Source organism: Arachis hypogaea, chromosome 13, assembly GCF_003086295.3.
Source record: "Arachis hypogaea cultivar Tifrunner chromosome 13, arahy.Tifrunner.gnm2.J5K5, whole genome shotgun sequence".
Lineage (NCBI taxonomy): Eukaryota > Viridiplantae > Streptophyta > Magnoliopsida > Fabales > Fabaceae > Arachis > Arachis hypogaea.
In genome coordinates, this window is record NC_092048.1 from 132,638,766 (window position 1) to 132,699,713 (window position 60,948).

The 60,948-nt window shown below is 32.8% G+C and overlaps 8 protein-coding genes and 1 pseudogene across 10 annotated transcripts; 6 read left to right on the forward strand and 3 right to left on the reverse strand.

Annotated features, from left to right (window-relative positions):
* The first annotated feature begins 5,461 nt into the window (after positions 1–5,461).
* Positions 5,462–6,345, forward strand: LOC112736049 (transcription repressor MYB4). The gene is made up of 2 exons (XM_025785410.3): positions 5,462–5,738; positions 5,824–6,345. The coding sequence occupies exons 1-2, from the start codon at positions 5,479–5,481 to the stop codon at positions 6,143–6,145; spliced, it is 582 nt and encodes a 193-aa protein (XP_025641195.1). The 5' UTR covers positions 5,462–5,478; the 3' UTR covers positions 6,146–6,345.
* A 9,197-nt stretch (positions 6,346–15,542) lies between these two features.
* On the forward strand, positions 15,543–17,691 carry LOC112735462 (mRNA-decapping enzyme-like protein; annotated as a pseudogene).
* Positions 17,692–21,802: 4,111 nt separating this feature from the next.
* LOC140177750 (uncharacterized) lies at positions 21,803–24,965 on the forward strand. Its single transcript, XM_072210908.1, has 11 exons — positions 21,803–21,952; positions 22,122–22,389; positions 22,514–22,610; positions 22,730–22,835; positions 22,944–23,028; positions 23,097–23,217; positions 23,753–23,882; positions 24,002–24,190; positions 24,290–24,481; positions 24,583–24,684; positions 24,807–24,965. Exons 1-11 carry the CDS (start codon positions 21,803–21,805, stop codon positions 24,963–24,965), a joined length of 1,599 nt encoding a protein of 532 aa, XP_072067009.1.
* Positions 24,966–32,090: 7,125 nt separating this feature from the next.
* Positions 32,091–35,010, forward strand: LOC112733678 (uncharacterized protein At1g66480). 2 transcript variants are annotated; one of them, XR_003168261.3, is made up of 3 exons: positions 32,091–32,861; positions 32,939–33,028; positions 34,323–34,812. XR_003168261.3 is itself a non-coding variant. In XM_025782717.3 (2 exons), the coding sequence occupies exons 1-2, from the start codon at positions 32,235–32,237 to the stop codon at positions 34,392–34,394; spliced, it is 699 nt and encodes a 232-aa protein (XP_025638502.1). In that variant the 5' UTR covers positions 32,091–32,234; the 3' UTR covers positions 34,395–35,010. The 2 variants fall into 2 exon arrangements, 1 of the variants encoding a protein (XP_025638502.1); XM_025782717.3 differs by lacking the exon at positions 32,939–33,028 and having other exon boundaries at positions 34,323–35,010.
* On the reverse strand, positions 34,672–37,154 carry LOC112733676 (inositol 1,3,4-trisphosphate 5/6-kinase 4). Of its 2 annotated transcripts, none has more exons than XM_025782715.3 (2): positions 36,875–37,154; positions 34,672–36,324 (listed from the first exon to the last, which is right to left on the reverse strand). In XM_025782715.3, the coding sequence occupies exon 2, from the start codon at positions 36,322–36,324 to the stop codon at positions 34,873–34,875; it is 1,452 nt and encodes a 483-aa protein (XP_025638500.1). In that variant the 5' UTR covers positions 36,875–37,154; the 3' UTR covers positions 34,672–34,872. The 2 variants fall into 2 exon arrangements, with proteins under 2 accessions (XP_025638500.1, XP_025638501.1); XM_025782716.3 differs by having other exon boundaries at positions 36,882–37,139.
* A 1,818-nt stretch (positions 37,155–38,972) lies between these two features.
* LOC112733679 (probable UDP-glucosyl transferase 73B6) lies at positions 38,973–40,854 on the reverse strand. The gene has a single exon (XM_025782718.3). The coding sequence runs from the start codon at positions 40,780–40,782 to the stop codon at positions 39,262–39,264; it is 1,521 nt and encodes a 506-aa protein (XP_025638503.1). The 5' UTR covers positions 40,783–40,854; the 3' UTR covers positions 38,973–39,261.
* A 6,000-nt stretch (positions 40,855–46,854) lies between these two features.
* Positions 46,855–48,661, forward strand: LOC112733680 (UDP-glucose flavonoid 3-O-glucosyltransferase 7). The gene has a single exon (XM_025782720.2). The coding sequence runs from the start codon at positions 47,036–47,038 to the stop codon at positions 48,443–48,445; it is 1,410 nt and encodes a 469-aa protein (XP_025638505.1). The 5' UTR covers positions 46,855–47,035; the 3' UTR covers positions 48,446–48,661.
* A 7,107-nt stretch (positions 48,662–55,768) lies between these two features.
* Positions 55,769–57,677, forward strand: LOC112735464 (protein MAIN-LIKE 1-like). Its single transcript, XM_025784999.1, has 7 exons — positions 55,769–55,843; positions 56,262–56,483; positions 56,595–56,769; positions 56,867–56,978; positions 57,086–57,173; positions 57,252–57,376; positions 57,533–57,677. Exons 1-7 carry the CDS (start codon positions 55,769–55,771, stop codon positions 57,675–57,677), a joined length of 942 nt encoding a protein of 313 aa, XP_025640784.1.
* A 721-nt stretch (positions 57,678–58,398) lies between these two features.
* Positions 58,399–59,292, reverse strand: LOC112735465 (uncharacterized). Its single transcript, XM_025785000.1, has one exon. The coding sequence runs from the start codon at positions 59,290–59,292 to the stop codon at positions 58,399–58,401; it is 894 nt and encodes a 297-aa protein (XP_025640785.1).
* Positions 59,293–60,948: the final 1,656 nt, after the last annotated feature.

A 60,948-nucleotide genomic window follows, 5' to 3' on the forward strand; every position in this document is an offset into this window, starting at 1 on the left:
GAATTTTTGTGTCAACTTTATTTTGATTTTCTAGAGACATTATTGATGGTAATTCTAGAGAGTAAGAAAAAGGGTGATGAGATAGTGAATGCCATGTTTGATTTCTTGATATATATATATATATATAGTTAAAGTTGGATTTAATATGATCAATGTACATTATTAACATTTATTTTTTTATTTTTTACGCATAAAAATGATAAAGGGATAAAACAAACTAATGACTTTTAATAAGTTTTATGTGTGTTGTTGAAATAGAGAATGTATAAAAAAAAAAAAAAAAAGAGAATTAGATAACCCATGGGTTGACCCTAGAGTTTTTGGCCCATGAGGACTTTTAGCCCTGAGGACTTTTTAAAAATTTGACCCTATTAATTAAAGGGCTTTTTATTCTTCTGGCCCTATAAAGTAGAGCCAAACATATTGACACTACTAGCTGCTATACTCCATCAACCCCTCCATATCAAAATTAAAAATCTCGATATTAAACACCCTTAAACGAGATCAATACAATTTAAAAAACTCAGATTCCAACAACCTCGTCCTACCAGCAACATAATTTACATCATTATCAGTCACTAACGCAAAATATTCTCATAAACAACAAATAATATAACATCCTTAAACAACTTAAATAAAATATCAGTAGTTTTTGAGACATGCGAAGCAGAAAAGTTACGACACGAATGAAAGCACGGTGTTGCAGAGGAGCCAGTAAGAGACACAGCAACAAGACTGCAACGTGCAGTATCGGCGATAGAAGGTTGAGGACTTGAGGGCTGGGGCTTTTCTCCTTCAAGAAATTAGGTTACTTTTCCTTTTTTTTTTTAGTTCAAAACCATGTTGTTTAGGGGATTAAAAAAATTTAGAACTGATTCAAATTTCATAAATTCACCTGTTCTGGGTTTTTAATGAAATTCTCCGAGTCAAACCAATTTTCATCAGTTTTTTTTTCTTCTCCGATCTTATGCTCAATTTGGACCCGTTTTAAACTCGATTCACCAATTTTTCAGGCTATTTGAATGGACAAAATGAACATCCTTCATACTATCTAGAATAACCATTCGAGTACTAGGGATAATAAACATCTTTCCAAAAGCTTAAACTAATTTTTGGGTTCACCAAAGATCGAACTCTTGACATTTCGGATCTAGAGCTTTAATACCATATCATGATACCACTCATCCCAAAAGTTTTAGCTAATGGAAAAAAGTAACACTAATAATTATATCTCTAATACTCTCTAAACCTCCATTATACACATTGTACAAATATTTCATTGGCTCCTCATATTCAATAAGTTAATTATAAGAATCTACATGTCCAAATCAACAAGTTATAACTCAAATAGTATAGTATTTCTATATTAACCTAAAAGTCACGAATTCGAATCTTCCTTATCTTTGGGAAAAAAAAAAATCCACAGGTCCAATGTAAAAACCCGCAATAATTAGAGAAATTTAAAAGTAGAGTACTTACTCCAGTTTAAATTTATGTTGCTGTGTATCATCAAAAGATATAAATCATGTTTATTAGATGCATAGTCAATGCATGGTTACTTAATTCTTCACCATCATAACATTTCTTCTTTTCTGGCTAATTAATGTGACTCTGATCCAAGTCAGCACTCATATCTCTCTGTATGTATGGCAAGTTCTTCTTAGGAAGCCTAGAAAATCAGGGGACTATATAGTAATTTATTATATTGTCTTATGCAGTTTTTTTTTTTTTTTAAATTAAAGCAACGACCGTTAGATGTTATATATGGTCCATTAGTGCACCAAACCAACCAGTCCAAAAATAAAGGATTTCATTATTATATTGCGCCTAGTTTAGCCTTTTCTTTTCTTTTTTTTTTCTTTTTTTTTTTCAAACAACTAATGAAGTAGCCGTGATAGCATTGTTTGCATAAATATTATAGAATCAGTATGCATTCTTTTAGTATGGTAATTATATTCAGATTTTTTGTATATCGATTTTTATAATTAAATTAAAAATGAAGAATGTTAGGACCAATAAATTTTATGATTTGTAGTCATTAATTAATTATCATCAGTATTTTTAATATTATGAAATTATATATAATGGTATGAAACTACTTACTTTTCTTTTATTGGTTAAGTACTAGTCAAATTTTAATAAAAGTATTGAACTTAGATTTTTTCAATAAAAAATATTAGCTGAAAGGAAGAATATGCCAGTCCAACCAACTACATGTTAGTCTCTACTCATCCATTTCATGTTTAATTCCAGAATTATTTAAAAAAAAATATATTACGTACATCATCATATAGACATAAATCTGCTTAAACAAATATGTGATGAGTCTAAAAATTTGTATATCTCAAAATTTTAAAATTTTTATATAGGAAAATTCAAAAATTATATATCTAAACCTTGTATTAGATGATTTTTGGTTAGTTTTATAATTTTTCAGAATTTTATATATACAAAAACTCAATGACACTGCTACAGGTTTTAAGTTTGAACTGTAACATTAATATCATTAATATTGTCTTGCTCAAAACTGGCTATTGTTTATGTAGTAGAATGATATACATAGATTACTGGAAAAGAAATTCGTAATTTATTTATTACCTATATTTATAATTGAACAAGGCTTTGCAATTAATCATATGTTATTGCACTATTGTGAATGATGAAAAAACAATAAAGATCAGTCGTTAAAAATTATGGTAAGTGTTAAGGTGCAAGTAATTCATATATACAGCACGCACCAACTTTTTCCCTCTTATTCTACTATCAATTAAGAATTCATCTTTCACAAGATAATGCTAAAAAGTGAAACGTACCTAACTTTGTTTGATGCCTCTCAAGTGTCAAATATGATCATGTACTATACCTACTTATACATAGCCCGCATTATTAGCATGCTATGATGCACGGATACTGACACGGATACAATACGGGACACACTGACACGCAAATTTTAGAATCTTATAAGACATGGAGACACGCATACATATAAAATATAAATTATTTTTTAGATAAATTATAATGATATTTTGATATTTTATTGATATTAAAATATAAATTAATTTTTTTAATTATTTTTAGTGTCTTATTTTAATTATATCAAGTATTTAAAATATTTTTTATTTTAATAAATAATAATATATACTATATCTAAATTTATTTCAAAAATATATGTTAAGAATAAGACTGGACACGCGCACGTGATGGTATTTAGGTGTGTTCAAGCATGTCCGGAAAAAAATTCTTTTGCTTTTTATTAAGATACCGTTGGACATACAGACACACGTGTCCGACGAGTGTCAATGAGTGTCGTGTCCGAAATATGTCCGACACGCGAATACGGCAACTCAGTAAAATATCCGTGCTTTATAGTTAGCATGTATATATTTCCTTTGAACTTTTATTTGATAATCTTACTTAATTTATTATAGACTTTTCTTAAATATTAAGTATAATCTGTTATTGAATTTGATCTTGTTAAAACGTGAAACTTGATTAAAAAAATTGATATATATTTTTTACCAAAATAAAAAATATTTTTAAAAAATATTTATTTACAATATACTAAATTTAATCTTTATAATAATATCTAATCTTTTAAAGTATTTAAAATATAAAAAAATATTTATAATAAAATATAATAAATTAAAATTTTTTTAATATTATTTTAATTATAAACAAATATTTTTGTATTCCACTCCTACTTACTGGCCGAGGAATGAGAATGGAGAACTCTGCGGCCTGCGGGATGGTACTATACTTTTCTCTTGCACTATCATCAATAAGAAAAATGTCTCCTATTTTTAGATGTTTATTTATTGATTTTTGTAGAGGTGGCGAATTTCTATAGATATATCATATATATGAGTATTAATTGAAAAAAATTAAAAAATTCAAAATAATAAACTTAACACAATATAATTCAATAACATAATCTAATTTAAAAGATAAAAATTTATAATTTATTCATCAAAAAATATAACATAAATTTAAAAGACGACATAAAAATTTATTTATATTATTCAGTATCAAGTCATTTTATAAGATTATTTTTATATTATCTATCATATTTCTATGATAATATTATCTAGATTTTATACTAATAAAATCATATTAGGTATTTTTTTATGGCTAACACGTGTTACTATTTGGTTTTAAAAAAAAATTCGATTTAAATAGATCAAATATCCACTCTTATAAAAGAATCTCAATTTTTTTTGCGTGTTATTCTTAAATCCTTAAATGATGAATTTGATATGTTCTTTTTCTTTATCCTTTTTAACCAATCTTTCTTTAAATTTATTTTTTATTTTTATTTATTTAATTTTTGTCAAATATATGTATACAAATTGTTTAAAAAAAATAAAATTTGGTATTCTAAAAAAAAAAACAAAATTTAAGCTTTTTTATCTGTATAAGAATGACGAAAAAGAAAAAATTAGGAATCGAAAAAAAAAGAGAAAAAAATTAGAATTCATAAGGAAGGAAGAAATTGAGTTTGTGATACCAACAAAAAGTTATAAATAATATGATTGTTTCTGTTTTTCTATATTTCTGAGAAATTTTGTTTAGTTTTTAATGATTCAAATTTTCAGTTGCTAAATTCCTTCTCAAACATAGATTTTAAATTAAGCTGTAAAAATATATCAAATTATAAATTTATAGTTAAATTAAATTGGTGAAAACTCAGGTGGAGTCGACTTCACGTGAAGTTGATAATTGAGAGCTGTTAGATGATTTAACTGATTTGATTAAATTTTTATCTAACGACTCTCAACTATCAATTTTACATGAAGTCGACTGCACCTGAGTTTTTACTAAATAAATTTCATGATAATCAACCAATTAACTTTCATATTAATTATGAAAAATTAGAAGAGAACGAATTTTAAGGATGTAACGAAGAAAAAGGGAGTAAAAATAACTGTTTGGTCCAATTTAAATTAATTTTTTAAATTAAACTATTTATATAAAATAAACCGGTTTTTTTTTCAAAAAAAATGATAACAACTTCATGTGAAGTCGACTGTAGATGAATTTTTGTCGATAAATAATCAATACGACAAAATAAAAAATAAAATTCAATTTCTATTCAATGAATGATCATTAAGATTAACAAAAAGTTGTCTAAAAAGTTGAATGCAATATATAAAAAAGTTAATTTATTTAAAAACTGATTAAAAGTTGATATAAATTTGGATGAGTTATTAGCTATATAGCAAATTTTTATTTAAGAATTTAATTTCCGATCCGTTGATATTTGATACCCAATTTTAAAGTCCTTTTTGTTTTTCCCATCCCAGTTTAGTCCTCATTGAAAAAGACATTTACTTAACAGCAAACAATACAAAGAATAGAATGGAGCCCATCCTACAGTAACCAAAACCACCGGTCAAAGTCAAACCCAGCAATATCTTATCCCCCAATAATGCCATATATCTAATAAGCCCCAGCCACCATCTTCTAGGGCTTCATTCAAACATGAGAAAACCTTGTTGCGACAAGGAAGGTACCAACAAAGGTGCTTGGTCCAAGCAAGAAGACCAAAAACTCATTGACTACATCCACCTTCATGGCGAAGGCTGTTGGCGTTCCCTTCCAAAAGCCGCCGGCCTTCATCGTTGCGGTAAAAGCTGCCGATTGAGATGGATCAATTATTTACGACCCGACATTAAACGCGGCAACTTTGCCCCTGATGAAGAAGATCTCATCATCAAACTCCATGCCCTCCTTGGCAACCGGTACGTCCTCAATATTAGACAACTATCACAATTTACTCTGCCTTCACTTTCACTTCATCTCTATCATGCATGTTTCTTACTTTAGGTGGTCACTTATAGCGGGAAGGTTGCCAGGACGCACCGACAATGAAGTCAAGAACTACTGGAATTCTCACATCCGCAGAAAGCTCATCAACATGGGAATTGATCCAAACAACCACAAGTTATATCAAACCTCTCCTCTTCCTCACGCTGCTTCTTCCTCATCCCGCCTCAATCTTGACCTAACCATTGCTTTCCCTGCTCATTATTCTTCTTCGCCTACATTTACCCTCGCCCAAGAAGACGACGACAACAACAACAATAATCCTAAACCAACTTCTGAGAACATGGATGAATCCAACCCTACCCTTCTTTTGTTTCAATAAGTTGTAACTTGAACCATCTCACATTCATTTATTATTCAATAAGATATAAGTATTATTTCAATTATACCATTTAGATAAAAACTCACGTGAATTTGTCTTTACGTAAAGTTGATAATCGAAAAATATTAGATGATAATTTAAATTATCCAATAGATTTTGACTATCAACTTCACATGAATATAATTCTACGTCAGTTTTATTTCGCCTTATATTTATATCTTATTTAATAATGAATAAATTGTGAAAAATAATCAACTAATTTAAACTGATTGTATTTATATTTAAATAAATCTGTGTGTATTTGTTTAATAATTTTATCTTATATATATTTAATTGATATAAAGTTACAGCTCCTTTGTCTCGTAACTACTATATGTACTTGGTGGTGATGATGATGTCCTGTGTTGGTATATATGACAAGAAAGTAATTGTGGAATTATGAGAGAAGGGTTAGTTGGCTGATGAAGGATATAATGTCATCATCATCTCGATATGATGCGTGCTTTTCGTGACCATATTTGAGCATGCATGCACTTCAATCACTTGCCACATCTCTCTACTACCAATCTTTGTCTTACTAGCTTTTCTTCTATTTATATAGTTTAAAGGGAGAAAAGATTTCCATATAATTTCTGCATGCAAAATTCAATAATCTGCCAAGTTTTATTCAACATTTTTTCACACCATTAGTATCTGAATTGTCACTGTTTTCTGACTACACAAGCATATTATCACCATAATGCATAGGTCTTATTTAATTTAATATAAATATCACATGGTTTACCAGAAGTTTAAAATGTATTCTATGGGAGTATGGGCAACATATATAATAGAGTGTAGTTTAACTCTAAAATTTACTCATAAGCTTGGTAGTGTTTTATATATTTTTTATGATTTTGTTGAACTGAAATTTTGGAATACATAAATATTTTATAACAAAAAATATTAGTAAAAAATTATTAAAATTTATTATTTTTAACTTTATTTAATATATTCTGTAATAAATAAATATTAAATAAAATAAATTTAAATTATTTAAGTTAATTTTTTTTATTTTTCTAGTATTACTGTTTTGAATATAATATGCAAATTAAGAATAATTTATGAGGGACAAAGAGAAAGAGGGTGATAGTTCGGCAGAAAGAGGAACGACCTTGCATAACATATTATGGTAGGATTTATTGTATGTAGAAGTTTTTGTTGAAATTTGTTCAGCTAGAATTGGAACTGGAGCCACATTTAATGTATTTCCATTTTTTCGTCTTATGCTTGTGTCCTAGCAAGGTTATGATGAAAAAAACTTCATTTATTACATTTTACTGAAAAAAAAATGTAAATGTTAAAGTTTTGTTCAGGGTTATGTAAATCCTTTTCTTCAGCTCTACACACTACACTTTAAATCCTATTTTAAAGAATGGTGCAGCATCCTATCTGAATAAATTTGTTTAAACTACAGGGACATGCAAATTTATTCAAACCAAAAGTCTTTTCATGATTTTTAGTAAAAGCTGAAAATTTTCAGTTAAGGAAATAGTAATGCAGTTATTAAAGCCGAACTGCTACTTTATGATTCTAACTTTAATTTTATTTCTCTATGTAAAAGGGTTGTGTATTTTATATTTCTTAACTTGAAGTATATTTTGTCCAAATTGCTGTTTCCAGATTTGATTTAAAGTGTGTACTTCTAGAAGATACTTTAACATTTAAGTGAGTATGATTGCGTTTGAAAAGGAGATTGGGATTGGAAAATTGAAAATGGAACAAAGAAGAGAGACTGAAATTAAATTAAGTTTTTGGTATTATGTTTAGTATAAAATATATTGGATCCATTTATATCATAATATTATATTTAGTTTAAGATAAATATGGATTGAAAGGTATGTTTAGAATTTAAAAAATTAAATAAAAATATTTAAAAAAATATATATTATTAAGATTTTAATTTTCAGTTTTTAAATTTTAATTTTTAATTTTTTTACTTTCTGAAAATCTTAAAATTTTAGTTTTAATCTCTAACTACTAATTAATCAATAATACTGAATCTCAATTTCATAATCTCAATATTTGAAAACAAATACTATTTATATATCTATAATATATTTCAAAAACAATATCAAGGAGTTAATAGAATGACTACTCTACTTTTTTTTGTTACTCACTTTTAGAAGTGTTACTTACCATTATTGTATTTTTTTTTATCGAAATATACTCTAATTTAATTCAAAATTAATATTCATTTTAGCTAACTTTTAGTTAGTTATTAATTAAGGTAAAAAAAAGTAAAAAACACCTGCTCTTTGATCATGATTCATATTATATTACCAATACTACTTTTACATTACTTTTTATTGTATTGTATTATAGTTATTTTTCTGCTGTTAATAGCCATCTCTAACAACTTAGTATTTCTTTACTTTTATATTAACCATCTCTTTAATATTTCGTATATCATTCCTAAAAATTTTTAATCATATTTTTTACATATTAGTTTTATATAATATATAATATATATATATATAATTAAAGACGATTTAACAAGCACATCGATATCATTGTCAATACTCAATAATATGTGTAACACTATACCCCAAAAAATGGTGGGCAAGAGTTCATCATCTTTTAATAAGAATTTTAAACAGATCATAACATAGCATCTCTAAAGCATTATGTACTAGAATATCAAACTTAGCTATCTACAAGCAAATAAAAGGAAGGAAAAGTTTAGGGGGCAACAACTTTTGTGTTTTGTGGCCAGTACTTAACCATCAAAAGAAAAGTGAGTGATCTCTCACCCATTGGATGTAATCTAGCTCACACCATTAAAAAGACTATTGATGGCCAATTGATGGTTACAAAACACAAAAGTTGCTGACCCCTAGCACTCTTCTAAAAGGAATAAGTGAATGACAACTGAAGAAGCAACAGAATAGGAGAGAAAAAAAAACTGAAGAAGAAAACAAGAAAATTCTAACAAAAAATAATGCACATACATACAGGAAAAAATTAATAGACAAAAGTTTGAAATACCCTAATCTTAATAACTCCTTAAAGAGGAAAAAAGTAGAATGAAATTAGGGAGAATTGCATGCATGACAAAGCTGAAAATCCTCTTCAGGCACGTGTTACTATTTACTGCTTATAAACTTTCTTTCGACAACTAGAGCTAGCGAGAGCAAATAGACAATTTTTCTCTTTCAAGGAGTACAATTTCGAGACAACCTAGTATAAGGTTTTGTCTTCTTCTTCTCTCTTTTTTTTTTTTAAACAAAAAAATGGAAAATTGGTTGACCATGTTCACGATAAATAATATTGAGGTAAGAGTATTCTCTTATCAGATTAAATCTTTAAATACTAAACTCTCTCAATATATATACACCCAGATATAGATTATTGATAATTGACCACTGAATGTTTTTTAATCCCAACTACCTAGCTACTAATTTTGTTATTAGGCCTAATCGTGCTTTTGAGATGAGCTCTGATTATTTTCGTAGTAGTACAGTATCGTCATTGATTTCTCAAACCTATTATATTCAGTGGCGAAAATTCAGAGAGATTTCTAAGTGTTCCCTTATGTACAATCTTTAAATTGGGGGATACAAAACCAGAGAAATGTTAGAGCCAATAAATTTTATCAATTTTTAATTAATATTTTGAACTAATATCTTATATTATCATATTAGAATTAAAATTAAAATTTTAATATTTAATATTTAAAATTGAGTAAATATTAATAAAAAATAATAAATTTTATTAGAGATATAGCTAGTAATATTCAAACAAGTAATTAAAAGGCAATAATTTGACGTCCATCATAACAAAGTGATATGATGAGGGGATTCTTTGCATTGGCACATGCAGTATGGTCTATGGCATGCATCTACCATTCAGAATCCACCATACGCAGGCATGTCACATGGTCGGGAACTGATTTCCTTTCTTGTTCAACATATTCAATTAATGTCCAAATATATATATATATATATTCAATTATTTTCGTTGTAGACATATCATATCTCAGTTCAGTTTCTTTCGTTTTCTAGTTTTGGGTCCAGTTCATCCAATTACTCACACTGCACATACATCTGTCCTTGTACAGTCAAAAGCAATCTTATCTTGTACAACATATAACGTGCGTGAATGATTTTAATAGGATTAGTTTGTACATGGTCATGGCATAATCTTATTATTAGATATGAAATTACTAATTACTAATTTAGTAATTTTTTTTTGTTATATACGGTATCTTCAATCCGACAGGTTAAAGATTATTAATTCGTCGCGGATCTGAGTTCTATTTAACGGTTTGTCGCTGGCCAATAAATTACTATTTACACAAAGCAAAATTTAAATTCTCAACACTTGTTTAAAAATAACAGAACTTAACACTTAGCTTGTTTAAAGATAACAGAGCTTACGACTCGATTAATCCGATCAATCCAAGTGGATTATAATTTAGTAATTTGCTATCGTCTCCGTAGGCAATTTTTTGCTGAAATATAGGGGGTGCCAAAGCCCAAAGAGAATAAAACAGGAGCAATCATTTGAATTTCAACCTCATAGACCACCATGTCTTCTGAATATTGGGCTTACCTTACAGAAACTATTTCCCATGTATGTTTGTGTCATGTATTAATATTATTCTTTATACCAAAAAAAAATCTATTTTATGTTCCACACGTATTATTGAGGATATAAGAAAGAAAAACAGTTAAATATTTTTAAAAGGATTAATCATCAAAAACACTTGCTTCTGGAATATTTCATCGTTCACAAAAATAACCTGTACTTTTGTCAATAACAAAAAAACTTTTGATAATATTAAAAACGTGCAAAAAATATTCATTCGTAAGAGAAAAGACGAGTTCTATTAACAGACGAATTCTATTAAAAAGACAACGAGAAATCTTAACAATATGAATAATAAGCTGGATGTTTAGCCCAATACATATAAAAAACAAAAAACACTCCACAAATTACTTAAATCAAAAAGTCTATTCAATTATTTCAAAAAAAATAACTATTCCAAATCCTAATTTATCAAAACATTTCACTCCAACGTTCTCTTCTTTTTCAACCGGCTGTCACCCCATTTTCATCAATAATTATCCCACTTCACCGTCGCTGATTGGCTTGCCACATGTCACTTCTGGCGTCGCTCACCCATAGCGAAAATAACCATCCACTTAGGGATAAAAATAATCATCTACATATCTAATGAATTGAACATCTAACATATTTTATTATATATAACTAACCAAATTCAATCAAAATAATCATCCACGTAACAATTAAAATAACCATCCGCATACCTATTAAAATGTTCATCCTAAACTGGCTATTGAAATAGTTTCACTGAAAGGTTATGTTGAAAACGAAGCAACGACTATAGTTGATGAAGTGATAATGGAATTAAATTAATGAATAAATGGTATATATGTGGTAAGATCTAATAATCAATATAGGAAGTACGTAGTTGAATAATTCTATTGTTGGAATTTGTGGTGAAATATAGTTTTGAAAGATTAGGCATGACAAAAGCGGCACTGTTGTGAAGCATAGGGATCAAATCATGAAAGAAGCTAACCATGCTTGGATCCAAAGAAGAAGAAGAGCATGGTGGTATCATCAGTGAGAAGAAGCTCGAAGGAATGGGAGAAAGCGAAGCCGGTTCGGAAGAGAAACACGAAAACAGCGGCAACAGCGTTAGGCTGAGCGTTGGAGGGCGAGGCGCGTCGGGCTGACCGGCGGAGGTGAGGGCAGTGTCGGTGGGAGGATGCGGCGGCGTCGATATGGCTGGCGAGGAATTCAGTGACGCGAGGTGAGGACCAGAGAAGATGACGGCAAATTTTAGACGTATATTGGAGGTTACGGTAAAATTAGAAATAATCGTACGTAGTGTGAATGAGTTTAAATACTAATCCTAATTTTTCAAATTTTAAAATTTGAAATTAAATAATTAATTAATGATCTAATTTTTAATTATAATTTTACTTTTTTTTAATTCATTGTACACATTGTACACAATTAGTATTGGTTCCCAATACTTTCTCTTAACAGAATTGGCTGAGGTGGTAAAATATAACTCAATTATAAACTCTTGTCCTAATTGAATCTCAATTAAAATACCCTAATTTCCAAATCACTCCTCTTTTGGCCTCTATCCTTTTACCATCGCGGTGCCATAACTATCGCTACTATTGCCAGAGTTTCGTCTTCTTCTCTTCTTAGTGTTATTGTCATCTTCTCTCCTCCACACAACGCTATTGTCTTCATCTTCTCCTTTTGTCAATGCTACTGTCCTTTGTATCTCTTTTTCGCAACATAGAGACTCCCATTGCTAGAGCTATCAAAAATCAGAAACTACAACGCCTCAACAACCACAACACATAAATTAGCAACTACCACAATATAGCAACCATCAACATAAAATGGAAAACACAACAAGAATCAAAGAGGAGAGGACTACACCTACTAAAACTGGAACAAGAGCACAACGGTTTTGGAATGCGACGGTCGAAAGAATAAAAAAACCATAAACGCCATAACTGTGGAAGCCAAGTGCAACAGCAGTAAAAAGATGAGATGATGGGAAGGTGACGATGATGCAGAGATCAACGAACTGGGTAAAGTCATAGCTTCAGGTCCAGAAAGAGGAAAAATGACGGAACAGACAACTGGAAGAAGGAAAAACTAGAGAAAGTGGAGAAGACGACTAGCTAAAAGAAGATGGCAATAGTGGCAGTTAGGGGTGTTCGTGGTGCGGTTTAGTTCTTTTTTTTTTGATAAAAAGTCATCCGATCCATTCGTTTAATTAAACTGCGGCTCAATTTTTTTTATCGAAACCATCCGAACTAAACCAAATGAATTGAAATCGGTTTAGTTTTGGTTCAATTTTTCAATTAATAAAAAAAACCGTGTCCTACTTATTTACAAATGAAACCATAATCAACCGAAAAAAAGTGCTAACTGAATAGATTCAAACTGAATTAAAAAACGAGGAATGATAAGGGGGCAATAGATTTTGTGATTTATAGCCATCAATTAGCAATTATTTGTAATTTTAATGGTGTGAGATTACTCACTTTTCTTTTGATGGTTAAGTGCTGGCCAAATTTTAATAAAAGTACTGGTCCCCTAGCTAGACTTTCTCTAAAGGAATAATCAAGCAAAAAACAAACAAGAAGAGACTAAATAGATTCAAACTGAATCATTGAATTAGAAATAACAAATAAAATAAAAAAACAAATTAGAATAGAACAAATTCAACAAAATCAGAATCAATAGAATTAAAAGTGTTAGTTGATTTCAGCTGCTACATTTCGATTCTTCCACCTTTCACTTCCTTCCCTAAATGTACTGGCTGATTCCACTGAAAAAATAATTTTATCTAAAACAGTAAAATTATATAGAATCATAAAAATCTTCAAAACTCAGAATGATAACATCAAACTTACAAACAAAACATCAAAAATTAGTATCATACAAACAAAAATTCAAAACAGAATTAAAAAAATAAAAACACTAATAAACAGAACAAAAAATAAACAAAACAAATATCAAACCCTAAATCATCACTACAATTTCCAAAAAAAAAAAAACATAAACCATCAATGAAGAAATAAAAGAGCAATAATCATTAATCAACAACAAATACTTAATAGGTTTAACAATAATTAATAACAAGATAGGTTGAACAGAAATTGAATAAAAAATTGAACCAACCTGACTCGGAGCCTCCATTATTGAGGAGTTCATGATGCAGACAGAGAGTGGCTGATTTGAGTGTAGGATAACAGAGTCTGGTGCGTGCTATATTGTCAGTGCTGTGCGTTGAGCACAACAGAGAGAGGAGGTGTGTGCTGCTGCTGCTGTGGAGCTGTCAAAGACGAGGGAGAGAGAGAAGCATTACGAGCCTACGAAGAAGGAAAAGAAAGAGGAAAGGGTCGCACCGCTGCGATGGTATTTCCTAGCTGCATTGATGGTGGAGAAGAAGAAGGAGATTCAATGGCATAGAAGGAGGAGATTCGGCGATAGAGAGAGGCTCAAGGGAGTTAAGGTTGCTGAAATGGCTGCAACTACTTAGGTCATGTGGATTGTGGAGGGGGATGGTTTTATATTAGGGTTTTTAAGAATATTGGTTCGGTTGGGTTAAATTTTTTTCTGTTAGAACTGAAAATCGAATCGAACCACAAAAAAATGAAAAAAAAAATTTCGATTTTTAATTTGTTCGGTTATCAATTAATTTTTTTTGTTCGATTAGTCGGTTTTGTTTGAATTTGATCAATTTGAAATACCTCTAGTGGCAGTAGAACCAATAGAGTAGAGAATTTGAGAAATTAAAGTTTTAAATTAGAAAATTGAGAATTAAAATTTATTTTAACAGAATATTCATAAAATGGATGCTACATTAACATTTTGTTAATTTGGCATGTTTTTAATATTATTAAAATATTTTTATCGTTAACAAAAATGAAAAAATATTTTGGAGACATTTTTTTTAGTTAATCCTTTTCAGAACTTATATTTAATTGTATTTTATATATCTATTACTTGTATAATAGGCGTGACTCATTAAGCCAGGTGTCGCTCTTATGTTAATTTGGAATAAAATAATGAAGAAGTAGTAACCTAAAGGTAAAGCTTATTCTTTCTGTCTCTGCGCTGTTCCTTCTCTCTCGCTTCTAAGTTTCTCACTATCTCTCTCTCTCTCTCTCCTCCTTCCTTCATCGTGTCAGTGTCTCAATCTCTCTATGAATCTCCTTCTTCCTAGTAAAAGCCAACAGAACCGTCTGCTTTAAAACCATCACCGACGAATGATCTGTGGATTACATCCGTCTCTCGGTTATCTGCTCTCTCTTTCTGGGGATTGCTACTCAGATTCTCTCCCGCTCTTAATCCCAAACCCTACCTATTCACCTCCGTTTTGCATCTTCAAGTTTGTACGTCTCTTTAATCTTCGCCAATTTCTCCCGTCATTGTTCCGAAATCACCAATCCCTACGACCACCACCTAAAACACTAACCCTAGCAGATGGAATTCGTTGTCTGAAAGCACAGAGGAGGAGGACGTGGTGGAGGCAGCAGACCTCTCCGAAATCCTCAACCCACAGAGACACAACAGGCGAGATGGACTATAATGGGGCGGAGGACGGCTCGAGACTTCTCCTTCTGAGGCAGTGACTCTCCTTCCCAAACGCAGCAGCGTCAGAATGATCACACCAAGAGGGCGATGAGGAGTCAAAAAGGCGAGATGGAGTATAACGGGGTGGAGGAGGGCTCGACGGGAACAGAGTTCTTCCTCTGATGCGGTGAGTGTGACCTTTGGCCTATGTGTTCTCTCTCTCTGTGGCCGACTTTCTCTTAAGGGTTTTTTGAGTTGGTTCACCTCTCTTTCTTCTCTGATTCTCCATTCCATTCCCCCTTTTCCATTCTCACTCTGAGGCACACAACACATCCAAACCCCAAACTCAACCCGCAAAATTCTAGGGTTTGTGTTTGCGGTACCATAATGTCTCAGAACGGGAAGCTCATGCCCAATCTCGACCAGCACAGCACCAAGCTCCTCAACCTCACTGTTCTTCAGTGCATCGACCCCTTCGTCGAGGAAATCCTCATCACCACTGCACACGTCACCTTCTACGAGTTCAACATCGACCTCTTCCAATGGGTTCGTTCCGTTATAATCTCCTTCCTTTCATCAATTCCATTCTCTATCTCTCTCTCTCTCTCTAACGCTTTCTCTCTCTTCTTTCTGCGATTACCGTTTGCAGAGCCGTAAGGACGTCGAGGGATCCCTCTTTGTTGTCAAAAGGTCTACTTTTTGTTCCTTTTCCTTCATCATATCACAACAATTCATGAATTCCACGATCCGATTGCTTTTTGTTTGATTTTTTCAGGAACACGCAACCGCGATTTCAGTTTATTGTGACGAACCGTCGCAATACTGGTTAGTTAGTCTTTCTGCTTTTGTTTTTTTGTCGTCAACAAATTTTTTTTAATTATTTTATTGAAAGAACTCCGCCTTTCTTTTCCCTTTTTGAGGCAATCGGGCATGGTTTGGTGCGATAGTTGTTGGAAATTTAGTATTGCGAGTATCATTTCTCATTTTCTCATTTTGGGTTCTTGTCGGTAACGTAATTAAGGTTTTTTTTTTCATATGCTTCCTGGTCCGAGGTAGAGCACGATTTTAGTTATTAGTTGTGATCTTGCCCCTAATATTGTAGGATTTGGGCTTAGGTATTGGCTATTGGAATTCCACCATAGTTGTTATGTTGCACTCAATATTGTGAGTACAGTGAAATTAGTAATTATGCAAGCTATAAATATAAGCGTTGTAGACATTATTTTGTGGGTGAGGTATATACTTTGCTGCTACTGTACATGGTGGTTGAGAACTTTGAAATATCCCTATATTTAACCCTAGTCTGTTTGCATAAGCAAAAAATTTGGTGGATAATCTTTTGGGGGATTTCGAGTATGAAGTTCAGGTTCCTTATGTATAGAAATGCTGCTCAAGAAGTGAATGGCATCTGGTTCTATAATGCACATGAATGTGAAGAGGTTGCAAATATTTTTAACAGGTAATGAAACATGAAAATGCCGAGTTACACATAGATAGTTTGCAATTTTTTTAATTATTATAATCGATATTGTGACTTATGCCTTAGTCTTACAGCAAAATTTTTCTCCAATTTGTATTATTTTCATGCAATTGTGTTATTCACCTAAAATTGGCTGGTTTTCAGGATCCTTAATGCATATGCTAAGCTGCCTCCAAAGTCAAAGGTGTCTTTTACAAAGAGGTAATAATACTACTATGTTTCTATCTGGTGCCACTACCTTATCCTGTTCCCATGGATTGTGGGGATCGTTTTATCTATTGTGTCTTTTTTCTTCTGGTTCAAATGGTGTTCTACTCTTCTATTACATCATATGAAGGAAAGAGTGAGAAAGTTGACAGAAAAGATAAAAGTGAGCTAATTCTGAAGGTTGAGACTTGTCCGTATTGAGTTGAATAAGTTTCACATCAGGCCCATGTATTAATAGTAGCACTTAGAAGTGCAACTTCTTACAACTTTGTATAAATTACCAACTGAGAAGCTGCTGACAGCTGTCTCTTACTAACTACAAATAACAGACCAGGTTAACTTACTCTGACAGTTAACTTCTAAAACAAAACACATAAACTAAGATGGAGAGACCCTATGTACTATTGGTTTACATTTTTTATTTTATCTTGGGTGAGCTTAACTTGCATGCAAGGTCTAATGACTAGGCCATGTTATGACATGGTTATCTTAATTTTTTTGGTTGGGAGAGGTGATAAGATCATTTGTCTGTTTGACTCCATTCTTTAATCAATTGTTTTCAACATGTATAAATTTGAGATGTTAATTTAAGATGTTAATAGTTTTAAAATTATCCACGTGTAGGTTTTCTCATTTTTGGATCCTCCCAATCTATGCAAAGCTGCGCCAGTGTTTGTACGCAGTGGAGCCCCCGATGAGCATAATCACGGGTACTCCATTTAGATTTCTTGCATGATTTTATAAGAAAGGACAAAATGTGTTTTTGGCATGTTTTAAAATCTGGATTTAAATTTTGACATAACTTCTCTGGAACTTATATTTTCAATAGATTATTGACAGAGATTTAGTAGTTCTTATTTATTTGGAGACTATCTCGTGTATAATTGACTTTAGCCTTGGTTTTTTTAAGGATTTTTTTCTTAAAAATAAAAATATATTGCTGCTTGGGTTATAAAAAAGCAAGTTTATTTTTTTAAAATTCTGAACTCATTTGATGAGATATTTTGGATTAATTTTACTATTTTCTCATCTGTGAGGTGTTAAATTTTAGATTAACTTTAATTGTTTATGTGATGTCTTCAGATTTGTATTGTTATCATAACCTAAGAAAAAAATAAACTAATGTCATGATAAATCTGTATCATTATCTTTTGATATATGGTTATGCTTATTGATCTGTTGTGTTTTCTTAGGATTTTATTTGATGTGTTTTGAGTAAATACACATGAACTAACTGTTTTTTATTTTTTTCCCCTTTTATATTGGGGTCTGATCAAGCTGGTCCCAAAGTGCCTCTCTTGCTCTCGCTCTGTAACAAGGTACTCTTTATCCTGTAATTTGGACCCACGTTGTGTGGAAAAAAAATAATGGTATCACATGATAAATTCTTTATCCTGAAGCTGAAGGTTATCATCGTGTTTTCTAGGATTTATTTGATTGTCTTTCAAGCAAATATTAAATTAGTATTATTTTTTATTGTGATCTGTTGGTATATAAAGGTGTTTAAAAGATCAATTGAGGATCCTTGCTGCATTATGATATGAGATTGCAGCACAGTTCTTCTAGACAAGGAAATGGGCTCAGAAAGTTTGCAACTTAAGTTAAATAATTTCTCTTTCTGTTTTTTTTTTTTTTATAGAAATTATGTTTAATTTGTTCCTTTTGAGGTTTTAATTTGTTATTTGAGATAATGCATATTTTAATATACATATTTATTATTTCTAAAATGTAATTAGTCTGAGCAAAACATGAACCCAACTTACTTAATTAAGAGGCCTACTTAAAGTAAAAATATAATATGGGAGCTCACAAACTAGATACCTCATGTATCCATCCGAGGAACCATTTTTGGCAAACTAGACCCTTTTAAGTGTGGTTCAACTCTTTCGTACCTCTTTTTTTATTTTCCAATCATATCTTTTGAAGTCATTTTAATCATAGATAAAGCTGGTATGGAATTTTGCATCATATTTGCCCTTTTATATTTGAAATTGATTAGGTCAAGAATCTAATTTCCTTTAACTTATGCTAATCATATCCTAAGAAAAATATGACAACACAGTTAAAGAATGCACAAAAGCATTATATCTGAATCCAGTGTACATTAAAGCTTTAGTAAGAAGAGGAGAAGCTCATGAAAAGCTTGAACATTTTGAAGAAACCATTGCTGGTAAGTTCAGATCTTATATTAGGGGTTATTTTACTTTAAGCAGGACTTGAACTTTATTCTCTTTTGCACAGTAAGGGAGTAAGTGTAGTTCTCAAACTGGAAAGGTGCCACTGTTATGTGGTATTTGCCAACCTAAGAAAAGTCAGTATGAGTATCATTATGCATTCCTTATTTTTTGGATCTTAATGAAGAAGTACATGTTCTGCATACTGGTGCCATTCAGGTTTTTTTTTTTTCCTTTTCGCATCATTGAGTTCATTCATACCATAATTTTTTTACTACACTAATTTTAGTTATTTTTTCAAATATCAATTGACAGATATGAAAAAGATCTTAGAAATTGATCCTTCAAATGATCAATCTAGGAAAGCAATCAAACGAGTTGAGCCGCTTGCTGCAGAAAAGCGGGAAATGATGAAGAGATGATTATCAAGTTTCTGTTATAATCTTTATCTTGGATTTCAATTATAGTTGCTATTGTATTATGTACTTTGTGTAGAATAGTGCATGGGCATTATTTCCTTACATGACCTTGATCCTTCATGCATACATTTATAATTTGTCACCCAAATATGATGCTCTTTTCTTTATTTCTTCTTGCTGCTGCAAAATTACCATGAATGACGAAAAAACATCCTGTCTTGATTTCTGTATATTTATTGGCACATTTATCTAGCTTTTTCGTCCATCCGTAAGATTTATTTGCAATCTTGTGGTTGAAATTGGCTAAGTCTATATGTTTGTTTAGTCAGATGAAACCCTTTTTGAAATAAATTATTTTATCAAAGGAATTTATGGATACCTTATTGTGATATTTCTAAGCATGGGTTACCTAGGTGATAGAAAGATATACTATTATTTTATCAAAGGAATTTATTTGCAATTTCTTCCTTCATTCTTTCGAAATCACCAATTCCTTGGGATGGATGCTGTTGGTGTAAATTCTTCTTTTGTATGCCTTCTGAAACTCCTTCATTTCTTATCTTTGGTTTGCCTTAGTCACTAAACAAAAAGATGAAGAATATTTTGGAATTCAAAACTTAGTCCATGAAATTTCACTAAACAGTGAATTTCAATTTTGAATTAACAAAGGCTATAAGTTTACTTTAGTTGTTTCAATCTGAAATTTCTGGTATTATACTATCGGATAAATATTGAATTATTGAATGTTGTTTTGTTGTCGTTATTTTCCTAATAGTTTTTCATCTATTTACAATTCAATAATTGAAAATGCTATGTAAATTGAGCCGGTTCACATTATCTCCTTAAGTTTCTCTCATTTATGTGAGAAATATTTTATCCCACTTTATAGAGACGAATCTCAGGTTCTAGATTTGTTGAGTTGTATTTTGAAAAGTTGTTTAGAAGTTTTGTTACTATTCTTTGTTTTGTTCTCTGTCTTTTTTTCTATTTTTTATGTTTTTATTTGCTTTATTTTTTATTTTGGAGATACTCATCAAATTTTATTTTAGTTTCATTTGTGATATTAAATCACTTCTGGTATGTATTTTAGTTTCACTTTAATAAAAGACCAGAAATTTATTTTAGTTTCACAACCAAATTGAGTGTCAAATTCACATTTGTGCCTTTTTTTTTCTCGGTTGAAAGTCAAAATTACCTGGGCATTATTTATGTACAAGTGTACACCAATTGATTTTTATTGGTAAGCTATTTAAAATAATTTTTTTATTTTGTATCCCTTCATCTTGAATTATCAAGGATCTGTTTGCTAGGGAAAACGAGCTGCTTGATGAAGTTAATAGATATTTCTCTTTGCGTATGTTTACTTAAAATAGGTTTTTATTTTCTGTTTAGCTATCGAGCTTATGTTGATATTTTTTCTGAGAAGTTTGAGTCTTTGATTCTATTCTCTTATTTTTTTAAAAATAAAATTAGTAAAAAATATATTCTTATTTGTTACTCTCTTTTGTTTATACGTTCATTCATTGATTGTATATCTTTTTTTTCTTTTGAGAACAATTTTTGAACTTTATTGATGGCCACTTTATTTTTTGGTATTTCATTACATAGATAATTATCTTGTGTGTATCTTCATTAGGAATATGATATATTTTCCATTGAAAATATAATTATATAGGAAGCCTAATCAAATAATGATGTCTATATTAAAAGGTGTCCTCCTCTAAGTCTACCACTCCTAAATCTATGCATATATAGGTTTTCTTTTTATTTGTAGTTCTCGCTTTTCTGTAGGTGTTACCTCATGTTGTCTTTGTTATCTCTCTCTTCTCTCTCATCCTCTTCTCATCCCATCCTCTCTTCTCCTATTAACTTACAATTTATATAGAAGATAACTTAGGGTTAATATAACTTACCATTTATACACCTTATTTGTGTATCAATTGTTGTTAGCTTAGGTCCTATATATAGGATTATTTAGTGGGGCCCGCAAATATCTTTTGATTGATATCTAAGATCAATCAACATCAATATCTTTCAAATGTCTATTTTGCTTCTTTTTTTTCCTCCCAAAATAAGGGTTCTATGGATTTCAAAATTCAAATTACTCAATTGATTTGTGTTTATAAATAAAGGCAGAACCCATTGATCATGGCAGATTTTTCTCACATTCATATTGTTGTTGTATGTGTTTCTTAGTTGCTGTTTGATTGACTGAAATCTGTTTTCTCTTTCATCCCTTTAATTGCATTTCAATATGACAAATGTCATGGATATGGTTAATAAGATTAATCTTGAGAAGGAAGCATGGAACCTCAAAGTTAGGGTGATTAGGCTTTGGACTGTTCCTACTTTCACTGGTCAGCTTCTCCCAAATTCCATGGAGATGATTTTGGTTGATGAATCTGTGAGTTATAGTGGTCTAAATCTATTAAAATTTTATGGCTGTTTGTTTTTTGTATTTAGATGTGTTTCTCCTTGCCTTTTTTATATTGAGGTCTGAAATTTTGTTTCATTTAAATTTGTTTTTCTCTGTATTCGACTTATCATTTATCATAATTTATGTTGATTGGTAGGGGTGCAAGATACAAGCTACTGTTCAGAAGACTATGATTTACAGGTTCAAACAACTTCTCTCTGAGGGTCGAGTATATGTAATGAAGCTCTTCTCTGTTGTGCCAAACCAAGGATCTTATAGGGCCACTAGGCATCAGTTTAAGTTGATTTTCAAATTCAAGACCACTGTCAGGGATGCTATCTGCGATTTTATTCCAAAATCTGCTCTTACAATCTCTCCATTCACTGAACTTTTGGAAACCAAAGAGGATTCTGATTTCTTAGTTGGTATGTTGTGCTATTTGCTCGTACTTTTTTTGTCTGGAATGATTGCAGTCTTGTTTCTTTGTGATTTGTAGAATGTTGTTTTGTTGTCATTATTTTCTAATAGTTTTTTTAATATTTATTTCAGATGTTGTGGGTCTGTTGGTCTCTGTGTTGGAAGAGAAAGAATATGATAAAGATGGAAAGAAGATGAAGATGGCTGTGATGAAACTTGCTGAAAATGAGTTAGCGTTCTTTAATTTCTACCTCTTCCTCTTATTGGAATTCTTTTTTATTTTCGGTGTGTTTGTATAGTCAAATTTCTAATAGTGTAGGTAATTTTGTTGGTTGTTTTCAATCACAGGATTCGGTGTGTCTTATTTGGTGAATATGTTGATGAACTTAATCGATTTCTGTTTTCTAGGTATGCTGAACAGCCAGTTGTGGTTTTACAATTTGCCAAAGTTAAGGTTTTTAGAGGTTTGTATCATGTAAATTTCATTTCAGGTGTGTCAGTTATCCAAGTTCACTTGGTTTTACCACTATATTCCTGTAACCAATGTATCTATTTTTTTCAGGTAGAGTTGGACTTTAGAATGTTATGTTTACATCAAAACTTGGATTTAATCTTGACATCCCAGAGGTGGAAGCTTTTCGGAAAAGGTATATTTGTACATGTAGTTTCTGTTGTATTTTTTGTTGTTGTTGCTGTCATTGTTTACTTATTTAAGTTGGTGCTGTATTTGTTAACAGTTCTATTCCACATGGAGTTAGTGCATCCCAACCCATTGGCATTGTTGGATCTGGAAAAAATATTGGAATAGAAGAAGACTTTATGAAGCTCACACCTAGGTATACTGTGAAGTCGCTTGATGATAACAACCGGGTTGGAACCACTTTAATTTTTTTTATCATCTTTACTCTTGATAATTTGTGTTAAATTTTCTTTTTCTATTCGTTAGTAAATACTGCTTTGTTTTGGAACGATATTAATCCTTTTGTCCTCCTTTGTACTTGAAAATACTATGCTGTTAGTATTTATTTTAGTTTTTCAGTTTTAGTTTGTATTACAACTATCTTTGGTTATAATGTCTTAATATTTATAGACCTAGTCTTATATTTTTAGGCTGGAACTTTTGTTGTACTAACGAAGATAGCTGAAATAGTCGAGGATGGTCCTTGATGGTACTCTGCTTGTGTATGTGGCAGAAGTGTTCAAGCAGAATTTGGGATTTATTTTTGTCAATTTTGCAACATCCATGTTACAAATGTGACTCCTAGGTATAAATATTTTACAATGCTTCCTTTGTGCTTTGTTAAATAGTGAATTATTTCTACGTAGTTGTTAACTTTAGGCCAGTATTTATGTGCATCTTAAAAAATTCAGGTTTAGAGTGAATGTGTTGGTTGAGGATTCCAGTGGTGTTTCTATTTTTGTCCTCTTTGATCGCGAGACAGGTTACCTACTGAATAAGACTTGTGCCCAACTGTTTGAACAATATCTTAAGGATGTTGATGTAAGTCAATTGAATGCTATATTCTTTTTATGTGCTGAGTTTATTGTTAAAGAGTTTTCTTATCCTTCGGTTTCTACCGATTCATTTTTTCTGTTGTATCTGTTTTATATTGTTCGTAGGTTGTGTTTGGCACACAGTCTCCTCCTATATTCCAAGAAATTGTTGGAAAAACTATGCTGTTCAAGGTTCTTAGTAGGCCTATTGGGATGGAGAAATTCAAAGGGACCTATCCAGTGAAGCGTGTTTGTGATTATGCTGCAATAGTTGGAATGTTTGAGCTCTCTGGTTCAGATTTGAGTCTTGAAAAGGTATAAAACGAAATTCGCACCTATTGTTTCATTTTAATAAATTCTTTCTTAAATTTTTTATTTTTTGGTTGTTCCACCTTTATTCATGTCTTATATTAGATGTGCTATGTATTATCCAAGGTTGGGTTTGTACCAAAAGGAGATGGATCATTTAGGAAACCCTCTAAGGTTACCAAATCACCAAATTTGAGATTGACTCCTTCCAGCTGCTCTGAACTCTTTGCTGGTTCGCCTCAATGTACCCAACAGGAATCAAGTGTTGTTGACTTGGGAGCTGATGAAGATGCTAAGGTTCCATCCTTGTAGTTTCTTCTATTATTTTTTCTGTATTACTTTTCACCCTTTTTTGAGTTGTGTTTAAATTGAACCTAATATGTTGTGTCATTTAATAGTATCCTCTCCTCAAGAGAAAGTCTGCTGATGCTGTGGTGGATAAGTTAAATGAAGTGGATAGTTCTGAAAATTCATGTGATGAAGTTGATGAAAGTGAAGAAGTGAGTAGTGTTGCCAATTTTTTTTTTGACAAGGCGCTTAATTTTATGATCAAGTTCCTTTGACTGGAACTTATTATATCCCTCTAATTAGGTTTATATTTTCATGCAACTGTTTACACTAGGAGTATGTGGTTGGCCTTAATCGAGGCTCTCTTGATGTTGAGAAAGATGTGAAGCCTTCGTTGAAGAGGTTGAGAAGATCCTTGAGGCTACAATTTGATGAAGCTAATGAATCTCGTGGCTCGGGGAATAATGGCTACTCTGGACATGGGGTTAATTGAGGTGGCTACCCATAGCAGTTAACTAGAGCTACTGATTAGGACTAATCTAGGGCATTAGGTATTTTAGTTGTGTCCATGTAATAGCATTTGATGCATTGGATTGTAGTGGATGAGAATATGTGTATGTTTTCATGTTTTATATAAGTTGTTTGGATTGTTTTTTGGGCATCTTTCTTATGTAATAGATTAAGTGCTAGGATGTGGACACAGTATCTTTAGCCACTAGGCAAATTAGCTATTTAGTCCTTTATGTTTGTACTTATTTTTTTGAAATTCAATAAAATGCAGTAGCTCTTTAATGATGGAGTACACTGATTTCAAAGTGCTGTTTGTGGTGGTTACTGAAATTGATGAAGTTGGTTGTATTAGGAGAATTACTTGCATTTGAGATCTTAGGTCAATAAATTAGCGACTTGCGTATGTGTATGAAATTTTTTTTAAACTTGATATTATTTGTTTATCTTATAACTAATAACTAATATGAATTTTTTGTGTTATTATTATGTCTTACTGATAACATTTTTTATTTATTAGGAAACCAGATATTTCTTTTAGGTTCAAGTATGAAATTAAAGCAATTTTTACTCTTTCGATTACTGATGATTTTTTTCAATTTGGACTCTTATTTATTTCAATGTTAGAAGATTTAATTTTATGCATTTGAATAATAATATACTTTTGTTGTAATACGTGGAAAAACCTATAAAATCCTATACGGTTCAATTTTTTCCCTTCCTTAAATTTTAATGCGATGAAAGAATTTTTTTTATATACATAAATTATATCGGTTTTGGTTCTTATTTATGTTTATCTTCTTAATTGTATTGTTTATATTTTTAAGATGTATTTGTTGTTGCATAATTTATGAAGTTGAACAAGATACAATATTTTATGAGACAAGATTTCTATAGCCAATTCTAAGATGTGTTCATCAAAATTAATGTTTTAAAAAGTAACGATACTTATACAAATAATGAAGAGTTAAAAAAAAATATTTATGTATTGAATGATGATAGAATAAATAAATCTGTTACATTTAGTTAAGAATTGAATAAAAAAATACTTTTTATTAACGTAAAAAGTGACAATCTAAAAACACTGAAAAAACAAATCCAAAAAAAAAATAGAAATTTTTAACCGTGCGTTACACAGATCTTCTGCTAGTATGACCAGCAAAGATGTGGGGGTGAGAAGAATTTAGTTACTTGTGGATAAGAAAGAAACGTTCTTCTAACCATTACTAGAAGTTGGATTTGGACAGCATTATTAAAGGAAGATCGTGTTGGAAGATATGTTACATAAATTGAATCTTATCGATGATCATATATTCATTGTTATTTCAATCCACCGAAAAAGTAATAGTGGCGGTCTCACTAATCTGAAGAAAAAATCAGCTCAATTACTCGCCAAGCTTATTCAAAGTACAAAACCAATTGCACCATCATTTTGAGATTTGACACCCATTTTTAATTGATAAAATTTGAAGAATTTTTTATAAGAGATTAAGAAGAGAAAGCATTACAAAAAAATTTAATTATCTTTTTTTAACATAAAAAAATATAAGTTAATAATAACAATGTTATTAATATTTACATCACTCATTTTATTAATTATTTTATAACATTAAATTCATTTAAATTTTTTAAAAATAAAAATAAAATATTTAAAATGTTACAAATTAATTTAAATATTAAAAATTAAAATAATATTTTTAGGTTGATATATAATAATAAAAATAAAAGTATATATATTAAGAGTAATGTTATATGTATATTAAAATTAGTTATTAAAGTCAGTTATCAGTATAAAATACATGTTGAAATATAAATACATATTAAAAATAAATTAAATTACACATATATTAATACACAAATATATTAATAACTAATTTTAGTGACTGATTTTGGTGTACCAATAACATTTTTGATATATTAATAATGCGGTCACTCGTGTTTGCTTTGTCACTAATATTGCTATGAATAGGTCAGAATCCACATTTGATGAATTTGTCATTCACTAATACACGTCGTTCTTGCTGATAGGTTGTGAAACTCTCCGGCAATATAACTTCAAAAATACTTTTATGGTTTCAATGAATTAGAACTGAAAGAGCAATAGGACTTGAAGTATGATCAGTTGTTTTAATTGGAAGTAAATTCATAAAGGTAAAATTTACTCAATTCTTTCTGAAATAAAAGATGAGTTATCTTTTATAATATATTTAATGATTACTGAATAAAATTGGTTAATTTATTATAATTAATTTTAATTTTTAATTTAATCTAAATTTGGATTACCTAATTAATTGATTATAATATAATTTTTTTGTAAATTTTAAAAATTATTAAACATCAAAATTTTCTAAAACTCTCTTTTAATAAATTAGAGAGAGAAGAGATTACATGTACATATATAATACCAGTAACGGATTCAAAAAATTTTAATAGTGGGGGCAAAATATATATAATGTGATAATTTTTATAATAAAAATATTATCTTTATATAAAAAATTAGCTATCAAATTATCTACTATAAATTTGTGTATAAATATATATATTATTTAACTTATTTTCAATGTATATTTTGTATTTCAAAATTTATTTTATACAAATAATTATTTTTTATGTATACGTAACATAATTGTTAGTATAATTATATTTTGTTATTATAAAATATGATTAGTCTTCAGAATATCTAATTACAAATTAAAAAACTAAAATAGTAATTTAAATAATAACATATAATTTAGAATTTTATTTTTTTATATTTCATATTTTAAAAAAATTGAATAATTTTTCATTGACATATATATATATATATATATATATATATATATATATATTGTTAGACAATTATTTAAAAATATTTAAAACCCACATTTCATATAATTAGCTCTGATCTTAATGATATTCACAGTTGAAAAAGCTCATTCAATTAGTATAATCATTATGGAAAAAATTAAAACTAATTTCAAAAGAAAAAAATATTAATGGATAGATAATATTCTTTTAAGTCGATTTTTAAGAAAGAACACTAATCTCATTTAAATTTGATAATTTATCATTATAATGCACATCTAATATAAAATTTTTAAATTAACTATCAAATGTCAAAAATTGAATAAAAAAATATTATGAATCAAATTTAATAATTTAATGAGAGCAAAAAAATATTATTATTATGCCCTATTCAAAAATTTTTAAATTGTAGTGGGGTGTTTGGCCCACTACAATATAAGTAGATCTGTCCCTGTATAATACTATAGAAGAATAATCAAAGAAGTTAAAAAAAAAATGAAAAAGAGACTATGGTGATCAACTTTTTCTTTGTATATATGGTAGGTATTTGGTGAAGAAGTAAATCTCAGGAGTGATCGATAAATATAAACATATAAAATAGATAGTTAATAATATTCAACGATAAATTATATAGTACAAAGAGTGTAGTAATACTTTTTCTTGATCTTAAGATAGAATGATATAAACAGAATTTTTACGGACTTTCAACTTTAAAGAGGCACCAAAAATTTTATTTATTTATTTTATTTTTAAAATTTTTTTTATTGTGTAGTTAAAATTACAAAATATAATTTTTCTAATAATTTTTTATAAATTCCAAAATAAGTTATATCTTGGTTAATTAGCTAGTTAGATTATCATAATTTAAATTAAATTAAGAGTTAATATTAACTGTCAATCTACCATAAATCAAATCATTTTATTCAACAATTATTAGACATGTCATAAAGGGATAATTTATCCTTTATTTTACAGAAAATTGAATAAAATTTACCATAAATAAAATATGTATGTTTTGGTAGTGTGAAAATTCACTCCATTGAATTAAATGAAATTAGAATAGTTTGATCATTTAAAAAAATGTCTAGCAGGATCTTTGTACTTGCATGATAATCTTCACTTGGTAAGCATGAAGCAGAACAAGAAGAGATTGAAGACACATACCACATTCATCGCTAAATAAAGAGGTGAACGTTAAAGGAGTCTGAAATGTTAGGTTGAGGTTTGGTCCAGGCTATAAGACTCTATGCCACCCAAGTTTGATTATGGTGCATGTTTATGGTTGGTAATTTTAGTTGATTTGTTGAATTATGCCATCTTGTCAATGTCTCTCCTACTTTACATATATGATAATAAATTCACATGGAGACACACATTTAACACAACATTTTAATATTTTTCCTGGAGTTCATGCTTAATAAATGATTTTCAATAAAATTAGTGATACCCACTAATTTTACTTTTAAGTATATGTGTTTTTACCTTCAGCTTTCATACATTTTATTCTTCCCAGATCAGATTATTAACTAAACTTAGTAAAAGAATTTATCTAATATGTTATATGTATTCTAAAAGTATATGATAAGTTAATTATTAGTAAAAATTTTAAATATTTTTATTTAATAAATATAAAATAAATATATTGAAAACTTATATTTTTATATTTTTAATTAAAATTTTTTTAGTTTATAAACTTAACATGTGTCCAGATAGAACACATGTAGCACACATATTAGATAAATCCCTAAAAGGTAATCTTAATTATTGAAGTCATCCATCCAATATAATTATTTACTCCATCCGATAAATATATATATTTATGATAATATTAGAAAGACAAAAAGAAAATCTAAATTTTTATTATTTAATATTTATTAATTTTAGTAATAATCAATGAATATTAAATAAGACAAATTTTAAGTCACCAAAAAAAATAAGACAAATTTTAACTAATTTTTTTTAACTAGACATTTTCGATTATTTAAAACATGTTAGCCATTTTCTTTTTTGTTTCATATGGCTTATTCATTTGACGTAGTAACGATTAGTAGAAGACTAGATGTAACTACAGACATTTAAGTTGGTTTGGTGAGATTACCTCAGATACGTCCCTAGACTTTGAGGCCTTGATGAGAGGAATTCGTTATCAATGCAACTTTTTACTAATTATTAAGGTTCAAATAAAAGATCAAACTGCATTTTTTTTTGGTTTCCCACGGTATCCCCAACTTGACAGGACAAGGACTAATCCGTCACGGTACTGAGCTCCATTTAAGGGTTGGCCGCTGGCCAATGAGTTGCTGCATGCACAAGTATAAATTGCACTTTAATTTTGTCTAATTACACTACGGTTATTTCATCATACGTTCGTTGTTGAATTAGTTAGTTTATATGAATAGTTAATATGGTTAAAATTCATCTTTCCGAAACTTTATATATATATAATTTATTTCCGGTACGAAGTATAAATTGCACTAAGAGTGATAAAGGTTGCTTTTTAATTTTTTGGTCAACATATTCTCACAACCAACTGACCTAAGTACAAGTTGCTTGGCTTTTAATTAATGTGTACCGACAAAAATGATGAACTCCAAGCGAACAGAGAAAGAAATTTTTAGAAAATTGAATGCACAATAGAGAAACTCAGTTTGCAAAAGTCCATATTGGAGGATCCTCTATACCATTTAATGGTAAGCAACTCTCTCTGACAGTGACAATATTGTTGTTTATAAAGAATAAAGAAATGAAAAACTAAAAGAGAGTACAAAATGTTGTTAAGGCCCCTTCCATCCTAGCCCTGGCTGCTATCCATTTTAAGTGTTGCCTAACATGCATTATATGTAGTTTTTATACCTATAAAAAAACCTCTCTATATATTGCATAAATCAAAATTCAAACATTTAAACATACAATGCAAGATTTTTGGCTCTTTTGAAATAAAATATACTCTTTGGCTCATCATGTTCGGTTCAATTGTTGCATTATGGCTGGTATACAAAGCAAAAGGTTGAAAAGTTTTGGCTCTATTTTGACCCAAGTGTCTGTATTAGTTACATGTCTACAACACCAGAAAGTGGTTGGGACTGTAGATGAGTAGAAATAAGTTTTTGAGCGAAATTTCCATGCAATATGATAATCCAAATCCTGTGTTGCTTTAATAGTTATTCTAATTAGAAAAGTTATAATTCATGTATACTAATTTATCTAATACTAGACCAATTTAGTACTGTTATTTTATTATTGATTATTTAAACTAATCAATTTTGTTAACAAAATTTTAAGACTATTAATCTAAAATTTGTATAACAAATGCTTACCAACTAATCTTAAATACAATACCACAATCAAAATACCATGTGACAACTCTTACTAAATAGACAGGTAGAGTAGTAACAGAAATGGAATAGCAAAACATTTTAGCTAGTTATTTTTTGTAGAGATCTAGATAAACCAGATATGAAAAGAATACTATGGGAAGATTTTTTCTTTATTTCTCATTAGGAGGACAAGAGTTCAATTGAGTTTGGTATGGCTTGCCCCACAACCCATATTTAAACCTATTCAATTCTTGATCTTAACCCCACCAAACTTTGTCCCCATGTAAATCTTTTTGGTACCCTAAAATATATTGTCATCACATGATGATTGAGTGTGAGCTCATTTTTCATTATTTACAATTGTAATTAACATGCATTGCCTCAGGTCTTATATTATTTTATAATTATAGTTACAAATATAGAATATATATTTAAAAATAAATTAAATTATACATATATTTATATATAAATATAATATCTAATTTTAATTTGTAAATAATATTTTTAATTATTTTATTCTCTAATACATCAAATTTCTTTATTGCACCAGCGAGAGTAAGGTTCTAGAAAAGAATAAGAGATCGAGTACATATGTTACAATCCGAATTATTAACAAATAACTAAAATCACAAGTGCCTCTTGTGAAAATAATTAAATTAAAACACAATTTTTTCATAAATAAATTTAGTATTATAAATAAAAATACTAAAAAATTATAAGAATTTATTGATTTTAACTATAATTTTTAATTATGAATTAATTTTTTAATTTAGTAATTCGATAACGTATTTTAATTTATATTTAAAAATATTAATAATTAACTAATAACAAAAACGCAATAAATTTTAATGACCTGGTATTTCTCTACAGACAAAGTTAGTTCATTAATCATTATAGATAATTTTAGGTTAATAATTGCATTGAACGACGTAGCACCGAGTTTCATGAAAAATCCAAGGCTTCACACCACTATTTAATACTATACGTCTATGATGGGTACAATCATAATGAGCAAAATTCCACTAATTCACACCACATCTATAAATTGAAATCTGCTTTTTGTCAACCTCTTATTAATCCTATGTCCATGTTGGCAATATAAATACCCAGCACCACACTTTGTCTGTTAGAGAGAGAAAGAAAAAGAGGTAGCTATGGGAAACGCTATGGCGAGGAGTAAAAGAGCTAAGGTGATGAAGATAGACGGAGAGACCTTCAAGCTGAAGACACCGGCTGTAGCCAACGACGTCGTTAAGGACTATCCCGGTCACGTTCTACTTGATTCTGAGTCGGTGAAAAAGTTTGGGCTTCGGGCCAAGCCACTTGAGGCCCACTATGAGCTGAAGCCCAACAAAGTTTACTTCCTTGTTGAGTTACCCAAGCCTCAGCAACAAGCTGAGAAGAAGCCACCACTTCCTCGGAGGGCGCGATCCAGTGGCATCATACGTGGCATGAACGCTCAGGAGAGGCTCGATTTCTTGATGCTCTCTAAACGCTCCGTTTCGGACCTTGCACTCGTTAAGAATTCCCCTCCCGTTATTGGTGGGCCAGGCCCAAATAATGGTGGGCCCATGAGGGTCAAGATGAGGCTCCCTAGGGCCCAATTAGATATGTTGATGGAGGAGAGTGGCGACGGCGGCGAGGTGGCGGAGAAGATCATGAGCTTGTATATAGGGAACAATGCTGCTGCTGGCGGAGGAGGAGGAGAGGCGGCGGAGGCCGAGGGTGGGGTGGCTGGCGGCAATAGAGAGGTCAACTATCATCATCATAAGGCTCGAGGGGTATGTATTTCTTTAATTGTTACTAGCTATTTTGTTAATTATAATATTGTTGATTACTTTCTCGAATCTTTGAAAAGGTTGTTTGATTTTGGTGGACTTGGTGGGCTGTTATGCTTTTTAATAATGATTTTATTTACGCGATTGCTTGATACCGGGATGCAGCGTAGGTATGATCCTTTTCTTCATTTGGACTTTATAGTGTGTTTATACGTGTTATTCAAATGCTAAATTAATATAAATTCGTAACAACGTGGAATATGTCGGGTTGCAGATTAGTTATATTTGCGTTGCATGTGTATTATACTATTATTATACTTGTAGTCTGTAGACTTCCGTTGAGTTTGACCACCTAAAAATGGAAAAAAAAAAAAACATGTATAATAAAATAGTTAAGCCAACAATTTAATAATTGTTTTCATGTATCTCATTTAAGATTTGTATTTAATTCTCACATCTCGTCCAGCATCTCCTAAGAGTAATGCTTAACGTTCATACCATCACTATGTATCACGAACCATTTTAGATTTACTCATATAACGATAAAGATATGGGGTAGCAATCAGCCGTAGCTTGCTGATGTTAAGAATGTGGGAAAATTAATTATGTTCGTACTTCTTCACATGTTTGTTAAGTTTTGAAGGATTTATTCTGTCTTTACTTGTTTTGTCTTAAGCTAAAAGAGCAATACATGCATGATGTATCGCCGTTTTCTTAGGTCTGCTGATTCATTATTCATATATGGACCACAAAGGAAAATTAGAAGTGGAAGCCAAAAGTGAGAGCGTATGAAATTAACGTCGGTGCTTCTTTTTCACACTACTATGAGAAAAACATTTTTTTTTTGTCTGAATCGTCTATCAATTTTTTACAAATTGCAACTTGAGAATTTTATTTAATATTTTGAAACGGCTTCTTAAATTTCTTCGTTGCTAAAAATAAATTATTCAAAATATAATTTCGAAAAGGACATGTAACAATATATAAGCACTAAATTAAATATGATGCTTCAGTCGCATCTACTTTTCAATTGTATAAGCTTGAAAATTTTGTAGTCTTCACGTGAAGGTAAATAGTTCATGACAGTAACGTTTAGTAGTTTTATGAAGCATAGACTCTTCCTTTGACCTTTGAGCAAAGTTCCCTGCAAAGAAGGCATATAAACTATGATGGTTCCTCGATCGTTTACTATTTTGTGGTACTTATTCAAACGTAAAACCCGAGTTTACAAGTAAACAGAAGAGCAATCTACATTAACGTTAGTTTAGTTAGCCTAAGATATCATATCTATAGTTTCCTAGTGATTTGTTTCAAATTCCAAGTTAATTAGCTATTTTTTTTTTTAAAGAAAAGAGATCAACACAAAATGGTGGAGAATTAAAAAAAAGTTAATTAGCTAATATGAAAAATGAAATTTTCTTGGGATTATATTAATGTTCTTTATTGAATGGTATGAATTTTCAGAAACGAGTGAGTTTCAGACCAGTGGAACAAGGAGAAATTCGTGTGGAGGCAGCAGCCCCTCCTTCCTCATAGTCATTCATGTGGAAGCAATCCTAGCAAGATAGCCACAACCACAACCTTTTAACTCTCTTTTTGAAGCTAGTTAATTTTTGTAATATAATCTGTAGACTCTCGTAGTCTGGTATGTATATTGAAATAGACATAGACATGTCTATAAATTCATACATTTTTAGTGCTCAGATAAGATTAAGCAGATACAAATGTTATCTCAAATTATTTTTTCCCCCCTTAAGAAAATAGGTTCATATGTCACTGTGGACATAAAACTATAAAGATGAGACATTCAACAAGGAGCAATTGGTGTCTAGCATGACCACTCAAATCAATCAACTTTTGAAATGTGTAATAGCATCCATCACAATTCACAGACATGAAGTATTTCAAATGTCAAATGTGGAAGCCTGAGTATTCAACTTCAATTTTCTACTTGATATCAAGAGTTTGATAGGCACTGAATTCCTTGCCAAAGAATCACAAAATTGTAACATGGTTATTTAGACAACCTAAGGTCATACTTACCTCTAATGGATTCCCAGAAGGCAGGTATTGAGATTTCATCACCTACTTCCTTAAATGAAGGGAGATAATTAACATCCACAATTACATGATCTCGCGTACCTTCCTGAATTACAACATCAAAACCAAAGATGGTAAGCTGAAGCCTTCTTCTAAGCCAATTTGCAGCATCTGTAACCAGTTTAACATCGATAGACTCTCCGCTCGTTGCGCTGCAGTCACCACTGGCGGTGGGTAAAGATTTTAAGCTGTCAAACTCTAGAGGTTTGAGTTCATCGCCATTGGATGATTTCTTCAAAACATCAGCATTTGGTATAGAATTCTTGACAGCATGAAAAATTTTCTCACCCAAAACATAAAATTTATACAAAGTAGATGAATGATCCACATATTCCTGGATAACAGCTGGAAGAGGAACATCAACATTCTTAAAATCATCAACTCTGAAAACAATTGCCATCTTATGTGCATCACCAACACCACAAGCAATCTTAGGTTTCACTATACATGGAAGAGACAATCTAGCTTCAGTTAACCCAGTCTCAAAATTAAATTCTTCAAAATTATCTATCTTAAGAAAATGGCCCCCTCTAATCAAATGGCTTCCTTCCCTATTTAGTTCTTCTAAGCCAAGTAGAATTTGCTGTATTTCTAGTCTATCCAATAATGGATATATGTTCGTCAGTGGGTCAATCACACAAAGATCCTGATGAAGTTCCAAATATCTTTGCAGTTCTTGTATGTTTTCCGTGAAAGTAATTTTATTGTCTTCAACAGATAATATCTCATCTGTGGCTTTGTGGAGAACTATATCAATGTTCTTCAATTGAGTTGATAAAGGAAGCATGGGTGTGAGAGGCACAAACATCAACCCATTTTGAGTAGGACATAATGGAAATGCACCCCTGTTTGCAAAATCTACAACTCGAGAAGGCTTCATTATATACCCCACAGTTGCAGCATTAGTTCCAGTTGAACTTTTATTCAACTGGCACATAGTCAAGGGAAACTCTGCCAAATTTTGTATCCGAAGTGCATCTGTTGTGTAATACAAGCTTTCATCTCCATCGTTCAAAACAACAAGAAGCCATTTATAACTGCTTAATTTAGGTAAGACCTCCTTCTTGTTAGAAACTAGATAAACAATCCCGCCATCAGTATTAATGCTCCATGCAGGCATAATCTCATTCGTAGGATCATTTAAGATAAAACAATCAAAATTTTTCAAACTTGCATTACTTTGAAGAACACTCAGCTTGCCATCTGGAGAGTCCACGTCATACGAGATTCCTATATGAATTTTGGACCGGGAGAGTGTTTGGATTAGAGACTCGGCTCCCGGCCGTAGTATGAATCCATTTTTATCCTCACCACCTTCAGTTAAGAGTACCGATTCATCCAATATCACTCCTCTCACTACACCCATCTGATAGTGTGAGCAACAACACAAAAGAGATAAAATTATTACAAACTTTGCCAAGTAAAAAAATTAACAAGCATGACTTAGTAATGATCAAAATACACGTTATCAAAGTTTTTCCAATCAATCTATTATAAATTTTCAAAAAGAAAGAAATGAAAATGCACTAGATTTATCCGGCATATATTCTATATAGTACAAAAAAAAAAAATTCCCTGTTTACTATGACATGATTAATTGCATAGTCTCTTCCATTACCTATTTTATTTCATATATCATCAAGGTTGAGCAGATCTCTAGAGGGGAAAAAGGCATTTAATGAAATCGGTAGATTACAAGTTTAAAATTTTGGAAATAGACCTAAGTTGACATTGGGAATTTGTTTATTAATGAACATGGCACTGGGAGTGTGAATGCGAACCCAAGAAAAATAACCTCAAATAGAAACTTGTGGATGTAACATAGAATACAGAGAGAAATAGCAACGTGTAAAGTTAAAAAAACCAAACATGCATGCAAATTGGATGAAGAAATCATGGAAAGGGTGAAGAATTACCGAAGACCTGGTTCAGATTTGAATTTGTCTCTGCGATATGAGGGAGTTATGTGTCCTAATAGGTAGCTGGAATTGCGAGGGATGGGTTCTAACTTCTGAGTACGAAGCTGAAAATCACAATTTCAAAGCTTTACTAAGTAAGAGTTTGGAAGAAGAAGAAGAAGAAAAAGAAGGATCAAGTGCGGAAACGGCTGTTGATGCGACAGAACCGTTTTATTCGGATTGGATCGGGGTTGAACACCCCATGTAACTGCCTAATTGGTACGCAAAGCTTGCGGGCAGGGGATTATTTGATAGAGCTTGCGATTAGGGGATTCTTTTATCTTCTAGGGCCAAGGCCCACTAAGAAGGTCATTTAACAAAAAGAACAAAAAGATGTGTCTGGGCCTAGTCCCTGTACACTGTTTCTTACATCTCTTTTAGCTTCATATAAGAATATAAGATGTATCTGCTATGTTCCTGACCAAAAACAATAAAAAGATGTATCTGCTATGTTTAGTTACCATGATAGTAGATTAGGCGTAATTCAAGTGGTAAAACCATATGTTTTTTAATATATTCTACTCGGGTTCAAACTTTTGAATATCAATCTTTTAGTGTTATGTAGGTAAATATATAATGTGAGTGTGTTGTGGTGTTGTAATATCTAAAATTAGGGTTATCCAATCTGACAAAAAAATATCCATGACAAAATGAGTTCTAAATTTATGATCTTCCTCCATTGAGTTACATATATGAGTAAGTACATTCTTTGATGAAGCTGAGCTGAGTATATATTCCAATATTCCTTGTTCATGCAGTACATTTGTGTGCTCCTATAATAATGGTTTCGTTTTTCAGATCACAAACTCATCAACTGGAAGTGTGTGTTTAAACGAAGGTTTTTTAAATAAAAATAATTTTATAGAATTAATTTTGGGAAGAAATGAGTTTGTGTTAATATTTGTTGGTGACTTAAATAAGTTAAACAAAAAAAATAAGAAAAATAAAAAATGAGTTTGTGTTAATATCATTTATGTTTGGTAATTTTATACTAAAATTGATTTTAATAAAATAAATATTGTTTGAATAATATTAATTAAAATTACTCTTACATAAATAATTACTAAAAAAGACATAATATTAAATTATAATATTATTTTTAATTATATTTAATTTTTGAATTTTTTTAGTATATTTTTTTGAGAAAGTCTAGGGACCAGCACTTTTGTTAAAATTTGGCCAGCACTTAATCATCAAAGAAAAAATGATTAATCTTACACCATTAAATTTCATCTCACACCATTAAAAATATTGATAATGGCTAATTGATGGCTAAACATCACAAATTCTGCTGGCCCCTAGCACTCCTCTATTTTTTTAGTATATTTTTTATATAATATTTTTTTTTAATATTCTTTGTATTCTTTTTGAGTACGTTATAATTTTTTATTATTATTATTTATGATTTTTTTGTTTAATTTACTTTACTTAATAGAATTAATAAATTACATTATAAAAAGATAATAAATAAGAACCACAATTATAAAAATGTACCATGTGAAACCAAATAAAAATTAATAAAAAAGATAAAAAATAAATAATAAAAAAATCATATAAGGAGAAACAATAAAAATTTTATAAATAAAATAATGAAATATAAAAAAGATGGAATTGGTAGAAAAGAATTAAATATCAAAGTTAATAAGGCTGAGTAGTGAAAGCAAGACTAAAAAATTGTTTTTTGTAAGTAAGTTTAAGAACAAAATCTCATCTACTTTTAAAAAAAATATCCAAACAAAAAATTGAAACGTTCAAACATTTTGTACGTATTTTTCACCATTCAAACACCAAAAACAAATACTTTTTTTTTTTTTTTTTTGGTTTCCCACGGTATCCCCCAACCCGGCAGGTCAAGGACTAATCCGTCGCGGTACTGAGCTCCATTTAAGGGTTTGCCGCTGGCCAATGGATTGCTGCATGCACAAGGCGGGATTCGAACTCTCGACACTTGCTTAAGCGGACTAGTGAGCTAACCACTAGACCAACCCAACTTGGTTCCAAAAACAAATACTTAAACTTATACTAATTAACGAAAATTATTTTAGTTATTCTGAGATTGAAGAGTAAATACATGTTTTGCTGTGTTTTATTCACTGATTTTAAATAGTAATGGATCGGAATAAATAAATTAAAACAAAACCTAACATTTGTTCTTGGAGTAGACAAATTGACCCTCACGCAGAACAAAATTCTAAACATGCAAAACAGCTTCATAATTTATTAAGATTTTAGTACACATAGCATAATTAATGAAACTGCATGCATGGATAAAGCTGTGCTAGATGATCGATCATGCATGATCACAAACGGGGGCGCAAAATCATATAATCCGTAGCTTCATAAATCTAGGTGGCTGGACATGGCGGAGCAGCAAGCACCAGCTTCTGAAGCTGATCAATGAGCTCAGTCAAACTGTTGTAAGAGGACCCACCTTTCTCGACCGCATTCCAAGCCTTCTCCTTCATTTCTTTGGCCTTACTCTTTATCCTCTCCGCTTCATCTCCACCGTCCATCAACTTCTTCACCGCCTTTTCTATCCTCTCCGCACTCACCACCTTCGTCTTCGGCTCGAACGGCGACATGCTCCATTCCGCTGCACCAACCTCCACTCCAAAACCATGCACCTGAGTTATCAGCTTCTCGTTGTAGTATTGGTCTGCAAAAGCCGGCATCGTTATCATCGGAACCCCCGCACTGATAGCTTCCACCGTGGCGTTCCACCCACAGTGCGTCACAAACCCTCCAACAGCCGCATGATTCAAGATCAACGGCTGTGGTGCCCATCCTTTTAACAGCATCCCTCTATCCTCCTTCTTTATCCTCTCTTCAAAACCATGGGGCAACCACTTCTCATCACCTTCACCTTCATCATCATTGGTTTTCTTCCTATGCACCACCCACAGAAACTGGTGTCCAGAGCTCTCCAGACCCAAGGCTAATTCGTAAAGCTGCTGATCCGATAAAAGACACATACTCCCGAAGCAGATGTAAACGACAGAGCCGTTTTCCTTGGTAGAAAGCCACTTCAGGCACTCATGTTCTTCTTCACTAACGGAACTTGTATCCGTCTTTTGCACCATGAGAGAAGTAGGACCAATAGGCCATACTTTCCTTCCGGTGTGATTCTCGTAGTGCTCGGTGTACTCAGCATCGAGCTCTCTGAAGCTGTTGGCAATGACGCCGAGGCTGTCCTTCTCGGCCTCAACGAGTGGCTCCGTGACTCTAGCGAAGCCCGGCGATGGTTTTATCGGGATCGTTAGAGAGTGAGGTAACCCTGGGATTTCGTACGGACCTGAATTAGATTCGAATACTTCTGGGTGAGCCTTAATGGCTTCGATCATGCACACGTCGAAGATAGAGATAGGGTTAAAGACGACCCTCGGGAGGTTGAATTGTTTCGCGGAGGCTACACTCCAGGTGAACATGATGTCCGGGATGAACACATCCGGCGGGGATTCGGAGATGAAGGAGTCGACGGCAGGCTTGATGAGATGTGCCGCCATGTAGATCTTGCTGGCGGTGAGACTGTCTGAGACGGCGAAGAGATTCTCGATGCCAGCGGGGAGGCCGAGGCGATCTGACGGGAACTTGAAGATGTGGACGCGGATGTGGTGGCCGGCGGCGGTTTCTTCGTCGATGATCTTGTCCAAGAGTTGTGCGTTGGAAGGGGTAGTTAGGATGGTCACGTGCTGGCCACGTGATGCGACGAGGCGTGCAAGGTGCACGAGTGGGATAAGGTGTCCCTGCGCGAAGAAGGGCAGGAAGTAAATCTTCAGCGGCCTTGATGTTGGCATCCTTCGGTAAGCCTCGATCACAGGGTACACTTTAGCTTTGACACCTAAGTTATGTGTTGTGTTTCGTTCCATTTATAGTCATGTAGTTGACGAGATAGGATAATTAAATTTCCAACGAACGAAGCTTGCCCCGAGGCCACGAGGTGCTCGCATTTTATTTTTTTATATATTACTTTTAAAATATAACATAAGACATCATAGACTGCATGCATGGCTTCAATCCCTCGCATTTGGCGTGGCAGAGAATATTATATTCGAGATCCAATCATGGACTGACATAGCATGTTTTTCCGTCTTCAATTGAATTTTCTTTTATATATGTCTTCCTTTAACTTGCTTCAAATAATTGTACTTAGTGTTGTATTTCTTTTCTTTTAATTGTGGCTTTCTCCTATACTGCATGACTGCATCCATCAATGCATGATCTATATATTAGAAGTTTAGAACACTACATACACACACTAAGGACTATGCCTGGTGTGCAATTATATTATAAAAGTCCATCCAAATCACAATAGTTTTAACTATATTTAATTAAAAAAAAATTAATTGATATAATGTAAATAGTAATTATTTAACTAAAGTTGGATTAAAGTAAAAAGGGCTAAAAAATTTAGATATAAAAGTGAGATATGTGATATATCTTGATATTATAATTTTAGATATTTTTTAAAATTGTAGATGTATACAAATCGAATCCTCCAATTTGTGTTTAAAAAATTTTAAAAATTTGTTATTTTTAATTATTTTAAAAATTATCAATGTATAAGGTATAATAATGCATAAGATACAGAAGATAAAATTAATATTTAATTTATATATGTGTGTTTTATATATTATTATCAAATACATTATAAAATTCGTGTACCTTTATATTTATGTATCTTTGTGTATTTGTATATGTGTCTCAAGAATATTGACCAAACACCCGTATTGATCAGCTTCAGAAGCTGACGCTTTGAAGTGTTTTTTTGTCCACCCACTTCGGGAAGCCTACCACTTAGGTAGTGTTTGGTAGATAGATAGAGACGAAAAAATTGAGATTAAGAGACAGAAATTAAGAGATAGATATTGAAATAAATTTTAGTATTCTGTTTGGTGTAAAATAAGAGACAAAAATTGAAACAAGAATGAAATTCTAATTTAATTTGCACAAAAAACAAAATTGGAATTAATTAATTGAAATGAGGGTATTTTAGGTATAAAATGTTATTAAAGTTTCAGTATCCATCTCTAAAAATTTTAATCCCCTGTGTCTCTACTTTTTGGAGGTACTCAAATACTAAAATTTGAAATTTTAGAAATAGAGACAGAAATTTTAGTATCAGTCTCTCCGTCTCTGTCTTAGTACCTCAAAATAAACGCTACCTTATAGTACTAAAGTATTTGCAAGTGGGAGCCACATAGATAAAGACGTTTAAAACATTTTTTAAATATTTTTTAATAATTAAAATTTAACATATATAATCGATTAAACCGTATTATTTTTGTCAAAATTAGACCAGACAAATTAATTTGACCGCACAAATAGTGAATTAAATTTTGAACTTGTCTAAATTAATTATTATTTTTTATAGAAAATAACAACAATACTCATATTATAGAAAATGACTAAAATACTTCTATTTTATATATTAATTTTAAAAATTCTAATTAAATTGTAGTCTTTTTCTTCTCTGCTATCATAAGGTTAGGATTTCAAAATTAACACACACACATATATATATATTATGAGTATTTTAGTTATTTTTTATAATAGGAATATTATAGCTATTTTTTATATAAAAAAATATTAATTTAGACGGATTTAAAATTTAATTTATTGATTTTTCAGCAAAATTGATTTGTTCGGTCAAATTTGAATAAAAATAACACAATTTGATCGGTTATATGCGTTAAATTTTAATTATTAAAAAACGTATTTAAAAAAGTTGTTTTTGACATCTTTATTTGAATGACTCCTTTTGCAGGTACTACCTAACTTTAAATATTTTTTCTATCATAAAATATTAAAAAAATTAATTTTAAAAAATTATTTTTCAGAATTTATCTTTTTCTTTTTCTCATAAAGTTCGCTTAACAAATAGGCGAACTTTTGTAATGCATGCCAAGTGGGTAAGGATACTGCCGTGTATTCTGGTGGTCTAAAACAGAAGATACCCACCCACATAAATCTTTTTTCGAATATCTGAATTACAACGTGAATTTTTCTTTAAGGATTTGTGTTGAATTCTTTTATGTTAACTCGTATATTTGCTACATACATACTAGTAAAAAAAAATAGTGTAAATTTTTTTTCTGGGTTGAGAATGTAGAATAAGATGATAATGGAAGAGAAAATGCTGCATCAAATAACAATGAACAAGTAAGAGTCAATCTAGCTTTGAGAATTGATAAGTTGAGAGCTGAATTGTTGGTTTTTTCATGTTAGTTGTTATTTTAGTTGTGATGGTAAAAGTTTGACAATATTAAATGTAATTTGTTTATGGATGAATGAAAGTATTTGAGGATCATTTTCTGTTTTATTGATGTGTTCTGTATTGATAGATTATAAAACCTAAATACCAAACTGAATGAAAATCACAAATAAATTAACAATGGATTTGGATACTTTAAAGTTTGAATTTTACTTTAGAGAGTAAAGTGTGATCTTTTCTTCTTGAATAGTTTCTCTTTCATATTTATTATTGGTCCCACCTATGAAATCAATGGTGAGAGATCACACTTTACTCTCTAAAATGAAATTCAAACTTTAGAGGATCCAAATCCATTAACAATAACAGTTTCTAGTTTCTGATCATAATTATCAAAATGTCAATGCGACATATAAAAATAAACACCATAGAGAAGCTGCAAAAAAAAAATACAAAAAGATCTCAAAATTAAATTATCACTGTAAAGTATGGACTACCAAAAAAAAAAAACTATAAAGTTTGGTTGATGTGGTATTCATAATTCTAAATAAATAAAAAAAAGCCCCAATGCTCTAGCTAATTCCATATATGATCAAACATCATCAGCAAGTGCATCTAATATTAGGTGTTTTTTTTTTTTTTGGTGCTTTGAATCATAGAATTTGAACAAACTTCATAAAATTAGACAACTTAAAAACTATTATTGCACTTGCTCTTTATAGGAGATCAACATTGACGGACTCTGATAGAGGTAAGATCCTCTTTTTAGTTAGCAACTTTTGTGATATTATTATACTAGTAGTGCTGGTACCAATACGAAACTAGAGAACTTATTGTTAGTTTGGATTAGTATGACAAAGGAACTATGACAAAATAGTGGCAACAAATTAGATTTATTACTCGAACCTCATTTTGCGATCCACCACAGTTTGGTTAAGATAAGTTAATCCTTGCATCTTGGGGTACAACTATTGGTGTTGAAAAATTTTCTATGATAGTAACACCAACAAGAGAAAGATTTTGAATACCTGCAGCAGGAGGAGTCTAAACAACTTGTGGTGCATCAGTGGTAGTGTTGCCTTGTAGCACCTTTAGGTGCACTCCCACTAACAGTAGCAACTACATAAGCTCTCTTCTTTGGACTCCCTCTTAGTATGACCCTTATTCCATGTGAATGGTTTTAGGTGTCTCTTCAGACTAACACTTGAGTTAGCTTTTTTATTTCCAGCACTATCTTCATCAGAGCTATATCCAAGCTCCTCTCTAGAGTCAGTTACCGACACTCAACTACCTTGTCATACCTGAATTTTTTGTAATAATTTCTTGCGAAGAAAACATCATGTGTATATTCATCTAAATCTTCTAAGCAACTTCTATTATGAGGTGAATAAACTAATATTCTATTAGTATTCCTCTTAAATATTTCACCATGATAGAACATGATATCCATCAATTTTTTCATCAGAATGATAAACAAAAATAAACAATTTTAACTAATGAAGTTTCACACTATTAATAATAGAGTCAGCAGATCACAACACAACACAAATAAAAGTTGTTTGAAATAGCTATCATCATTGACATTGTCATTGAAGAAATACACTTCTCTCCTCTGTAAAAATAGAGCATACTAAAAATTCCCTATCCACACGAGACACAACAATCCTAGCTAATAATTTAGTTTAAAAAATGTTTCATCAACCTATACAAAATCCTAAAGTAACATTCATAATGACACATACCTTAACATGGTAAAAGATAGAAAAATATTAATTTTATCTACTGTACACCTGCCTCTATGTCAGGAGATTTTGCAAAGAAGCTTTGTTCTTTCTGTCAAGGATTTCGGTCGTTAATGATGAGTAGGATTCCAATAAACTCTAAATCGTTTCACCACAATAATCCTAACGAGCAATCGCGAACGGGATTTTGAGCACATAGTGTTTTACTTTTGAAAAAGATGAAGTGATTACTTTATTTTGGGGGTTTAACATTTTAACTCTCTTAAACTTAAAACAACGTCATTCTATTGAGAGTTTAGTACCAAAATCAACACGACAATATTTTATGTTATCCAACGTAGTAGTCATTTGCGAGGTTTACTATGTTACTGCCGGCAACAAGCAAATAGGCCGAAAATTAGACAAAAGACTAACTAAAGACATTTATTTTTTTTATTTTGGAGACATAAATAATATAATTAAAAAGTCAATGACAAAATTAGTAACATTTTGCAAATCTCAAATTATATTTTAGAGTTTAACTCCTTCAATATATTTAGATTCATAGTGATCTATTACAAACGGAATTAACTCTAATACTCATTCAAACTCTTCATGTTAATAATTTCAGAAGTCATCTTATTAAATGAAAAAATTTATAAAAGCTCTCAAGACCAAATAAATATTCTTGTTTTGTGTTATTTATTTTATGATTTTATATAATTGTTATTTTATTATTATTCTTCTCTTACCTTTCATATTAATGTGATAGACAATTAATAAATCAGAACAAATTAAAACCATACATTTGCTTTCTAGAATACTTAAGAATAACTCATCAAATAATCCATATTTTACCTTTATAATTTAGTTAAGATATGTTTTAAAAATACAATTACAATTATTAATTATTTTTTTATAAAAGATATGTAAAATTTAATTTTTAATATTTTTGTTATACATTTATATGTTAAAGTAAAAGATTTACAAAATTTTATTAATAATAATTCTAACATATATTTTAAGAGAGCACATAATAACTAAAGAGAAAGACTAGGGGACCAACACTTTTGTTGAAATTTGGCCAGCACTTAATCATCAAAAAAAAAATGATTAATCCTACACCATTAGATGTCATCTCACACCATTAAAAATATTGATGATGGCTAATTGATAGCTAAACATCACAAATTCTACTGCCCTAACACTCCTCATAACTAAATACTTGTTTTCTATTATTACTTCATTTTTTTTCCAAGAAAGTTTCTAAACGCTTTCGTTTTTCTTAGATTTGTTCTTTAATTCACGTGTTTAATGCAATATGCTACCTTATGTTTTAGCGACACATGCATTACTCCAATATTATTATTATTATGGGGAATGCTAGGGAGAGAATGACTTTATTGAACAACATGAACAACCACCAATAAAATAAAAACATACTACACCTCCAAATTAATCTTCTAAATTTTAATATTAAAATAACCATTCGTACACTAATAAAATAAACATCCGATATATTTATTATTTACATTATTTAATATTTTCATTATTTCCCTATACTTTTCCATTTATTTAACTCCCTTGCGCAGTGAAGCCACTAATAATTAATAGTTTTACGTTGATTCCCAAATACCTAATCCCACTAATAATGATTAAAATATCAGTTTTTCTAAGAAATAATGACTTTTGTAAATAATATGAACAATAAATTTTATCATTAATTTAATAAAATAAAAAATACTATAATTTTAAATTATTTTTTAAATCTTAATATTAAGATAATTATTTGCACATTTAGTAAATTGAATATTCAATCATTATTAACTGTGCATGAATAAATTAAATCAAAAGAAATAATTATTCAATTAAAAATAATCAATATAATCATCGCAGATCTATTAAATTAAACATTTAATATATCTATTGTTCACATTATTTAATATTCTCATCATATACCTATACTTTTTCTTAAAATATAAATCGAGATCTTATCAGAGATTATTAAGACATTAATAGTTGTTGCATCGCAACAAAAATGGCAATGTGTATTGCAACATTAATTAATATTACACATGGTAGAATCACCTTATATTTGATCTTTTTATAAATGATGATAGTAGCAATTAGCAAAGCATCATATTACACAAACTTGAATTAGAGAAGAAAGCAAAGGGAAAAATCAATCCAATGAAGATATACATCCTTCCCTTTCTGGCACCAGGTCATCAAATCCCCATCGTTCACGTGGCACAACTCCTTGTCTCACGTGGCCATCACGTGACCATCCTCACCACCCCTTCCAACACCCACCTCTTGGCGGAGGCGGACAACGTCAACATCCACACCCTCCCCTTCCCATCCGACCAAGTAGGCCTCCCTGTCGGCGTCGAAAACATCTCAGCCGCCACCGATAGCACCACGGCCGGCAAGATCTACACGGCGGCGCACCTCATCGGGCCGCAAGTGGAGTCCTTCATGCAGCAATCGCCACCGGACGTATTCATCCCAGACACGACGTACACGTGGAGCAGAGCCGTGGCCAACCGCCTCGGTATCCCCAGGCTGATCTTCAGCCCTCACCTCATCTTCTTCGTTGCTATAATGGAAGCCATTAGATCGCACCCCGAAATCCTCGTTGATTCCGATGACACTGCTCCTTACACCATCCCTGGCCTCCCTCAACCCATCACCCTCTCCGTGAAGCCTTCACCAAGCCACCGCCAACTGATGGAGTCCATGGTTGACGCCGAAAGGGACAGCCTCGGAGTGATCGTGCTGAGCTTCAAGGAGCTCGACGGCGATTACGCCCAATACTACGAGAAAATCACTGGTGGGAAAGTGTGGCATCTTGGCCCCACTTTCCTCATGGTGCAGAAAACATTACCACTTCAGCAGCCAAGTAGCGACGCTGGTGAAGGTGAAAACGAGTGCTTGAGATGGCTTTCTTCCAAGAAGGAGGGTTCCGTGGTTTACGCTTGCTTTGGCAGCTTGATTCGTCTCGCGGACAAGCAGCTTTTCCAGATAGCGGCGGGCCTTGAGGCTTCGGGGCATCAGTTTGTTTGGGTGGTGCGTAGGAACAAGAGCAACAAAGACAAGTGGTTACCGGATGGGTTTGAAGAGAGGATGAAGAAGGAGGAGAGAGGATTGCTCATAACAGGGTGGGCGCCGCAGCCGTTGATCTTGAAGCATGCTGCTATCGGATGCTTTTTGACGCACAGCGGGTCCAGCTCTGTGATAGAAGCGGCGAGTGCGGGGGTGGTGACCGTAACGATGCCGGGATGTGGGGACCACTTCTTCAACGAGAAACTGATGACTGAGGTGCATGGGTTCGGGGTGGAGGTGGGTGGAGCTGAGTGGAGCTTATCGCCGTTCCATGAGAAGAAGAGAGTGGTGAGTGCAGAGATGATAGAGAAGGCGGTGAGGAAGGTGATGGACGGTGGAGAAGAGGCGGAGAGGATGAAGAAGAAGGCAAAGGAGATGCAAGAGAAGGCTTGCAGAGCGGTTGAAGAAGGTGGGTCCTCTCAGCAGAGTCTCTCGGAAATGATTCACCAACTCGAGCGGGTGGTGGTCTCCACTTCTGCTACAACCACCTTTTAGACTTCAATATTTCTTTTCCTTCTTTTTTAAGTTAGAAATAAAATTTAAATCTAAAAATTTTAAGTGAGGATGAAAAAAATTATGTTATTTAAATTATAATTTGTTGTTTTTGGTAGAATTTTTTTTTTCTGTCAATTGAATAAGTATTGAACTGAAGTATTGAACTGTGTTTGATTTTGTATTATTTTTAAATATTAATTAACTGTTTTACTAAAATTATTGCTTTCTAATATTTAAAAAAATAAATTTGTTTTTGGTTCTTATGGTTATATTCTCTTTTTAGACCCACCTTTAAACTTTTCAGATCAGCAATAAAGTAACTTTGGGCGGTGATATTTGAGTGAAATTCTCAAATCTGAGATATGTGATTGGTGTGTAATTTCACTAATTTGTGATTTCGGCGGAATTATATGTAATATCCAATTCGGTTATTGTTAATTCAAAAGTTAACATACTCCTTAAAAAAAATAAGACAGACCTTGTTATTTTGAATTAATGCAACTCTTTCGTTAAAAAATCTGAGTTAACAAATAAAAATTAATCAGCGGTTTTATTTGTAATATATAGAATTGATCAATTTATTTTTTTGAAAGAAAAAGTCTCGACATCAATATTTTTATTAAAATTTAACCAATATTCAATTAAAAATACATGAAGAATACATGAATTAATTAATTAATAACTATAAATTATAAAATTTATTAGTCCTAACACTTCACTGCTCTTTTCAAAAAGGGTCGCACTAGTGTACAGATCAAAATGCGTACAGATATACAGATTTTTGTCTTACATATTTCACGTATTGACACGTGTTGGTCCCACGCTGCAGTGTGCAATTGGCTCAGCGGAGGTCCCAGGAGCTCACGGGAGGTGCGAACGAGCCGGCTTGGTAGGGTCAAGTTGAACGGTGTTCTGAAGCCTACGCGTTCGGTTGGTTGGAGGCTGTTGTCATGGACCTTGTTTGGGCCGAAAAAAAATAAGGCCGGTCCCAATGAGTTGGTTCTTCATTTCGAAAGTGTGCTAACAGGGAAGGAAATCCCTAGGTTAAGTGCGGAGGATCGCCGTCGTTGGTGATGTTCCTGCTGCTGCTGGCGGTGGCGCTCGAGATAAGGCTGGGTTCGAAGTCGTAGGAGGCGGTGTAAGTGCTGGCCGAGTGCACCAAGCCCGAGTTTGGCGTTGGAGTTGTGTAGTTGGTGAGCACCGATTAATCAGCTGGTAAGTAAGGAGCATCATTGCCCCTTTCCTCATTCATCCTCCGAAGATGTCATTTGATAATGCGCACATGTGTAAGAATATGTGGAACATAAATGATGTATTGATCTTTGTTCTTTGGTTGCATATGTGTGAAAATATAGTGGATAAGATAAGTAATATGTTGATGCTGGGGTGATTGAATGTTGAATCCAATTGTAAGATTAAAAAAAAAAATGTTCGAGCAGGGAAAGAAATAAAGGAACAAGTACTGCAATTATGAGATAAACATGTATAGAGAGTTAAGTTTGGTTTTATGCCTGATGAATCTTGCTTATGAAATTGATTTTTTCTTATATATTATCATATATTTTTTTATGATTCGAGAGAGACAACAAAAATATTCATAAATTGAAACTGAAATTATCTATATATACAAATGTATATAGCAGAACTAATAATGAATATGAATCAGAATTTATTTAAAAATATAATGTTTTTAAGCTAATTTCAACCATCAGTACTCAATTTCTTTACAAATAACTTATTTTTATTAACTTAGAAACCGATAGCTGTACAAGAGTGGAAAATTTTTTAATTACAATATAATTAATGCTGCATAAGTTAGACGCAGATTTCTAACATTTTGCTATTCAAAATATAAATTAGATTTTCCACTCTCATAAGCTCTTACAAGAGAGACGAGTTCATGCTGGTTTTACGTTCTCCAAATTGTAAAGGGAATAAACAATAACATTATGGTAACAAAAAAAACCAAAAAAACATAGTTATAGACTTCTAGCAAATTACTCTTCAAAAATAAAGAAATTAAGAATATTCAACGTCTTTTTTAAATACTTATCGAAAATAATATCTTTGCAAAATAACCAGTAATCATAGAAAAGGAGATTTGGATCCTCTAAAGTTTGAATTTCACTTTAGAGAGTAAAGTGTGATCTTCTACTCTTGAATAGTTTCTCTTTCATATTTATTATTGATCCCACCTATGAAATCAATGGTGAGAGATCACACTTTACTCTCTAAAATGAAATTCAAACTTTAGAGGATCCAAATCCTAGAAAAGAGACTTTTGTCAGGATAGTAAAGAAAACAGTTCTAACTAATTATCTCTAAGACCATCTCCAGTGGTGAACACATCCCGATTCCTATTTATGGCCCACCTGTCATAAAAAGTAACTCCATATCACTTTTGCCTCATAATCAGTAAATAGGAATTTAAAGCATCTTTCTTTTCTCCAATAGGAAGAATTAACTTTAGTCCCTATTGTGGTCCCACTTAATTAATTAATTAAAAATTTTAAAATTAATATAATTATTTTTTAATAATATTATTTAAATTTATAAATTTAAAAATAATTCACTATTAAAAGATATTAATTATTAAAAAAATTCATATATAACAATAAATACACAATATATAATTCGGGATTAAACTAATTTGTAAAATTATTTAATAAAGAAATAAATAATTAATATAAATTATTAATTAAATAAAAATTTAATTATTTAATTTAATTAATTATTATAATTATTAATAAATTAATTATGATTTAATTATTTAAATTATTAATTAAATAAATATTTAATTATTTAATCTAATTAATTATTATAATTATTAATACATTAATTATTTATTTAATTATTATTTAATTTATTAATATAAATTATTAATTAAATAAAGATATAATTATTTAATATAATTATTTAATTAATTAAAATTTTATATAATTATTTATTTTTATAATAACTTGCCAAGTGGCAAGTTATTATTGGTGAAGATGAGTCCCTATTCAGAGGGACTCTTCCTTCTCAAAAGGTGTGCGGGAACTCATTCCTTCATCTCTCCAACGGTAAATTTTTGTGTTTGTCAGAAATAGGGTCTCAACTTGTTGCCCATTGGAGTTGCTCTAAAGATGAAAATAGTACTAAAGCAATAATTACATATAAATTACAAAGGTCAGTTTCGTGCTGTTTTCTGGTATTCATCTCAAAATTTTCTCAAAATAATTTTTTACGTTGTACATCCATAAACGTTTTCGTTAGAAAGTATAATGACCAGCGAATCATGTTGTCACGTGTCAACATTTTACTTCTGCGCCAAACACATGCCACCCATAGTCAGCGTAACTGATGTCACTTGAAAACTTTCCTGCTCCGCTATCCGTTTTCTTTGGTTCGTAGTCCATAACGCAGCAACCGAACCGATCGACATCCCTTCCTTTAACCTTACAGGCCGATCTAGCTGTCTTATGGTCCAACCCAAAAAAAAATGACCGGTTTACACCCCTATAGCTAACATCCTTCTTCTTCAGTGAGCAAACCTCAGATCCAGTTATAGTAAGCGATAAACCCCAAATTCATTAACCTTGAAGTTTTCTCCCAAACAGTTTGGTTGAACCGTTCTCTGCCAATTCTAGGAAGTTTTCGCATGCTTCGACCGAATTTGACCGGTTCTAACCGACTTTGACCGGAACCGTTCCTTTGGCTGTTCCAAGATTGCACCAGACCAGCTACAAATCCGGTCCACCAGTTATTTTGATCGAACAACCCGCTCCAGACCGATACTTACAACTATGCCGATTCATTTAACCTTTCTTCTCTTCCACCAAACACCACCTCATCTCTTTTCTCCCGGCACTCGTACTCTTTCGACACATCATCCAACAACGAAGACAGAAGGATCGAAGGTCAGAGCACATCAAAATCTATTTTTCCTCTTCTCTACTACACCGAGGATCGAAGAAGAAATCTACCAAGCCTCAGGCAGAAATCAAGCAATGAGGGAGAAATCGTAGTCAAATCCAGACAGTGGCAGACCCACGGGCCAAATCCAATCTTCCGGCCAAACCACGACTCTATGTGCTAGATTTCAACAAACATGAAAACAAAAAGGATGAGAACATATGCCTAACATGCATGCAATAGATTCGGATCTCTCACGCTCCTCACTGACGAAGCCGCTGCATCACTGGTGCAGGACAACAAGGCAGTATGGGCTTTGAACTAACTTTAACCTTGGAGGCTCCACTTTTTCATAATAACGGTGAACGGCCAACGGTTCAATGCAACAGAGTAACAACAGCACACAGGATTCACATCTCATCGCTGGCTCAGTTGTTCCAGTTCTCTTACTTGAAGGTTCTCATTTATTATTTCTTTTTCTCATTCTGCTCTGACTAACTCTCATCGAAATCGTTCGAAGGAGGTGACCTCACTCGGGAACTGCCAATGAAGGGGAAAGGACAGCGACTTACACTTGGAGAAAATGTTGTAAGATGTTGGTAATTTTCCTTATACATCTCTCTGTTTCGTTTCATCATCTTATGGAGATTCCCTTGCAAGTTTGGTTAGCACTTGCCTGATGAAAGCTACGATGAGTCCTGCTCAAACTCGAATTTGGTCAAAGTATGGATTAGTCCCAGATGTGATTCGGTAGATCCTATTCAAAACATTGGTGTATGTAACTCGGCGAAAAAGTTAGTCAAATTTGATCAGCATTGTGACAGAGACTAGATATACGTCACATTGCAATTAGACCCTAAACCAACATACATCTACGTGATACTTATACTGTTCTATTCCCTTTCTGTTTCTGTTGCTCAGAAGACAAAAATAAAGTCTCGCTAAACCCAACACGAGACAACATTAACAACAATCTCCTAACTTCCTTTGAATAGGGAACAAGTTGGATTAAGAAGAAAGGGATGCTACCTGCTTACATATAGCCGCCTCTTCTCTTAAGCATTGACAGCCATCAAAGTTTAATTTTAATACACTGATTCACTCAAACATTCTGTAGAGTAGTTAAATTGTATTCTTCCATTTACATGACTATTCATACTATTAACAGCAAATATAACTACGTCTTCTTACATGTCGTTACACACTTAAATGCACATGAAATACTACTACTCGTAGAATACTTTTATATTCTCCTAGGACTAAATAAAAGGTTATTTCACTATTGTTAATATTAAATTTGAATTCATAATTGCTGACAAAAACTTTAACCTTCAGTAATAATTTAGTATTCTTTATATTAATGCTAAACGGAATATGTTACTGCCTTAGGAATAAACTAAAACCCATATCAATTTTTAAAATTTCAATCTTCGAATATTGTTTTCTTATTTTGAAAAATAATTTACAACGTGTTGTCAAAATTTTAAAAGGTAAAATTTAATATTTTCATGGCCGACCCTTTTGAAATATGTTTCATGTGGGATTTTCATATTGCCTCTTTTCTGTATTCATTTTTTGACTAATCCTTTTTTAATTTTATTTAAATTTTATACAAGACAAAAAAAGATTTTTACAATCACAACTTCTACATGCTGGTTCATCTTTATTTTTTCCTACTTCACTACACTAGCTTTGCATGCATATCGTTTTTGGCAGCCTCAAATTTTCCTTGCAAGAGAACTTCTTTTCCCGGTTTGAGTAACCTTCCAACTATAAAACTCCCTAAACTCATTAAAGGCCCATTACCCACACACCCTGGTCCACACTCCTCTCTCCAAAACATATTTAGGCCCAACATCTTTAGTTGCCGTTACGGGGTCCACCTCCGAAGCACATTCGGGGCTTCGCTCACTCCGCCTGTCTGGTGCGGCTCCACACCATCCAGCCTCAACAAAGAGGCTGACACCAATGTCCAGCTGCTCCCCATCAAAGGTCATCATGCCACTTGTCAGCACAACCTACTCCAAAAGGGAATCTGTATGCACTAATATTTGTATGCTATAATTGCCCTTTCAAAAAAGGTGGATACTACAATGAAGATGGCATAATTGTCTTCATATGAGTATATTTCTTTTTGACCTTTGGATGATGGATTGTATGGTTAGATTTTGATATTTATAAAAGTGTTGTTTTTGTTTAAAGTGTGGCTAAATAAATAAACCACACTTTTAACCAAAGCATCTTCATGAGAAGATATTTTTGCCATCTTCATTGTAGTATCCACCTTCAAAAAATACATGAAGAATGCCTATTATTGAAAATGACGTCACAAAAAAGTACTGCACGAAGACATTTTTGCCTTTTTGGGACAGTGTACGAGAAGAAAATAGAATAAGATGGTGACGGTAATGAGATTTGGTAGTACAATGGAAGGGGAAGTATAGTTGGTAGGGGAAGAGGTGGGCTAGTTTAATGTGTTTGTTTTTCAATTTTTTTATTAAATAAAACAAAAATTTAAAATATAAAGAAATATGAGCTAATTTACTATTTATTTTTTTTGTATCTTTTTATTAAAAAAAAAAACAGATTATTTATTTTTTAACTTTTTATTCAAATAAAATACATATATATATCTTATTATAAAAAAAAAATAAAAAATATAACAACAAAAAATCCACAGTAACCGTCATTTTTGATGTGTTAAATAGACTGGCTTGTTATTATGCCACCCTTAACGATAATGGTAGTGATCTAATCCTTTTCGTATATAGTTATTCTATAAATTAGAAATAAAATTGCTAATAAATTGATTTTATTAGTATTGAAAATTTTTTTAAGGAAAGAGTCACTTTGTTTTAAAATAACAATGTTAAAATCTATGTTGTTTTTGCTTTAAGAAAATAAAATAAAGAGCCACTTGTATCTTTAGTGTAAACACAAAAACATTAGGGCAGATGACCTCAATAAACCCAATGAATTTTAATATGTCCTGAATGTCCTAAATTAAAAAATACAACGTTAAAATTCCAAACTATATTTCTATATAAATCGAATTGAGTAGTGAAATACTTAGTAAATCGAATCAAATTAATTCGAATTAATTGAAATAGGAAATTGAACAAAAATCAAAACTAGTTAATTCGAATTACGTGAATGATAAAGAAATGAATAAATCGAATTTCATGCCCAACGTAAATCGAAACCATTTAATTCGATTTGATGGTTTTGTAAATCAAATTTACTTGTTTCGATTTACATGCATTTGTCGTCAAATGTAATTCGAATATAATTGATTCGATTTCCTTGGATCTTTGCTATATAAACAAATCGAAATCAGTTGATTCGAACTAGAAATCTCATACCCCACCCCCAACTCCACCACCCAGATCCGAAATTCTCTGAAAGCAACCCGGGAACAACCGAATCTGCATGCTGGAGGACGATCCGAATCGTCTGTATCGACTAGATGGAGTCGCGTATATTGGTGGTGCCGTCCACCTTGAGGTTAGTGATTTTAAATATTTATTTTTTTTAAATAAATTAGTAGTTAGTTAGAACTGTTGGTGTGGAATTTTTAAAATAAATCCAAAAACAGATATTTGAATTTAGTTCATGTCAGACTTAGTGAGTCATTAGGAATAGAACAGGGTTAGCCGTAGAGTCATGAACAGGGTTAAGTACAGGTTTTTATGTGTGTTAATAAAAAGAACATGTTTTTATCTCATATTTTTTTGTTAAAACGAAGAATTGGATCGTGAGTAGTGTAGAGGTTAGCATTTTTATCTTTAAAAGATTGGTAGGGATTTAGTGTAAAAATGTTTGCAAAGTGATGGCATGCAATGTCTGTGGTAACTAGAAATTTTGATGCATTGAGCGGTTTTTTTGTGACGAATGTGATAAGTCATCTTGTATTCTTATGCAGTCCAATCGATGCATCAGCAGCATGACACAGCAGCACGGGATGATGTTGGATGATAGGATCATTCCTTACTTGCAGATAGCTGGTCTTTACCATCTTGCAAGATTGAACGAGAGCTGGTTTCAGTTGGACGAGCCATTGGTCAGCACCTTCGTAGAGCGATGGCGCCCCGAGACGCATACATTCCACATGTCATTTGGGGAGTGCACGATAACCCTACAGGATGTAGCGTACCACCTTGGTCTCCTGATCGACGGTCAGTATATTAGCGGATGCCTGATAGACTTTCCATGATATATCGAGGGTGGCTGACCACCATGGGTTTGGTTTGAGGAGTTTCTTGGGGTATTGCCTCCTGCAAACTGCATCGACAAGTTCATAGTGAAGTGCACATGGTTTGAGGAGACGTTTAGTGAGCTTCCACAAGGGGCAAATGAGGAGACGATTAGGAGGTATGCCCGTGCGTACATGATGATGCTTCTATCGACGCAGCTGTTTGGAAACAAGTCAGGTACCCACCTCCATATCCGATGGCTGCCGTACGTCGCCAAGTTGGAGGACATGGGTCAATATAGTTGGGGTTCTACTGCGTTGTCATGGCTATACAGGTGCATGTGCCGTGTGGCAAACAGAAATGTCGTCAAGTTGGCTGGTCCACTGCAGCTGCTCCAGTCATGGATCTTTTGAAGGTTCCCTGGATTCCAGCCGGACGGATTTGATGTATTTCATTGGCCGTTGGCGTCGAGGTAGTCTCCATTTACTTATGTGAAGTATTTTCCATTTTTAAGCATTTAAAATTATTGTTAAGTAAATGTTTTGGTTATCAGATGGGGAGGTTATCAGCCGAGCTTGAGTGACAAGGGGCCTCGTGTCGCGAATTGGAGATTGAGGATTGATTTGCTCCAGCCAGGGGATGTGAGTATTTCCATGTTCATGTTTCCTTTGCATCTTTATTAGTTTATGTTGACTAACAATATGAACTTCTATGCGCAGTTTCTGTGGATGCCGTATAGCTTGGCGGAGGTTGTGCAGGTGGTACACCCCGAGATATTGGTGCCACGCCATATGACTATGTGGAGGGCTGCGACAACATTGATCTATTTCGCTGTCATTGAGTGGTATCCGGTAGATCGAGTGCTTCCTCAGTTTGGTGGGGTTCAGGGTCGGCCACGTGCTGCCCTGAACATAGATTTTCTTATGTCAAAGGATAGGAGGGGCTGAGATCGTTGGTTTCTGTTGACACTACAGAGTTGGCACATTTATTGGGCCAACAGGGCGCAGCATGTGCTACAGTTTGACATCGTTCCTGATCCAAGACCTTCTCATGAGTACCTTGATTGGTGGTATCAGCACGGCAGGAGGTTTTTATCACCTGAGCTCATCCTAGGTGACCCTAGGGCAGCTGCGATATCAGCTTAGGCGATTGAGCGAGGCCCCGGACGAGTCCCGGACATGGACCAGCTGCCTGATGTTCCGGACAACCATAGGATTGTTAGGAGGCAGCGTATTGGGACATGATCTAGCCAGCATGAGTGGGTTTGACTGGAGGAGGCCATTGATGTGATGGAGGGGAGGGGACGTGGCAGGCGAGGTGGGAGGGGTCGTGGCTTGCGTGGAGTTAGAGGTCGTGGACGAGGCCGTGCCCGATGTGGCAGTGGAGGAGGGGATGATGATGGCGGTGGAGGGGACGAGTGTCTAGGGGGAGGTGGTGACGGGGATGACGGGGGACCCAATGATGGTCAGGGCTATGGAGGTGGGGTTGGGGGTGCAGGGGGCTCAGGTGGTCATAGAGGTGGAGGTGACGGTAGGACCATCATATGGCGGCCAGAATTCCTCCGGAATCGGAGGAATGAATCCCATCCGATAAACATCGTACACGGAGCTAAGACAATACACCTCGTGCACATAGGCGGACCACGTCAGGCGTGCATATGCACAGCATGCCAACGCATGCCGGCATGGATAATGAAGTGCTTGGAAATAGCCACAATCACATGTCTGGTCCGTGAGGGATACTCTGTATGAGCCAAGTGAAAAGCTTCCTGTCGGAGTGGTCTCAGCAACCGTAAACTCTGAGTTGTCCCTGTCGTACAAAGTCACGGTGAAGCACCTTAAGGCCTTCAGGTTGGCCTCGATCGCCTTAAGCAGATGCTGACTGAACTGCTGCCCAGTACCTAACTGTGCCTCGGCCTCTTTTCCCTTTCGAACGAACAACTCGGCCAACCTCCCATGTGGCTTTCACCAATGCACACATCGGAAGGTTCCTAACACCCTTTAGGATCGATTTCACACACTCAGATATATTTGTAGTCATGTGCCCAAATCTGCGGCCTTCATCCCAATGCTGAGTCCAATGTGCATACTCAATTCGATTAGCCCAGTCGCGCATCGCAGGATCAAACATTCGAAGGATGTCAAACCAGTATTGAAACTCGACCTCCTTCTTTGCATATGCAGCATTCACTAATAGCCTCCTTGCATCCTTCCCCTTGAAAGTCAGGGCAAAATTAGCCGCCACATGACGGATGCAGAACGCCCTATATGCAGTAGGCGGAAGCCATCCCCCATCAGGAGCCTCCAACACAGCCTTTATCCCGTTGTGCCTATCTGATATGACAAGTATCCCCGGTTGAGGCGTCACATGAGTCCGAAGGTGAGATAGAAAGAATGACCACGACTCTGTATTTTCACCTTCCACAAGTGCAAAAGCAATAGGGATGATGTTGGAGTTGCCATCTTCTGCAATCGCGATAAGCAGTGTACCATCGTATTTGCCGTACAGGTGGGTACCGTCCACATTGACCAACGGCTTGCAATGTTGAAATTCCTCAACACAGTGTGGGAATGTCCAAAATAAGCGATGGAAATAAGCTGTAGAGTCATCCAATTGCCTACCAACTAGAGCAGGACTCGTCTTTAACACAACTACACTACCTGGTATAATGATCTGCAAGCCTAAAGCCCATCGTGGAAACTCATTATACGAATCTTCCCAGTCTCCGTAAATTTGGGACACGACATTCTGTTTGGCCATTCAAATCCTCCTGTACGTCAGTCTGAATCCGAAGTGTGCTTCCATGGCATTCTGCAGTACCTTAATCGACGTGGCAGCATCAGCTCTGATCAGGGGCATAATGAAGGCCGATATGACATGATAATCAAGCTTTCCGTGGTCACTAGAGATCGATGTGGCTAGACAAGTATGAGGACCATTGTACCGTTTTACCTTCCAAATTCCTTTGCGCTGGCGGAGACTGGCCCGGATTAGCCATACGCACCCGTTCCCGAACTCCTTGCACTTGCCATAGTACTTGCGGTGATCCGACTCTAATGCCTTGTACTCAACCCCGCGGCGAATGCTATAGGTCTTCACGCTAGCACGACTTCCTCTTTATCCTGAAACTGCTGACCGACCTGAAATTCAGCTATACCTCCTGCATTTTGTGTGTCCCTTGCCCCAAAGCCAACAGGTACAGAGGGATCCTCCTGAGGAGCCATGGCATCCAAGTACAGAGCAGAGAAGTGGGGAGGGGGTACTGATTAGTACCGGAACTAGATGCTCTCCCACCCACAGGTAGAGTCGTCCGTGGTGTCTCCTCCTCGCTATCATCAGCAATCGTTGCGGGCTCCACATCATCATCATCATCATCATCCTGCAATGCATCCTCAACCCCATCGGGTGCTCCAACCACTCCGAATACCGGAACACACGGAGGAGAACTGGGAGCCGCGAAATCACCGTCTCCCAACGGTCCAGCCTCACCAACTAATGCATCACAACTGCGATTCAGATTGACGGCAAAGGATGGTGAAGCCACTAAATCTGGCTCGGTGCAATCACCGGCACTGCTGACGAGGATCCAACAGGCAATGCACTAGAGCTGGCTAGATGTCCTGTGGAGTGCAGATTCTTGTTCGAACCTCCAGAACTAGATGCCACATCCACAAGCTTCGCCAACAACTCCGGAGTCCTCACCTAAGGAAACTGACGGCGACAATGAAACAGCACCTACATATCTTCGTCATTGCTGATAACGAATGAATCATACTTTACATCATCGCGTAACACGGAAATCGGAATTTTATAGAACAACTTCTCCATCCGTTTCACGCCATGCATTCCTAGTCTCTAGAGTATAGTATTCTTAAACTCAGCGAAACTGGTCGAAAGTTTGAGAAAAACACTCAGCGGGTTATTGTCGGTGAACTTAATTCTTGATTGCGTTTTCTTCTTAATGGATCCTTTATAGTGCACAGGAGCTACAAAACTCTCATCACTAGTCATTGGGAATCTCACTCTTTTACAAAATTTCATGTACGAGTTCGTTTTTATACACCTCATTCCATTGTAAATCGAAGCATTTAACTTCGATTCACTCTAACGTTGGTGCATGTGTAGATTCGATTTAAGTTCATCTTTAAATTGATCCTACTTAATTCGATTTAGTAGGAGAACTTCAAATCGAATTGATTTGATTCGATTTTAGTTGAACTTCGTTTTTTACCTAATTCGAATCCATTAGATTCGATTTACCACTCGTTTCACTAAATCGAATTCAATCAATTCGATTTATATATAAATGTGGCTTAGGACTTTAACATTGCATTTTTTTAATTTGGTACATTCAGCACATATTAAAATCCATTGAATTTAATCAAGTCATTTGCCCAAAAAAATTAGGACCAAAGT

What these genes read in the sequence shown, in the direction of transcription:
- LOC112736049 (XM_025785410.3), top strand. Translation starts at nt 5,479, where the DNA reads ATGAGAAAACCTTGTTGCGACAAGGAAGGTACCAACAAAGGTGCTTGG. An exon ending in CATGCCCTCCTTGGCAACCG is followed by an intron (nt 5,739 to 5,823) that starts GTACGTCCTCAA and finishes TTCTTACTTTAG; the next exon opens with GTGGTCACTTATAGCGGGAA.
- LOC140177750 (XM_072210908.1), top strand. Translation starts at nt 21,803, where the DNA reads ATGACAAATGTCATGGATATGGTTAATAAGATTAATCTTGAGAAGGAA. An exon ending in GGATTCTGATTTCTTAGTTG is followed by an intron (nt 22,390 to 22,513) that starts GTATGTTGTGCT and finishes TATTTATTTCAG; the next exon opens with ATGTTGTGGGTCTGTTGGTC. An exon ending in CAGATTTGAGTCTTGAAAAG is followed by an intron (nt 24,191 to 24,289) that starts GTATAAAACGAA and finishes GTCTTATATTAG; the next exon opens with ATGTGCTATGTATTATCCAA.
- LOC112733678 (XM_025782717.3), top strand. Translation starts at nt 32,235, where the DNA reads ATGGGAAACGCTATGGCGAGGAGTAAAAGAGCTAAGGTGATGAAGATA. An exon ending in ATCATCATAAGGCTCGAGGG is followed by an intron (nt 32,862 to 34,322) that starts GTATGTATTTCT and finishes ATGAATTTTCAG; the next exon opens with AAACGAGTGAGTTTCAGACC.
- LOC112733676 (XM_025782715.3), bottom strand. Translation starts at nt 36,324, where the DNA reads ATGGGTGTAGTGAGAGGAGTGATATTGGATGAATCGGTACTCTTAACT.
- LOC112733679 (XM_025782718.3), bottom strand. Translation starts at nt 40,782, where the DNA reads ATGGAACGAAACACAACACATAACTTAGGTGTCAAAGCTAAAGTGTAC.
- LOC112733680 (XM_025782720.2), top strand. Translation starts at nt 47,036, where the DNA reads ATGAAGATATACATCCTTCCCTTTCTGGCACCAGGTCATCAAATCCCC.
- LOC112735464 (XM_025784999.1), top strand. Translation starts at nt 55,769, where the DNA reads ATGCTGGAGGACGATCCGAATCGTCTGTATCGACTAGATGGAGTCGCG. An exon ending in GTGGTGCCGTCCACCTTGAG is followed by an intron (nt 55,844 to 56,261) that starts GTTAGTGATTTT and finishes ATTCTTATGCAG; the next exon opens with TCCAATCGATGCATCAGCAG. An exon ending in TCCAGCCGGACGGATTTGAT is followed by an intron (nt 56,979 to 57,085) that starts GTATTTCATTGG and finishes TTTGGTTATCAG; the next exon opens with ATGGGGAGGTTATCAGCCGA.
- LOC112735465 (XM_025785000.1), bottom strand. Translation starts at nt 59,292, where the DNA reads ATGGCCAAACAGAATGTCGTGTCCCAAATTTACGGAGACTGGGAAGAT.